Genomic DNA, 72,089 nt, shown 5'->3' on the forward strand with positions numbered 1-72,089 from the left:
TTTCATCAAACAAAACTGCCCTTAAGATAGCAAGACTAACTAGTAAGCAGTACTTGCACACATAGCACTTAAATAAACTCACTTAAATGTTCTACCTCATTCTTCAGTACATACACAAAAACAAAATATATCTCACATTCAAGAAACACTTAGGAATTGTAGCCTATTGATACCCAATTCCTGCCACTGTTAGGTACACTCATTTTTCTCTTCTCTGTATTACGTGTGTGAGATGCTCTACCTGGCCAGTAGATACTCTTGCGAGCTTAGAATTTCTAAAGGTAACCTAGGTAGGTTATACTGTTGTGTTCTAGGGGTAAGTAGCATGTAGCCGATAGACCCTAGTAGCCATCCTTATTGGTAGAGAGCCTCGGGCAAGCCAATATACCCTCTTGTGTACTAACAGGTGACTCATTGTGACAAAAAGAAAAAATGTGGTGAGATTTCAGAAATGTTTAGACAGCTTGAGACTAAAGGTTATAGAGAGCTATACTAATGTATAGTTAGCCTCATAGATGTTATAGAGAGCTATAAAAAAATGTCTAAGGGGCTAGAAACTAAAGGTTAGATAGCTTCATCACTGTCTAGATAGATTCAAAATGTCTAGATAGCTTCAAAGTGTCTAGATAGCTTCAGTATTGTCTAGTCAAGATGCTAGTCAGAGTAACAAGCAAGTACAAATGTGTTTAATGTTTACTCAGGTTTTGTCAGGATTTATAGAAAGTATATATATAATCCTGTCCAAGTTCCTGTGCCTTAGGGGACAAGCATCGGGGTCGACTTGTTTTAAGTTTGGGGTTTGTGGCTTCCCAGTACAGTATTTTATACGTTACCTTTGTAGAGGTCCCCATAGTCAGAGTCCCTAGGAACGTTGGGGTCCTTCTCCTATAGTTATCTCCTTGTCACCCCTCAGTTAGTCCATAACTGTATAGAAGTTCTTATAAATATAAGTATAGATACATGTATATATTTAATTTCCTACCTATTCAAGCGTAGCAGGACCTGCGGGTCACGTGATTAGGTTAGAACTCTATGGTTTTGCTACAGGACTTTTGGAGGTTCCCATGACGTGTTCACCCACAATGCACTGTAACGGTGAGTGACAGTTGTTATGGACCAATCCAAAACGGACAGCCCCTGTCCATATAATGGACCTGCACCATCCCTCTCTTGGGTTGCTGACTCTGGAAGAGGTAGGACCTACGCAGCTTACAAGACAATTTACTAGGCCAAAGCTTTGAGGCCTCGGCCTCTAACATAGCGGATAGACTAAACAACTTCCCGCTACTCACCGCAAGATCACTGGACCTAAACGCACCCTTAAATCCAGCGGATCTCTGCTATACAATCCCTAAGAAGCTAAATTGAGCTTATCTGATCCCAACGAACTGTCAATCACTGCTCAGCTATATATATAGAGACTCTGTTATCTGGACTGTTACTATTGCTGCATGTACAGAAATTCTTCAGTAAAAGTTCCTGCAAGTTTTCAGTTAACAGTGGTTGTGGACAATCCTTTATTTCTGCATCACCTATTGCTCTTGGGAAGGGTGGCAATAGGCCTATCAAGATTATAGTATTTAACCCTCACCCTGGCGTCACGAGTGACAAGGGTTAACAGCGCCCTTTATCATCTCGAACAGCAACACCCTAATTACCTCACAAGGCTTGCCACGCAATCCGCCACCACACTTACCTCAGCCAAGGCCAATCAGCGCTGTGGCTGATGTAAACATCCGCCGCATCAGTCCAGGGATGCAGCGGCTGCTCGTCATGTAATACTCAATGATCACATGATCGCCGCTTGGTGGATCGCGCCTGCGCATTGATGTACCAAATCGCGCTTGCGCATAATGTCTCAGTTCATTCTCATAGGTGAGTTGGCGGCTGGCTCCTACCGTATTAACTACAGTAGAAGCAACGGTACCATAGTACCTCGATAATGGGCGCCAGTTGGGACATTAAGCCTATGTTAATAGGGAAACACTAGGGAAAAGCATCTGAATATATACCTAAGCCATATTAGTAATTAAAATGAGAAATATATAAATATATAGAATAGGAGTATATAACCAAAGGATGACTTCTGCCTAATTAATAAATATACCATAATGATCTGTGTATAAAAGGACTACTAATAAAAATATTGATATAATAATAATTTAGCCTAATAATAATTTAGCACAATATTTTTATTAGTAGTCCTTTTATACACAGATGAATATTAATATCTATTTATATGTGATAGAATCTATCTGGTTAAACATACCAGACTGTAATTGGGCAGAAGTCATCCTGTCAAGCCTTACGATGACAAAGCTGTGGGGCACCACAAGACCCAGCCTACTGTAAGTGCAATATTCCTCAGATAGTCCCATAAGCTTACACTCTCCTCTGGGCATCTACACAAATAAAGCCAGGCGACCCCTTTCCATTGACTGCAGTGCAATGGTGTGTACCAACATCAGAATGGGGGCCTTCTTTTTGATTTTTGGCACGACAATGCCTCTCCTTTATGTATGTGACACATCCAAAGGAGAACCTTTTGTATATTATGATGGGTGAAAACTATGTAATGTGAGGGGTTAATTATTCTGTTTGTCTGATTGCAAGATCTGTGTTAATATTTAGTTGTTATCAAGCGCACTTTGTTTCCTTGCCCCCGTGGGACGAGGCATTTGACCGCTGGGCCTATTTTTCAGCACTATATTTAAAGGGTTATATCAATGTCTGCTTCAGATAGCCAACTTCATTTTTTACCTGTCTGATGAAACCATGAGGACGACGACCATCATCCTCCACCTGATCCTTGGCTGTCTCCTTCAGATAACATGGGGGAGCGCCGCAGATTCCTGCTCCATAAAGGAGTTACCCATTAATTTCAAAAAGGTAAGTAGTCATGATTGTAGAAATGTATTTGTCATGTTCTTCTTTTCTAGGTTTTTGGTAAGGCTTTAGTTTTGTCTTGTAATTACAATGATATGATTTTTACTTCTTAAAAAATAATAAAAATTAAAAAGGAATATTTTAATCAACCTTGGTTAATCTGATCCCAGTGATCCAAAGAGATGAACAAAAAGATAGCAATAAATAATATAAATTAATAGATAAATAGAATAAAAAAACAGTTGAACAAAAAAATTAAATAAAAGATAGGATTAAAAACACTGCTTGACCATCGATTGAATGTTCTCTCTTATCCCCAAAACTAACAACTTATCTTCCCAATTATTGGTGTCACTACATGACCGAATAGTTCTTACCAGTGTCAAGCTGGTTATACTCCAGTAGACGGCCCTCAGGTTCTATACAGTAGGACCCTTGTTATGTTATATGGTTCTTACTTTGATTGGCCTTTTGTACTTTATCGTCTATCCATGGTAAAAACCATACACTACCCCTCCACCCCTCTCTCTAGTAATACTAGTGAAAGGGGGGGGGGGGGGGTTGTTACATGGCATTATTTAAGGTTCACCCCAAGTACACACCCAAGTGGAAATGTCAAAATTGGGCTCATTTTCCCTCCCCAGTGTCATGTGACTGGTTAGTGTTACAAGGTCTGAGGTATGAATAGAGAGCAGGTGTCTTAAATTTGGTGTCTCTAATATTGGTCACTAGTAGTTTAGCATAGTACCTTATGGCAAATAACTCTCTGAGGGTCTGAAAAGAACAATGGTTGCTCTTTAAAAAAAACGATGGCCTAGGCTATAAAAAGATTGCCAAGACCATGAAAATGAGCTACATGAAAGACCATGCAGCAGTTTTAATGGACAGGTTCCACTCTGAACAGGCCTTTTCATGGTCGACCTAAAAAGTTGAGGGCACATGCTCAGCGTCATATTTAGGGGTTGTCTTTGCTAGCACTGCTGCAGAGGTTAAAAGGTTGGGGGACAGCAATGTCAGAGCAACAGAAATTGCAACAGTTGCCATTGCGATCGGGCACCTTTGCCAGGGGGGCCCACAGGGCTCCCCTTGCCACATTTACTTCATGGTTGGCTGCCGCCATTATTAATTATGTTTATGCCCCTGTCGGACTGTTCCCCAAGTCAGTGCCATCCCGCTGCTGCCAGACCGTTCGGCAGTAGCGGATATGAGGGCCCGGTCCTGACTTTTCCTGGGATGGGTGGGACAGAGCAGCGGCATCATCACGCCCTGACTGTCCCACCCCTGCCTTGCCGCTCAGTGGAGATCAATGGGGCCGGGCAAGCAAGAGTCACATTGAGGAAGCCCTGCCCCTCTTTTTCCTCCTGTATTGCAGTTTGTACAATACAGCTGCCGGCAATTCCTCTCGCCCACCCACCTGCTCGCTCAATTTTAGGGGATTCCGTTTCTATGCAGTGCATTTTTCCGTAAAAATTACACATTGTCTTCATTCTGTAGGTTCATACGATTACAACTATACCAATTTATGTAGGTTTTATTTTATTTTTCTATTTGTACAAAAATGAGTATGCTTAAAATTGGCCTCTTATGATCACTGTAACTACCATATTTTCCCCCCTTATTTTTCCTCATTTGATGGTTGAGGGCAAATTATTATTATTATTTATTTTTGAACTTTTAGATTTATTTTTATAATTTTTTTATGGTAAATGAAGTGAGCAAAAATACACAATTCTTTTTTTACATGTATTACCCTTGACTGTGAGGTTTAATTAACATCTTATAAACGTTCGGATATTTACCCATGCAGCGATACCACATGTTTTTATTTATTTATTTATTTTTTACATAATTAAAAAAAATTTAAATATGAAAATGGGATGATTCACTTTTATTGGGAAAGGGTTGATTCACTTTTTTATTTATTTTTTTTACATTTTTTATACTTTTTTTTTAGTCCACATATGAGATCTTTAGATTACATACACTGTTAAATGCTATGCGACCGCACAGCAGTGATCAGTGTTTTTGGTGCTCCATTGCTCCAGGTTTCTATGGCTTCCCCCCCCCCCCGGCTATATGGGTAAGACCCAGTAGCCAAGTTGCAACTGCCTTAGGGTTCTGGCAGTGGAGGAGCGTAAAATCTGAATTCCCAGCCACTGGCAGGGGATTCGAATTAGAGGCGTCCCCCCAAGAAGGTAAAATGAGTGGCAATGAGTACCGTGTAGCCTGTCTACACTATATACCTGCCCTGCCACATATACCTACTTCTACTACATACCTGCCTGCATTATGTACCTGGCTGCCTACACTATATACCAACCTGCCCTATATACCTACCTACTTGTTTGCACTGTGTACCTGCCTACCTTTCTGCACTACCTACCTACTTCGGGGGACATTACCTACCCACCTACCGGGGGCATTAACTACCTACTAGGGGGCATTACCTAATCACCAGGGGAAATTACCCAATATCTAACATTGGGATTCCCTACCTATCTACTGAGATCATCTACCTAATGCAGGCGGGAGGATTCCCTATTTACCTCACTACTAGGGAGGGGGCTTATCTACCCACCTACTGGGGGATTCCCTACCTACCTACTAAGTGCATCTAATTTATTCAGGCAAATGACCTGCCTACCTTCACTCAATCCTATTAACATCCCCCCCAACATGCTTACCTACTCCTTCATACTATGCAAGGCACCAAAGAAGACATTATTTGGAGTACTGAGGGTTGTTAAAAGTTGGGAAATCTGCGGAGCATATCCTGTTTTTCTGGCACATTCTGGGGTGACGAGTCATGGCTGGAAGAAGTCTTCATGGAAGTCCGACAGAGAAGAAAGGAAAGAGAACGACACCACAAAGACGAATAGGGCCTCATTTGAGCCACTACATGTAACTGCACTGTAATCTGTAATACAGTCTGCAGAGCCTGTGTAGAGCCGGTGTGAGGTGCAAAACTGCTTCCCATGCATTTCTGCATCCGCCCCTCCCCTGAGCTGTCCAGAGATTTACGAACATACAGTGAGGGGAGGGGGAAGGCGGAGCCGTGCAGCACACAGTTCTACACCTCCCTCCCCCGCTCCTGGACCTAGATTTTGACAGCTGTGAAAATGGACGTCCGGGGGGCTGTGTGAGTGGGGCTGTACACCTCTCTCAGGAGGAGAGTGATTGTCACAGCCCCCTGGATGTAAATTTTCATGCACCTCCCTCAGGAGGAGATTGATTCCCACAGCCCCCTGGATGTAAATTTTCATGCACCTCCCTCAGAAGGAGAGTGATTCCCACAGCCCCCTGGACGTAGATTTTTACAGCTGTCAAAATCTACACCCAAGAGCGGGGCTGTGAGAATCTACGTCCCTCCTCCTGAGGAAGGGGCGAGGAGGGAAGTGTGTATAGGGCCGAGGGAGGTGCAGAATTGCATCCTGCACAGCTCCACCTTCCCCCTCCCCTCCCTGTATGTTTGGAAATCTCCGGACAGCTGAGGGGAGGGGCTGACGCAGAAATTCATGGGGTGCAATTTTGCACCTGACACCAGGGGCACCACTATATGGTCACTGTATGGGGGATATTAGTCTGTATAAAGTGGTCTATATTCAGGATCAGTATGTTGGCATTATCCAGTCAATATGTTGTGGTAACGTAAAGTCATGGTGTGGCAGTATTATTCGGCCCTTGTACAATGGTGTTATTGATGATACTGGTCTGTGTATAGTGGTGATACTGGTCTGTGTATAGTGGTGATACTGGTCTGTGTATAGTGGTGATACTGGTCTGTGTATAGTGGTGATACTGGTCTGTGTTTAGTGGTGATACTGGTCTGTGTATAGTGGTGATACTGGTCTGTGTTTAGTGGTGATACTGGTCTGTGTATAGTAGTTTTATTCAGTATGATAGTATTATCCCTTCACTATACGGTAGTCATAGTGTGGTACAATTATTTGTCTGTGTCCCATCAGTGTTGCAGTCGCTGATATCTATGTGCGGCTGATGCCGGGGAAGAGGGTCATCCTGGGTCAGGGGAGGGGGGTAGGGTAGGGTGGCCCAGGGCAATTTTTTGCACTGGGGCCTTGTCTTTTCTAGCTATGCCCCTGGGGGTCAGCCTGTCAGTGCACAAACCATATGCCATACACTGCATCAAATTGGTCTGCATGGCATGGTCTGCATCAGCCCAGAAGGAAACCTCTTCTAAAGATGATGCAGATAAGAGTCCATTCCAGTGTGGGCCAATTAACCAACTAAACCCTTATATGCCGCCATCATAGCAACTGCAGCATTGACATTGTTAGACATGGAAAGGATCTTCCTCTATAGGCCTACATAGGATCACATCTTCAAATGTCCTCGTTGTACTAATAAATAGTTTGAAAAAATAAAATGTGATGAAGTGAGAAAAAAAAAAAAAACATTGACGTTTTACTAACCAAAGCTTTATTGTTGGAAATTGAAAAATACTTATACGTCTGTAATGACCCATACTAGAAACTAACATAAATGTTATCCCACACAGTGAATATTGTAACAAAGAAAAGGAAAAACAATAACAAAATAGTTTTTGGGGTTTTTTTGCAAAAATTTTATAAAAGTGAACAAAAAGTCACATTTACCCCAAATCGTATTAATGAATACTTGAGTTTGTTCCACAAAAAAACCCACCACACAGCTCCATCAATGTAAAATAACAGTCCTCAGAATATGATGATGCAAAAAATAAATGATAAAAAAATGATTTAATGTACAAAAAAGAAAACTGTGAATCTGGTATTGCCAGCGTCTTATCGGCTCACAGAATAAAGGTAATTTGTTATTCATTATTCAATTTGTCAGTTTCACAGTATATACCCCAAAATGGTGCCATTGAAAAAAATGAAACCAATTTGACAAAAAACAATCCCTCATATGGTTACATCGATGAAAAAATGTAAAAGTTACGGCTATTGGAAAGTTGGGGTGGAAAAAAAAATTGCCCCATCATAAAGACCAAATCTGGCTGCTTTTGCAGGAGGTGAAAGGGATTTTTCACTCTCAGAAGGTGATGACACATTTCTAGGATATTCCATCACTTTATGAATAGTGTGGAATCCAACCTTCAATAAGGATCTCCACCAATGAAATAACCAGGGTTGGTGCCTAGGGAATGGATGTGTAATTTGCAGCTGCATTCCGCAAGTATAATATGAGAGACCTAACTGTTGTTATTTTAAAATTCAATACACATTGCCCCCCCCCCCTGACGTTTCACCACCAACAGGTGGCTTTCTCAAGGGTTTTTGGGCAAAAACCCTTGAGAAACCCTTGAGAAAGCCACCTGTTGGTGAAACGTTGGGGGAGCGATGTGTATTGAATTTTAAAATTACAACAGTTAGGTCTCTCATATTATACTTGCGGACTGCAGCTGCAAATTACCTATTAGTGTAGTTACATGCTTATGAATCACTGAACACACAATAGAGAGACCAATTGTTGGGTTTTTAATTGGTAGGCACAATAATAAAAGTTATTTTTACGTCTAATATCAATTCAGTGGATGGTAAATTTAGGGTACTAATGACCACTGATGTGGCCAACTGTTTAAAATAAATTGTATATTAAATTACCCTCCATCTATAGGTCCTTATTGTGTTATTAGGGAATGGATGTGGCGACTCATCAAGTCCTTGTTTTATGACCTGGTTTGTAGGAATTAATTAAGGACTTTCTTCATACCCACCATTGAAATAAATGGGGTTGTGGTAAATATTCTGATGGTGACTCATAGTGCCCCAAAAATCCTTGAAGAAGTTGCAGATCTAACCCAGCACTGTAATATAACCTTAAAGGTGTACTCCGCTGCTCAGCATTTGGAACAAAGTGTTCCGAACACTGGAGCCGGCGTCAGGAGCTCGTGATGTCATAGCCCTCTCATGATGTCACGCCCGCCCCCTCAATGCAAGTCTATGGGAGGGGGCGTGACAGCCGTCATGCCCCCTCCCATAGACTTGCATTGAGGGGGTGGGGCGTGATGTCATGAGGGGGCAGGGCTATGACATCACGAGCTCCCGACTCCAGCATTCGTAACAGTTTTTTCCAAACGCTGAGCAGCGGAGTACCCATTTAATGGATCTGAGAGGTCATTTTAGGATGTGCACCATGCTTAGTATTTTCTATATGCTTTCCCTACAGATAAGTGGCCTGTGGAACCTGAAGGCCATAGCGTCCCGTCCCTCACTGACTTCCCTGACTGTTCTGAATAAAGTGCATTATTCCTATGCCAAAATATCTCTATCAAAGAAGGAGGGAAGAATAGCAGAAATCTTCAATCCGTAAGTTGAAGTCAACAGGAGTCCCTCTCTTTGGAAATTGTAGGAAATTCCTTCATTGGGTTGACTCTTTTGGTTGGAGTTCAGACCGTGATTATGTTATATATCTGTACAATCTCTGAGGTAGAGACAATCATGATGTCCGGTTCATGAGTGATTCGTTCTTTTGATCCGGTTCTTTTCAATGATCCGGATGATTCAGTTCATTAGATTAAATGAATCGTTTAAAACGGTTCAATCAGTAACTGCACTGGTAACCAGACTCAGGGATCGCGTTACAGGCAGCAGCAGGGACGGACTGACAGGTCCTGAGTGGGGGCCTGCGGCTGACAGTACTTCTTTTAAAATCTTATTTAAATGGGCACTGTCATCAACTTTATTTTTTGATATGTTGCCATGGCCCGGGCCCTGCCACCCGGCCGCACAGGAGAAGGACTCCTCCAATGGCCCTGCCGAAGCCCCGCCCCCCGCCGGCCACCGCCATTACTACTGCGCTCCACGTGCTCCTCACTGCGGGACCAGCCAGAGGCAGAAGGCACCGCTGTAGTCTGCTGTGCAGCCGCACGCCGGCCCCCCCCGAGCGGACCCCCCGGCCCCACCGCCACTCACCACCACTGCAGACCTGTCAGGGGAAGCCAGAGGGCCCCCCACAGGAGAATCCCAGCGGCGCCGCCACCTGGGGACCACCTCTGGACTTAAACGCGCTGGCGCCCTGGAGCGGTGCGTGCTTGCCCGCTGCGGGGCAGGGCTGTCTGCGCAACCCGAACCTCCTCCAACCCCAAGCAGCTGCTCTTCCAACCAGCCCCTTCCCCACAGCAAAGCAGCGGCTTGCACCCTCTGCAGCAGCTCGTCCATTTCCTGGTCAGACTTCTCCCCTTCCTCCTTTTCTTCTTACACTCCCCCTTCCCCCCTTTACGCAACGTAGTCCCCCCCTTACTTCCTGAACCTTCTCCCTGCACTTTCTACTAGTGTTGCTCGCGAATATTCGTAATGCGAATTTTATTTCACAGTGATCATCCCTCTCTGCTTCCAGCTTGTGTGGTATAAAGAAGGCTCTAATACTACTGTGTGAGACTGGCGTGCGAATTTTCGCTTATGCAAATTTTTGCATATGCTAAATTTCACATACGCGCATTTTTGCATATGCGAAAATAAAACGTGAATATTACGAATATGCGAATTTAGCAAATATATGACGAATATTTGTCCATATATTTGCGAAATATCGCGAATTCGAATATGGCCTATGCCGATCAACACTACTTTCTACTGCCCCCTGTCATGTTCCCCCTCCCCTCCCATGCTGTCCTCTCCGGGGGCTCTCTGTACAGGCAGATCTCTCACTCTAGGATCATAATACAAGGGTGGGGGGATTCAGTGGATCTGTGTTATAAGAATTTTATACATATGTACATTACTCTCAGAATTGGGAGTAGAATATAATGGAAGGGGGTTTGGCCAATCGCAAATGCAGAGTGTGACATCATCACCACGACTGCCTTCATGTCACTCCCCACACTGCCGACTTGTTTCCCCCCCCCCCCCCTTCTAATATATTCTATTAAGCCTCATGCACGGCAGGTATTAATAGACTCAGAGAAGGGGTTAAAGGAGAACTACAGGATTGAAAAATGTATCCCCTATGCTAAAGATAGGGGCTAAGTTTCAGATCGCGGGGGGGTCCGACCGCTGGGCCCCCCCCCCCCCCCGCGATCTCCCGTACGGGGCCCCGGCTCTCTGGTTAGAGAGGGCGTGTTGGCCACCGCACAAAGCAGCGGCCGACACGCCCCCTTCATACACTGCTATGGGAGAGCCGGAAATTGCCGAAGGCAGCGCTTCGGCTCTCCCATAGCAGTAAATGGAGGGCGCGTGTCAGCTGCCGCCTCGTGCGGTGGTCGACACGCGCTCTCTATGCAGAGAGCCATGGCCCCGTACGGGAGATCGTTGGGGGCCCCAGCGGTCGGACCCCCCGCGATCTGAAACTTATCCCCTATCATTAGGATAGGGGATAAAATTTTCAATCCCGTAGTTCTCCTTTAAGGCCAATCAGCAGTGTGGGGAGTGACTGGGAAGTAGTTACTAGGGAGTCACAACCCCCCACCCCCTCGATTTCACATTAAGAACCGAGGAGTCGGTTCATGAATCGGTTCATTTCAGTGAATCACTCAAAATGAACCGATTCACTTTAGTGATCCGGACTTTCCATCACTAGAGACATTATACTCATACAGATGAGACCTTTCTCAACTTATCTCTAAGCTGCACAAATCCTGAGACGTCCGGCATGATGTTATCTTACCAGATTTTCACAAAACACTAAGATATACCGTATTTTTCGCCATATAAGACGCACTTTTTCTGGGGGGAAAAAGTCGGTGCGTCTTATACGGCGAATACACCCCTATCGCGGCGGTCCCTGCGCCCATCAACGGCCGGGACCCGCGGCTAATACAGGACATCACCGATCGCGGTGATGCCCTGTATTAACCCTTCAGACGCAGCGATCAAAGCTGACTGCCGCGTCTGAAGGGAAAGTGACACTAACCCGGCTGTGCAGCCGGGCTGTTCGGGACCGCCGCGATTTCACCGTGGCGGTCCCGAACAGCCCGACTGAATAGCCAGGTTAGTGCTTACAGGACACCGGGAGGGACCTTACCTGCCTCCTCGGTGTCTTCTCCGTTCAGGGATCCCCTGTATTCCGGCGCTCTCCTTCCTCGTCATCACGTCGTCGTGTACGTGCGTCGGCGTGCGTAACAACGTGATGACGGCGACGGAGAGCGAGGATACCCGGCTGGCAGCAGAGACGTTTCGGAGCGACGGGGACACGGCGACAGCGATGGAGCGACATCCAGGGCAGCGGTGACGGGTCCGGAGCAGCGGGGACACGTGAGTATTACCTCCTATGCAGTGGTCTTCAATCTGCGGACCTGCAGATGTTGCAAAACTACAACTCCCAGCATGCCCGGACAGCCAACGGCTGTCCGGGCATGCTGGGAGTTGTAGTTTTGCAACATCTGGAGATCCGCAGGTTGAAGACCACTATTGGGTTCAAAATCTTTCATTTTTTAGATTTTGTACCTAAAAATAGGGTTCGTCTTATACGCCGGTGCGTCCTAAAGGGCGAAAAATACGGTAAGTACTGCACTTGTCTATGGGTGGACACGGTGATTGTTATGTAAATGAAGCCTTATGAGTGCTCCGAAAGGGCAAGTTTGTGTAGGGCAAGCTGGGATTTGTAGCAATTCAGATTGTACTACACTAAATTGTACTAATTGTACCAACACAGTAGTAAACATTAACCCTAAACGATAACGTTACTGGAGAAGTTTTCTCTATGCAAGCCAATTCAAGATGTAGTCTCTTAAAGGGGTACTCCGGTGAAAAACTTTTTTTTTTTTTAAATCAACTGGTGCCAGAAAGTTAAACAGATTTGTAAATTACTTCTATTAAAAAATCTTAATCCTTCCTGTACTTATTAGCTGCTGAATACTACAGTGGAAATTATTTTCCGTTTAAAGACACAGAGCTCTCTGCTGACATCTCTGACATATCATGCTGATATCTGTTTGCTATGGGGATTTCCTTTTACTCTGGACAGTTCCTTAAATGGACAGAGATGTCAGCAGAGAGCACTGCGCTCATGATGTCAGCAGAGAGCTCTGTGTTTCAAACGGAAAAGAATTTCCACTGTAGTATTCAGCAGCTAATAAGTACAGGAAGGATTAAGATTTTTTAATAGAAGTAATTTACAAATCTGTTTAACTTTCTGGCACCAGTTGATTAAAAAAAAAAAAAAAAAATAGTTTTTCACCGGAGCACCCCTTTAAAGCAGAATACAATGCGCAGGATAATAATAATTTACACATAGCGCATAGGCCCCTTATTCTTCTTATATGCGGGTGACACATAAACAGTGCCCGTTCTTATTCTTCTTATATGCGGGTGACACATAAACAGTGCCCGTTCTTATTCTTCTTATATGCGGGTGACACATAAACAGTGCCCGTTCTTATTCTTCTTATATGTGGGTGACACATAAACAGTGCCCGTTCTTATTCTTCTTATATGTGGGTGACACATAAACAGTGCCCGTTCTTATTCTTCTTATATGCGGGTGACACATAAACAGTGCCCGTTCTTATTCTTCTTATATGCGGGTGACACATAAACAGTGCCCGTTCTTATTCTTCTTATATGCGGGTGACACATAAACAGTGCCCGTTCTTATTCTTCTTATATGTGGGTGACACATAAACAGTGCCCGTTCTTATTCTTCTTATATGTGGGTGACACATAAACAGTGCCCGTTCTTATTCTTCTTATATGCGGGTGACACATAAACAGTGCCCGTTCTTATTCTTCTTATATGCGGGTGACACATAAACAGTGCCCGTTCTTATTCTTCTTATATGCGGGTGACACATAAACAGTGCCCGTTCTTATTCTTCTTATATGCGGGTGACACATAAACAGTGCCCGTTCTTATTCTTCTTATATGCGGGTGACACATAAACAGTGCCCGTTCTTATTCTTCTTATATGCGGGTGACACATAAACAGTGCCCGTTCTTATTCTTCTTATATGCGGGTGACACATAAACAGTGCCCGTTCTTATTCTTCTTATATGCGGGTGACACATAAACAGTGCCCGTTCTTATTCTTCTTATATGCGGGTGACACATAAACAGTGCCCGTTCTTATTCTTCTTATATGCGGGTGACACATAAACAGTGCCCGTTCTTATTCTTCTTATATGCGGGTGACACATAAACAGTGCCCGTTCTTATTCTTCTTATATGCGGGTGACACATAAACAGTGCCCGTTCTTATTCTTCTTATATGCGGGTGACACATAAACAGTGCCCGTTCTTATTCTTCTTATATGCGGGTGACACATAAACAGTGCCCGTTCTTATTCTTCTTATATGCGGGTGACACATAAACAGTGCCCGTTCTTATTCTTCTTATATGCGGGTGACACATAAACAGTGCCCGTTCTTATTCTTCTTATATGCGGGTGACACATAAACAGTGCCCGTTCTTATTCTTCTTATATGCGGGTGACACATAAACAGTGCCTGTTCTCCTGTGGCCAGCAGTGATGTGATTTGGGCGGTCACAGCAAGTGCTCGGTCCCTAAGACCCTATGCACGGCATAATGCAGTAGTGGTGCGAGCCGGACGCCCATTCTCCCGTCTTTCTAGAGTGCACAGCGGTGGTGCGATGCGGGCGGCCAGTTCATTCCGCTACTGCGTTATGCCGCCCATGGGATGCGAGCGTTTGCTGTGAGAGCTGGCCGCCCACATCGCATCACCGCTGTGCACAGTAGAAAACTCGCCACTCACATATAAGAATAAGGGGCTTACGTGCTGGGACCTGTGTGTCAATCACACCGTGGCCCCAGCGCTGATAGCAGGGATATCTGACTGTTGCTGACTTTCATAAAAAGCATTTTTAGCCCGAATAAAGCTGCTAGAAAGCAGCAAAACGGTATGCTTGAACTGTAATTTCTAACAACTTTGTCATCCTGGGGCTAGTTTATGGGGGTTAAAATCCGTGACAGTTGCGCTTTAACTGCAGGTACTACTGCTCTCAACATGGAGCACACTAAGCACCGTGCTGGGATCTGTAGTACCTGCATAATGTATAGATGTAGAGCACGGCCGATCTTCTCTTGTCCCCTGCACTGCCATATATATATATATATATAATAGAGAATATGATGAAGGAGCACCGTGACAAGGCTTCAAGCCTATAAGGTATCAATGCGGGTGCTCAGCCAGCTCCAACCTCGACCACAGGTATATGAACAACAGAAAAAAAAAAATATATATATATATATATATATATATATATATACTGTATCTATTATTCATATTTCCCACAGAGAGTTGTGATTGGCTGGAACCATTTGGCCAATCACAGCTCTCCGCGGGAAATATGAATCTGTGGTGTCAAGAACTTTACATCACAGAACATAGTGCCGGATCGTGCAGAGGAGCGGCCGCCAGCCCTCACTTATACATTATATAGGAGGATCACAACGGGTGTCAGACCCCTGGGCGATCTGTATATTAGTACAGGTACTACTACCTGTTCCATGCTGGGAGTAGTAGTACTATCTAAAAAAAAATTTAAAAGACAGGAAAAGAAAGTTTAAAAAGTTAAAACACACACACACTTTATTAAACACATTATTAAAATACATTACTAATAAAAAGTTTAACAAAATAAATTAAAAAATATATTATTTTTACATTAAGATGGCCCCTTTCTACATTTTTATTATTGTCGGCTACATTTTTAGGCCCCTGCCGCCACATAAATTTATGAAAATTTTGTTATAGAAAAGAAACATTTTGTTAAATACATTTTTTTACTGCAAAACTCAGTGGAATCTTAGCCTTAGAGTAATAACAAAAAGGAGTGAATGAAGAAATTCATTATTTCGAATCGAGTGGAAATTCAGATTCGGTCAGAATCGAATTTTGCACGAAATTCGGAATAAATTCAGATTCGTCCGATTTGATTCTTTCATCTCTAGTTAGAATATCAGACAAGGTAACAATCCCCTTGGAAGCTTTAGTAGAATACCGGTTCAGAGAGTATCTAGGGCAGATTAAGATGAGGTTCACTGAAGCACTTTGGGTGTTACTCTGAAGATACCGGCCAGGAAAAGATTTGCTCTACTGTAAAGATCTTCCCAGGTTGGCTCCTCATAATGAATAAGACTACTTGGAAAATGTATGCTACTCAAGTTGGTTGCGGTAGGATTCAAGGGCATAGGGCGGTAAGTTTGTGGCATGAAGGTCACGTCGTTTTACTTCTTTCCATTCTGTTGATACTTTCCCTAATACTCACCTAGCAACGTTCCCAGAATGCCTTCCTCCAATGTCCTCTTCTTTCTTCTCTGCTGTCTTTATACAAACCACAGGCTGGTTAATACTTGCAGCCTATGAGACTGTGGGAGTACGAGCTGATGACATCAGAGGTCCGACACAGAGGGTGAGATGAACTGATTACATCAAGCTGTCTGTATGCTGACGTCATCAGCCCGTGTTTCCACTGTCTCAAACGCTACAGGTATAAACCAGCCTGTGATAGTAGCATGAGGATGGAATTGTGGCCAACCGCAGGCTGCGAGCCCCATGTCTGTGGGTGGTGTGTTGCGATTGGCAGCGTAGGACCTAAAAATGATAAATCCAAAAAGGCAAACAGGGCTGGTGGCTCACCATAGACTTTGCAAGTATCCCAGTAGACCATTCAGGCCCTGTTTCCTTCCCTGGTCTAGCCAGGACTTTCCGGTTTGTTCCAGCCATCTGGAGAGAGAGTTTTGGAATAAGGAACTCCTCCCACTGGATAGAGGCGGCTTCCGGAGGCTTATACCACCACACAACAACCTATATTCCTCCGAAGCAGAATACTGTGAATGGGTTTCATGAGAAATTAATACTTAACAAAATCCTTAACTAAAGTAAAGATAATGTACAAGTTGAACGCATTAGTATATAGAACTAGTGACCCTGTATAATTTCCTAAAATCTTTCCCTTTTACAGCATAGAGGGGATCAGCGATGACCCCATTATTATTGAGAGAGTGGAAGATGAGAAGGAGACGCTGACTTACAGAAATATTGACAAGAAAGGTAAGAGGCATGCTCATATGTTATCTCCTGGGTGGGAGGACTTCTCAAGTATCAGGACCAATTTATAATTCAGAAAAAGCCAACATGGAGTGGTTATCCAGAATAAGAAGAACATGGCTGCTTTTTCCAATAGCAGCACCACACCTGACATCTATTTACAGGGTATTTTGGGTTTTGCAGCTCTATTCGCATTAATGTTAGAGGTTGGGCTGTTTTTGGAAAGAAGCAACATATGACAGAAAGCCATCTCTGATATTCTCCAAAACGAAGCTGGATCCACTGTCAGACCAAGTCTATTGATGACAGAATGATCTGGCTTAATATCAGAGAATTCATTAAGAGAATTCATTCTTATTTATTCTTGCCTCTCTCTACAACAGGGTCCTTGACTGTACATGAGAAAACTTTCCAGTGTGCCCTTTTGTGGGCATAATGCAGAGTCATAGGCTCCCCTTCACCAGGTTCAGTTCTCAATAGCCATAGCAAAATGTTATGGCAAAATGTTGGTGCCCTATTCTCTGTACCTAATAGTTGGGGCGCATATCTAACCAGCCCCATCCCCAGGAAAAAGTTGAACTCTCCAGGGAAAGTTGAACTATCCTGAGTAATAGTATTTTTTTCAGGGAAAGCTGTAAGACAACCAAAATGGTCAGAATTATAGCTGCCACAAAGGTTGTATAGGAGATGCATAGATAGAAGTTGCTTCCAGGCCCTGTTGTAAGGAGAGCCCAAAGAGCCCCTTATGGTACAAGTATTGTAAATGGCACATGGCAAGTGTGGGGCCCAGGAACTTTGAGTTCCACTACTAAATGGATTGGAGATGCCCAAATATCATGTGTCCTTTTCTCTTCCCTCCAGCTCCTGGGTTGTTTACATTTCGTTTAATTCATCCTTCTGTGTTAATCGTCAACCGTGAATCAAATGGGAATGTTCAATCGTCCTCTCTATACGGTGAGTCCTGTGTTTGTTCTTATTCTCCACTATGAAGATGTAAATGTATAATAAGGAACCTGTCATCACTTCCATGCTGCCTGAACCATGAGTCATTGGGCCGTACCCGACAGCTTCTACCCACCCACCTGCCATGATTGACAGATCTCTCCCTCTTTGGACATACAGAGGATATCATTCAAGGCTGGGAAAGGAGGGAAAGCCATAGGGCCCATCCCAAGTGATGACAGATTCCCTTTAAGTAACCAAATGTGTTTCCACATCACGTGATCTTTGACAACATCATAGACAGGGCCTCCTTAAAAAAATGACAAACCATTATACAGTAGAATAACAGCAAGCTTTTACTTGACTTTAGCTATTAATGGCTACCAATATGCATTTTTACACAGTTGGATAGCTGTAAGAGTATAAAAGTAAAAAGTATTAGTCCTGGAGCGGATGTGTAAATTTTTAAAATCTCTTTTTTTTATTATTGAGCCAAGGAGGTGGGGCCAAGCTGCTCAAGTGCCACAGCTTGGCACACTCCTTGCTTGCCCTCCCCTCCCAGCCTCTTTTTGATTGATCTACAGGACTATTTACATGAATAAGGAAGGTGCTTGGAGGAGGAGGTGTGCCATGTTGTGGCACTTGAGCAGCTTGGACCACCTCCTTGACATTTGGCTGAGTAATAAAAAAAAAGGCAATTTTATATTTTTGGCAACTATCATGAGCTACAGGAAAGTTTACTTTTTACTTTTATTCCCTAATAGCTATCCAACAGTGTCTGCAGCTCTCGGCAGCAAATACAGCGTACAGATTCTCTTTAAGGGTAGGGTCACTCGTGTCGTATTTTACTGCATATTTTCTATCTATTGAAGTCAATGGACAAAAAAATCATCAGCAGATCTTTTTGTCTATTGACTTTTTTGTATGCAGGCCCCTGAGAACAGTACCAACATTTGTATAGCTGTCATAGTGTTTAATACCTTATATATTTTGCACTAGATATACCTTATATATATATAGTACTAGAGATCCCAGATGATGATCTCACTACTTTCTTTTTCTAGTAAAATCCTCTACAAATCCAGATACACAGCTGGAAAAATTTAAGGAATGGACCAAATGCAAAGGATTGATCTTTTTTAAGGAGTTTAAAAACACTGTGGATTATGGTAAGAAAATGATTATCATCCGTCTCTGCAACTGGAATTATAAAAATTAGGAGACGATACATTTTAATTCTGCCAATGTGCACTGTCTACATATTATGTCGGCCATTATGGCGGCAGGTCTTCTTCAAAGAGAAAGTGCATCATTGTGCATGGTTACAAGTGTACTGGCCCTTTAAGGCTTAATCACAATTATGACATCACAAGGGCTTAAATTACATTATAGAAGAGTGACCTATTCACATCTTTAATATTATAATTCCAAGACTGCAGCCTATTGTTGCTTTTAAAGAAGAAGTACAACATTAACCAGTTCATTCGTACCTGAATACACCATTTATGATGTCACAAGAGCACCTATGACATCATAAAGAAGTGTGTAACCCATTATTGCCCTTAATATGAAAACGCATCATTAACCAATGTACAGGCCCTTTATTTTCATACATCTTCAAACATCTTATCTATTACCGATTTTAATTAGAGGGGCCGTCTACTGTTAGAAATAGTTTTTTTGATTTGTTAGTGGGGTCCCTGATAATAAGTGGATCACAGTTATAACAGTTTGTCTAACTGTTAAAACCCTTAGTGAGTATCTATAACCTGCGAGGGAAACAGAGAGCTGGTGCTCAGCTCCCCTACAGTGCCATCTTTTTGACATATTTCATGATATACACTATGTAGGTAAAAGTATTGGGGCCCAGCTCTTTATATTTGAATTCAGGTGTTTAATTCAGTCCTATTGCGACAGTTATATTGTGGTGATGTGTCTGGTATAAAGTTTGTGACGCCAGGGTAGCATTAACCTTCACACTCCTAGGGTAGTAGCTTCCTGGGGCAAGCGCTGGGGTAATGACCACAGATGCAGGGTTATGGAAACTACTAAATTATACTCTGGAATTTGCAAAAAGATACAGAAACAGAACAACAGTAGTGCAAAGTTTTCTGGAGTATGCTTCAGGGATAACAGTTGCTTCAGGGCAGTATGTAACTTGTAGTGCCGCTGACTAACTAGCTTCTTGCTTGCTGAATTAGGTTTAGACTGCCCTGGATTTGACTGTATAGCTTGTAAGAGACATAGGAGTCAACCAATACTGACTCCACTCTCCACATAGGAATCCGAAATTAGGACTTACCGCCAGGGTTTAGATTGTAGATTTATAAACCTGAGTTGCCCGAGGCTTTCTATCTCCTGTCATCCTCTTCTTTGCTAAAGGGGTCTGCGGGCTCTCTTGGCTTTTCTCCCCACTGCAGACTTACTTCTTACTTGCTGGACGACCTTGTCGGCGGGATCCTGTAAAGGGTGTTGTTGCTCTGAAGCGATTAGTGCTGCAACTGGATTTTCTTATGCCTGTCCTCATCTGGTGAGATACAGGTCCACAATAGAGGTCTAGAGGTGACCTCTACTCTCCTCTCCTCACAACTGCTCACACAACTAACTAGCTCCTCCCAGTCTAGCAGACTTAGGGGAAGCCGGGCAACAGCCCTGATTGTCTATAGCAAGCATATGATCCTCTTAGTATCCTCCTGCACACACAGGTTAAAGGGGTAACCCAGCCTTAAGACATCTTATCCCCTATCCAAAGGATAGGGATAAGATGCCTGATCATGGGGGTTCCAACGCTGGGAACCCCCGCAATCTTTCATGCAGCACCCCACTATCATCAGCCTCCGAAGAAGATTGCTCTGTGTCTGATGAATAACAATCACGGGGTCGGAGTATCAAGACGTCATGGCTCCGCCCCCGTGGGATATCATGCTCCGCCCCTCAATGCAAGCCCCGTGATGATTCATGATTCCTCAGACCCAGAGCGATATTCTCTCAGGAGGCTGATGATAGCGGGGTGCTGCATGTAAGATTGCTATGGTCCCCAGTGGAGGGACCCCCGAGATTGGCATCTTATCCCCTATCCTTTGGATAGGGGATAACATGTCTTAGGGCCGGAGTGCCCCTTTAACCCCTTAGGACACATTAAAGCATAAAAGTGCATTTACAATACATTGCAGTGAAATGAATAACACCTTTAAACCTGAGTAGTGGGCTCAGAGCAGACACGCTAGGTGACATCCACCTTACAGGTCAGAAAGACAAGTGTGTTCTGCACCAGGACACCACAATATAATATCCCGTCACCTTTACAAGCATTTGTGAAAGAATGGGTCATCCTAAAAAGCTCACTAAATTCTAGTTTGATACTAAAATAGGAGCCACCAATGCAACAAATCCAGATTGTGAAAACAATTTTTATACCTCCAGCTTCCACTATTAAATATGAGCTGTTCTGTTTACAGTTAAAGTGTTTAGGAACCACAAAAACTCAGCCATAAAGTTACAGAGCGGGGTTGCTGAGTGCCGAGACCAAACCTCACCTGACTTTAAAATCAGAGCAAAAACTGTGCCCTGCTGGGAGGATAATGGACTGGTGCTCATAAACAAGCCGCTGTATGCCAGCCTTATATCACCCAGCACAATGCCAAGCGTTGGATGGAGTAGTGTGAAGCCGCTACCACTGGACGACGTCTGGTAGACAAGTCTGGGTTTAATGTATGTCGGGAGAACCTTCCCTCCCTGACGGCATTGTGCCAGCTGTACGGTTTGGTGGAGGAGGGATAAGGCTATGGGGGTGTTTTTCAGGGGTCGGACCTTGATGCTTCACTACAACAATACACTTTGGACAATTGTCGCTTTCAACTTTATGGGAACAACTTATGCACAAACTAGGTCCATAAAGGCAAGGTTTGGAGAGTAATGCCTATAGATGGGATCAGGGCTGGTGCAAGGATTTTTGCCACCCTAGGCAAAAGCTATTCCCCCCCCCCCCCCACATAACACGCCCATCGACTCTGCCCTTTGACATGACCCACTTCCACTGGAGTGATACACTGCAAAAGCCTTCTCCTCATGTAATCTCCTTACTACTGGGGTGACACACTGTAACAAACCTCCTCCTCATGTAATCTCCTTACTACTGGGGTGACACACTGTAACAAACCTCCTCCTCATGTAATCTCCTTACTACTGGGGTGACACACTGTAACAAACCTCCTCCTCATGTAATCTCCTTATTACTGGGGTGACACACTGTAACAAGCCTCCTCCTCATGTAATCTCTTTACTACTGGGGTGACACACTGTAACAAACCCCCTCCTCATGTAATTACCTTACTACTGGTGTGACACACTGTAACAAACCTCCTCCTCATGTAATCTCTTTACTACTGGGGTGACACACTGTAACAAACCCCCTCCTCATGTAATCTCTTTACTACTGGGGTGACACACTGTAACAAACCCCCTCTGTTATATTACTACTAGGGTGACGCACTGTAACAAACCCCCTCTGTTATATTACTACTAGGGTGACAAGGAGATGCAGATTTCTTTACATGGAACAGTATAGTAATGACTATGCAAGAAATATGTGACCTGCACGTCAGCTCAGCCCCGTCTCCTCCACAGCAGCACCAAAGGTCCTTCAACCATCATTCTCCTATCCTGCACTGTTAAAGGAGAACTCCGGAACATAAATATTGTCCCCCATACTGCCGGCAGTAAAAAAAATAAAGATGTGCATACCTTCCTCCGCTCCCCCGGGGCCTCCGGTAACCGGCTCCGGTCACCGCCGTGATCCTCTTCCTGGTTGCCGGTGGTCGGAGAGTTATACTGCGCTCAGCCAGTCACCGGCCGCAGTGAAGTCAGACTCGGCCGGCGATAGGCTGAGCGGCAGTGTGACGTTTTCGGCCCCAGCTGCAGGTGCCGGTGTAGTGAAGAATTTTGTGTCCTGAAGCGTTTTCACACTGCCGCCCAGCCTATCGCCGGCCGAGCCGGACTTCACTGCGGCTGGTGATTGGCTGAGTGCAATATGATTCATCTGACCACCGGCAACCAGAAAGTGGATCGTGGCAGAGACCGGAGCCAGTTACTGGATGCCCCGGGGGAGCGGAGGAAGGTATGTATGTGGTAGCCCTTGGGGGGTGTATGGTAGTGGTGGTATGGTATAGGTATATAAGGGGTTAATGTTAACCCTAGAGTTCGTGACGCCAGGCTGAGGGCTGGTATGCTGAATCAATGTTCCGGCCTATCGCCGCTCTTCCCAGTAACGATAGGTGCATAAAATAACGGAAGGTCCACAAGGAGATTTAAACTTGAACTTGAATAACTTTTACTGAAGTTCTTGCAATAACCACGGCATAGTAACAGTCTCATACAAACAGTCCTTAGGTTGCTTAGTGACTGGCAGTAGTTGCAGACTTTGAGTTAGACATAAAGTCTCTGAATTTAGGAAGAGATTTGCAGATCCGTCCGGATTTAGGGGAATTATTAGGTCCGGTGATGCTGCAGAGTGTTTGGGAATTGATACACTCTATAGTTATAATTGTTCAGCCATTGCCGCAAGGCTCATGCCTAACTCACTGCGATTACTGCTGTACAGGTCTTGCTTGCTTGCTTAACCAGGAACAAGAGAGGTGTTGCTAGCTTAGCAACCCAGGAACAAGAGAGCGAAAAGATGGCCGCTGCTCCCTTATATGGGCAGGGGGCGTGGCAAATCTGATTGGTCCAAGTAATTGGAAACAAGTAATTAACCTTTTATTTATACATGTTATCCTATTTACATTAACCTATGAATAAATTAGAGATCTATACACTAGAATAGAGGCGACTAGGGGTAGACCGGCTAACAGGGATCCCTAAGTCCTAGGGACTCTGGCTATGGGGACCCATAAATAAACAAGTACCGTGTAGAATGCGGTACTGGGACACCACATGTACATCTTTATTTTTTTTACTGCCGGCAGCATGGGCGACAATTTTTATATTCAGGAGTTCTCCTTTAAGTTCTGCCCCCAAAATGTAACTGAGACCTTACCATCTACTAGGTTGGTTTGGGGATGAGGCGGAGGGAGGGATAAGCATAATTCTGGGTTGGTCCCTGGCAGACCCTTGGATAGTCATGGTAAGGAGGAGCATGCAGCATGTACTGTCACATCAAATCACATACACATCAATAATAACTGTGTACGTGAAGTGACAGTGCTGCACTCCTGACAGCTGGATAGAGGAGCCATCACAGCGCCTCAAGGTTCACATAAAAAAAAACTATAGTCACAGATGGCGCCCTCATGAAGGGGGCGCTCTAGGCAGCGGCCTAACCTACCTATGGGTAGAGCCGGCCCTGCACGATGGAATGTCTGAAGAGCTCATGCAGATGTAATGAGGGGTGTCCTAATACTTTCCTCCATGTAGCTGACAATATTTACTAACTGCAATATGTTTTCTTTTCTTTAGCAAAGAAATGTTATGGACTTCTTGACGTAAAGACACCTCTGAATCTGGAGAAAAATGAGGTTTGTGCCCATATGTGTTTTAGAAATATAGAATAGTGACTATAGTCTAGAGACCCTTCAGTCTGTCATCAGATAATCCAGGGATTCTGATAATCCAGCATTTATTTCCAATACAAATCTCATAATCTTCCACCATTAATGGTAAAGTGATAGATAAAGCAGCGCTACATACAGCTCCATGTATCTCAGCTTATCGGACTCTCATTAATTTTCCATGGAGGTCATTGGAGATATGTTTTAGGGAGAGGATTCTAACAAGTTACATTGATGACTTACCTGACTGGTGCTGATCACCCCTAGTCTTAACCCAGGACAAAATAGTGACAGTCTCCACTGAAGTCTATAGGAAGAAATAAAACCATATTCGCTTGGTTTTCCATGACTCCACATAGACCTCAATGGAGACTGTAATAATAATATTATAGGGAATGTCCAGCCAGTGTGAGCGCCCATCATTCAGACATGTTATGTCCTATGGATTCTAGGCTATAAATGTATCATTTGTCTTAGACCATGGGATCTCCATTCTATTAATTCATGGTTTTCCAATATCTCTCATACTCTCACCACTTCTGTAGGATACATTTACTACTTGGCATCTTGTGGCAAAGTCAACCACTTCTATGGACCAACATTATAATGTGAGATCCCTCTACACCGCCCGGCTGGAGATCTGTGGGAAAGAACAAACTTTAAAAGAGATCATCTCAGCGTAAGTTCTACACTAACATTACCGGTTCCTTAGTGACCCCGTTGGCTTATTCTCTAAGCTTTCTCCATGATCATACATTTTTCAACCATAGTCAGCCCTTTTCTAGACTATATAGAAACTGCCTATGGTCACCTTCCACTTGTATCAACTAAATCAATGTTACATTGAGAAGAAGGGCCAGCTCCGCCTATAGGCAAAATAGGTAGCTGCCTAGAGTGTCCTCTTGGTAAGGGCACCACTCTGCCTACAGCACCATCTTTGTTACAGTGTGTCACTCCAGAGCCGGCCAGTGGGTGGAGTCAAGGGGGAAGCAAAATTAGCTTTTGCCTGGGGGTGACAAAAATCCGTGCACCAGCCCTGTTGAGAGGTCACACCCTAATCCCTATTATAGTCAGAATGCCTACATGATAGCCGACATATATCCTGTGAGCTAGCAATGTAAACTCTTTTTGGGTTCATTTTGCTTGTAATCACAAATAGCTTGAAAAATCTGACATTCCTACAGTAGATAAAACAGACATACTAGACTAACATATCAAATTGGCAATTTTAATGGTGCAATATGGGTATAGAACAAAGAAACAAAGAGGTAAAAATATATATTTTTTATTACATAATCTCCCTATGTTCTTCCTTAGGCCGATTGATAACGTCATCTTCGAGCTGAAATTTGACAAGCCAAGTGAAGGTACAGACAAAAAATGTAAAATGTTTCCATGTATGCATATACAATACATTCGGGAAGGGTATGTGCACACTTCAGAATTTCGGTATGAATTTCTGCACGAATTCTGCAAAAATTTAGCATCAATTCCGCATTTTGCTGAGAAAAAAAACAACATTCACTTCAATGGGCTTCCGCACCTGAATTCTGCAAAAATATATTTAAAAAACATTCTGCACTTTAAATGAAACTGCAGAATCCCATTGAAGTAAATTTGGCTATAAACACTAGAGATGAGCGAACTTACAGTAAATTCGATTCGTCACGAACTTCTCGGCTCGGCAGTTGAGGACTTATCCTGCATAAATTAGTTCAGCTTTCCAGTGCTCCGGTGGGCTGGAAAAGGTGGATACATTCCTAGGAAAGAGTCTCCTAGGACTGTATCCACCTTTTCCAGCCCACGGGAGCACCTGAAAGCTGAACTAATTTATGCAGGAAAAGTCATTAACTGCCGAGCCGAGAAGTTCGTGACGAATCGAATTTACTGTAAGTGAACACATGTAGAATTTCCATTTTCCATGGCACGTTTTTTAAGTATTCTTAATTTTCTTGCTAGATGGCAGTATAGCTTTGCTCTTTGAGACTGAGGACGGTTTGCTGCTGTTGGGGGTACGAACGAAAACAGGAAGAAGCTTATATCTTGCATGTGAGTATATACGATGCTGACATATTTTGCTGTTCTATACTTAGACTACTGTAATTCCTATCACAGTCACCTGTACGATATGATCTGGATACAATACATTATAGGCATTCTGGCCTGTTCTTCTAAAATAGGAGAGACCTGATGAATTACGGGCAGGACAAGCAAATCTCCTCTAAATGAGGATTAAAGGGGTACTCCGGTGGAAAACATTTTTTTTTTTTTTTAAATCAACTGGTGCCAGAAAGTTAAACAGATTTGTAAATGACTTCTATTAAAAAATCTTTACCCTTCAAGTACTTTTAAGCAGCTGTATGCTACAGAGGAAGTTCTTTTCTTTTTGAATTTCCTTTTTGTCTTGTATACAGTGCTCTCTGCTGACACCTGATGCCCGTATCTGCACAATGCAAAAAAAAAAAAAAATTTAAGAATTTCCTCTGTAGCATACAGCTGCTAAAAAGTACTCGAAGGGTATTTTAATAGAAAATATTTTAATAGAAGCAATTACAAATCTGTTTAACTTTCACCAGTTGATTTAAAAAAAATACAAATTTACACCGGAGTACCCCTTTATTCATACATAAGAAAAAAATTAATAAAAAGTGATCAAAAAGGCCTACAGTATATACACAACAATGATCCCGATAAAAACTACAGATCACACAGCAAAAAAATGAGCCCTCAAATGGCTGCGTATACAGAAAAATAAAAACGTTATAGGGTTCAGAATAGGGCAATTTGAAGCATACAGTTTTTGTAAAAAAAAAGTCTGGATTTTTTTTCTAATCTACCACAATAATAGAAAACCTATATAAATAGTGTTTTGATTGTATTGATCTACATAATAAAGATAACCTGTCATGTGTTTGACCATGAAGTGCACTGTGTAAAAATGAAAAGTAGCAAAATTGTGTTTTCCTTTTCAATTTCCCCCCCACAAATAATAATATTTTTTTGGTTACGTTGTACATTTTATGGTAAAATGACAGAAGTCATTAGAAGTCAATGAAAGGAGACAAAGTTAAATTGGTTGCGCAAAAAACAAGCCCTCATTTCGGTCTGAGGATGAAAAAAAAAGTTATGGCTCTTAACAAAAATGCAAAAATCTAAATTGTCCGTGTCTTCAAAGTGAAGATGGGCTATGTCCTCAAGGGGTGGAGTGTCCCTCCCAAAAATATTGCAGACTTTAACCCATTAAGGACCTGGGGTTTTTCCGTTTTTGCACTTTCGTTTTTTCCTCCTTACCTTTTAAAAATCATAACCCTTTCAATTTTGCACCTAAAAAACCATATGAAGGCTTTTTTTTGCGCCACCAATTCTACTTTGTATTAACATCAATTATTTTACCCAAAAATCTACAGCGAAACTGAACAAAAGAATCATTGTGCAAAAAAATTGAAGAAAAAACGCCATTTTGTAATTTTTGGGGTCTTCCTTTTCTACGCAGTACATTTTTCAGTAAAAATGACACCTTTACTTTATTCTGTAGGTCCGTACGATTAAAATGATCCCCTACTTATATAGGTTTGATTTTGTCTTACTTCTGGAAAAAATCATAACTACATGCAGGAAAATTAATATATTTAAAATTGTCCTCTTTTGACCCCTATAACTTTATATTTTTTTGCGTACGGGGCTGTGTGAGGGCTCATATTTTGCACCATGATCTTAAGTTTTTATCAGTACCATTTTTGTTTTCATCTCACTTTTTGATCACTTTTAATTCATTTTGTTTTCTGGTATAAAAAAAGGAACAAAAATACGCTATTTTGGACTTTGGATTTTTTTTTGCGCGTACGCCATTGACCGTGCGATTTAATTAACAATATATTTTTATAGTTAATAGTTTTATTAGTGATAAAACTAACTTTAGTTGTGAAAAATATTTCCCTCTAGACCAGTTCCAGCAGTCATTTTTATTTATCCAGGCAGCATTTGTCTTATAATTTTGCTCATGAACGTGGTAAAAAATAAATAAATAAAACACTTACCTTTCTTGCAACTAATGTTGAATGATCTTTTCAAACGTTTGATTCGGTGCGTTTGTTGAACAGACTTTGTTCCTTGGCAGACTTCAGACTGGCCTGTACATGTGCTTTCTTGAGCAGGGGGGGCTTGCAGGCACTGCAGGATTTTTAGTCCTTTATGGCATAGTGTCGACCAATTGTTTTCTTAGTGACTACTGTCCCAGCTGCCTTGTGATCATTGACAAGATCCCCCTGTGTAGTTCTGGGCTAATTTCTCACCGTTCTCATGATCATTGAAACTCCAGGAGGTGAGCCCTCGACCGAGTGAGATTGACAGATATTTTGTATTTCTTCTATTTGCGAATATTTGCACCGACTGTTGTAAACTTCTCCCCAAGCTGCTTGGTGATGGTCTTGTAGCCCATTCCAGTCTTGTGTAGGTCTAATATCTTGTCCCTGACATCCTTGGACAGCTCTTTGGTCTTGGGCATGGTTGAGAGTTTGGAATCCGATTGATTGATTCTGTAGACAGGTGTCTCGTATACAGGTAACAGGATGAGATAAGGAGTGTTTCCTTTAAGAGAGTGCTCCTGATCTCAGCTCATTACCTGCATAAAAGATAAAAGTATTCATACTCTTTACTAAGGATTTAGTTGAAGCACCTTTGACAGTGATTCCAGCCTCCAGTCTTCTTGGGGATGAGACCACAAGGTTTACACATCTGGATTTGGGGATTTTATGCCATTCTTCTCTGCAGATCCTCTCAGGCTTTGTCAGGTCGAATGAGGACTGTCAGTGTAATCCATTTTCAGGTCTCGGCAGAGATCATTTGAGTTAAAGATGTTCAATTGGGTTCTGGCTCTGGCCGGGCCACTGCAAGACATTCACAGTGTTGTTCCTAAGCCGCTCCTGTGTTGTCTTGGCTGTGTGCTTGTTGGAAGATGAACTTTTAGCCTAGTCTGAGGTTTTCATTAAGAATATCTCTGTACTAGAAAACACACCCACAGCATGATGCTGCCCCCACCATGATCAGTGTAGGGATGGTATTGGGCAGGTGATGGGCAGTGCCTGGTTTCCTCCAGACATGATGCTGCCCCCACCATGATCACTGTAGGGATGGTATTGGGCAGGTGATGGGCAGTGCCTGGTTTCCTCCAGACATGATGATGCCCCCACCATGATCACTGTAGGGATGGTATTGGGCAGTGATGGGCAGTGCCTGGTTTCCCCCAGACATGATGCTGCCCCCACCATGATCACTGTAGGGATGGTATTGGGCCGGTGATGAGCAGTGCCTGGTTTCCTCCATACATGACTGTTACGATTCGGCAGGCTGGATGTGGATCCTCTGTGTCAGCGAGGGATTGGCGTGGACCGTGTCGGTGGACTGGTTCTAAGTTGCTACTGGTATACACCAGAGCCCGCCGCAAAGCGGGATGGTCTTGCTGCGGCAGTAGCAACCAGGTCGTATCCACCGGCAACGGCTCAACCTCGTTGACTGCTGAGAAGGCGTGGGACAGAAGGACTAGGCAGAGGCAAGGTCAGACGTAGCAGAAGGTCGGGGCAGGCGGCAAGGTTCGTAGTCAAATAGGAATAGCAGAAGGTCTGGAACACAGGCTTTGGACAACACTAAACGCTTTCACTGACACAAGGCAACAAGATCCGGCAAGGAAGTGCAGGGGAAGTGAGGTAATATAGACAGGGAGCAGGTGGAAGCTAATTAGGCTGATTGGGCCAGGCACCAATCATTGGTGCACTGGCCCTTTAAATCTTAGAAAGCTGGCGTGCGCGCGCCCTAGAGAGCGGAGCCGCGCGTGCCAGAACATGACAGCCGGGGACCGGGACGGGTAAGTGACTTGGCATGCGATTCGCGAGGGGGGCGCGTCCCGCTATGCGAATCGCATCCCCGCCGGCAATGTCAGTGCAGCGCTCCCGGTCAGCGGGCCTGACCAGGGCGCTGCAGAGAGAGAGACGCTGCGAGCGCTCCGGGGAGGAGCAGGAACCCGGAGCGCTCGGCGTAACAGTACTCCCCCCCCCCTTAGGTCTCCCCCTCTTTTTGTCTCCTTGTCCCTTCTAAAGAGACGAGAACATAGCGGACGCCTCTTGAGTCACGGCACAGTCCAGATAGGCCTTGGGGAGACCAGGCACAGGAGGAGACACTGAGACCCGACAGACGGGACTGGGAGCAGATGTAAGGCATTTCTTACGGCAAGCAGAACCCCAATTGTTGATCTCCCCGGTGGTCCAGTCAAGGGTGGGAGAATGATGCTGGAGCCATGGCAGACCGAGGAGGACTTCAGAGGTGCAGTTGGGAAGGACGAAAAATTCAATCTTTTTGTGATGGGGTCCAATGCACATTAAGAGGGGTTCTGTGCGGTAACGCACAGTACAGTCCAACTTCACTCCGTTGACCGAAGAAATGTAGAGCGGCTTGACGAGACGGATCAGCGGGATTCAGAACTTATTCACCAAAGAGTCGAGAATAAAATTTCCAGAAGCACCAGAGTCCAAGCAGGCCACGGCTGAGAGGGAGGAGTTGGCAGAAGGAGAAATCCGCACGGGCACAGTGAGACGTGGAGAAGCAGACTTCGTACCAAGGGATGCCACACCCACGTGAGCTGGGTGCGTGCGTGCGTTTCCTAGACGTGGAGGACGAATAGGGCAATCTACCAAGAAATGTTCGGTACTAGCGTAGTACAGACATAGATTTTTTTCCCTACGGCGAGTCCTCTCTTCATGGGTCAGGCGAGACCGATCCACTTGCATAGCCTCCTCGGCGGGAGGCACAGGGGTAGATTGCAAAGGATACTGTGGGAGAGGTGCCCAGAGATCAAGGTCTTTTTCCTGGCGGAGCTCCTGGTGTCTCTCAGAAAAACGCATGTCAATGAGGGTGGCCAAATGGATAAGTTCTTGCAGGTTGGCAGCAATCTCTCGTGCGGCCAGCACATCCTTGATGTTACTGGATAGGCCTTTTTTAAAGGTCGCGCAGAGAGCCTCGTTATTCCAAGATAATTTGGAAGCGAGAGTACAAAATTGGATGGCGTACTCGCCTACTGAAGACTTACCCTGGACCAGGTTCAGCAGGGCAGTCTCGGCAGAAGAAGCTCAGGCTGGTTCTTCGAAGACACTACGGACTTCAGCGAAGAAGGACTGGACTGTGGCTGTGGCAGGATCATTGCGGTCCCAGAGCGGTGTGGCCCAAGACAAGGTCTTTCCAGAAAGAAGACTCACTACGAACGCCACCTTAGACCGTTCTGTAGGAAATTGGTCCGACAACATCTCCATATGTAGGGAACATTGAGACAAGAAGCCACGGCAGAGTCTAGAGTCCCCATCAAATTTGTCCGGCAGGGACAAGCGGAGGCTAGGAGCGGCCACTCGCTGCGGAGGAGGTGAAGGAGCTGGCGGAGGAGATGGTTGCTGCTGTAGCAGTGGCAGAAGTTGCTGTAACGTGGTGGTCAACTGCGACAGCTGCTGACCTTGTTGGGCAATTTTCCTGCGATTGCTGAGCGACCACCGTGGATAGGTCAGCGAGACTTGGCAGCGGCACCTCAGCGGGATCCATGGCCGGATCTACTGTTACGTTTCGGCAGGTTGGATGTGGATCCTCTGTGTCAGCGAGGGATTGGCGTGGACCGTGTCGGTGGACCGGTTCTAAGTTGCTACCGGCAACGGCTCAACCTCGCTGACTGCTGAGAAGGCGTGGGACAGAAGGACTAGGCAGATGCAAGGTCAGACGTAGCAGAAGGTCGGGGCAGGCGGCAAGGTTCGTAGTCAATGACGATAGCAGGAGATCTGGAAGACAGGCTTTGGACAACACTAAACGCTTTCACTGGCACAAGGCAACAAGATCCGGCAAGGGAGTGCAGGGGAAGTGAGGTAATATAGACAGGGAGCAGGTGGAAGCTAATTAGGCTGATTGGGCTCGGGTAAGTGACTTGGGATGCGATTCGCGAGCGGGCGCGTCCCGCTATGCGAATCGCATCCCCGCCGGCAATGTCAGTGCAGCGCTCCCGGTCAGCGGGTCTGACCGGGGCGCTGCAGAGAGAGAGACGCCGCGAGCGCTCCGGGGAGGAGCAGGGACCCAGAGCGCTCGGCGTAACAATGACACTTAGAATTGAGGCCAAGAACTACAACTTTGGTTTTATCTGACCAAAAAAATCTTGTTTTGAGTCTGAAAGTGCTTTTGGTGCCTTTTTGCAATCTCCCTGTGGTGTTCATGTGTCTTTTACTGAGAAGAGGCTTCTTTCTGCCCAGATTGGTGAAAGCTGCAGTGATGGTTGACCTTCTGGAAGGTTTTTTCTATCTGCATACTGGTTCTTTGGAGCTCAGCCAAAGTGATCAATGGGTTTTTAGTCACCTCTCTTACAAAGGCCCTTATCCCCTGATTACTTAGGTTAGTGTGGCAGTCAGGTCTAGGAAGAGTCCTGGATAAAACTTCTTCCATATAAGAATTATGGAGGCCGCTATGCTCTTGGGAACTTTCAGGGTAGCAGAAATGTTGCTGTCCCGTTCTCCAGATCTGTGTGTCCACATAATCCTGTCTCTGAGCTCTGAAGGCAGTTCTTTCCCACTCATTGCTTGTTTTTTGCTCTCATATGCATCGTCGTCTATGTGAACTTATATAGACAGAGTTGTGTCTTTCCAAATTATGTCCAATCATCTGAATTTACTTTACTTTAGGTGACTCAAATCCAACAGTAGAAACAGAATCCCAATACACAACTGGCCTCTGACTCACTTAAAAATACCAGATTTTTAGTTTATTTGTATTTTTATTTCAGATGATCTCTTTTTTTCCAACAGGAAAGATATGACACATGAATATCTCGCTGGGCTTTTGCACAGGTCGCTCATCTTTTATGTAATACCAAATGGAATGAGATTTAGGATAGCTACAATAGCTGATATTTCTCCTCTATGTCTTGCAGCCAAAACGCCAACCATAAAACAATCCATCATCGACAAATTCCAGGCCCAGGCTGTGTGCTTTGAGACCGAGTATAATTACATTATACCAGGGAGCATCAAGGAAAATGATGGTAAGAACCTACAGAGAACAGATATGTGGCGGTACAATTGATTTTAGTTATTATTGAATCCATTTACTATCTTATGGCTAGAGAGAAGGACAAAAATAGGGGGCGCTCCCAGAGAAGAGTGCAATGCAGAATCTTGTGTCAGATTTTGCTTGTAGTTCACAGAATGTGGTTGTGAGTTGTTGAATGGGAGCTGCTGCGCTCCGATTGGGTCTGAGCTCTTATGCAAGAGCCAGTGGAGAAACAGGATAGGTAGCTGAGAGCTACAAAAAAAAACGGTCTTTAGGAGGCGCTGCTCGCATATGTGAAAGGACGGAGAGACTCAGGCCAGCACAGGTAAAACTTGTTTATTTTGCAAAAAAAAGTGGACAACGCGTTTCAGCACACACAAAGTGCCTTCCTCAGGTCCAAAAGGTACAATGCAAACTTCTTTGATAGTATGCAGAGTTACTGGTAATGATCCTGTGTGCAGCGGTGCTGGCGTGGTACTGACAGCGTGTTTGCACTGTGTGCGCGTTTAATGCGCTATCAGTGCCGCTACATAGCACATTAAAAGTAAACCGGTGAAGGACTGACTGTGCCCCCCTGTGCCCCCCATCGATAGGCTACTTGAAGGGTCCGTAGTGCCCTTGGAGCACTCTATCCCCGTCACTGTTTCCCAGACACAGCCGCATGCTTTTATTAGTGCCTGTGCACAATAATTGGTCCTGGATTTAATGCTAAATCTGTAGGAATAACCTGGCTAAGGTAAGTGTGTCCCCCTACTTCTTATTACCCAAATCTTCTGTATTTTAGGAGAAGAAGTTTGTGCTCGTCATCTGAAGGACAGGGTGCCCACTACTTTACCAGAAGTAAGTCAGTAACTTTTTATTATCTGCACAAAATCTCTGAACATTCACCCCCTTTGTCTTACTTGTCTTTATCCTCAATCGTGAGGAACCGTTGAATGGTTCCTAGTGGGAAAACCTACAAGACTAAGGAGCATGAAGAGGGAATTACGTTTATTGCAGATCAAATTTTATAGGTTTATTTAGGTGTAAGGGATAAGAGTTGGGCTGAAAATTTAAAATATGAAGAATATTCCAAATGTTAGGTCACCATAACAGGGTCTCCTTTTGGTCAGGCAAGAAGTGGAGGGCAACAGAAGCCTGGGTTATATTACCACTAATATCTACTGCTGTATAATCCTTCAGCCTGGAAGACCACCCTTACCCTTACCATATGAGGCGACTGTTATAGATGCAGAAGATTTACCGTATTTTTCGCCGTATAAGACGCACTTTTTCTTCCCCAAAACTGGGGGGGGGGGGGGGGAGTTGGTGCGTCTTATACGGCAAATACACATTAAAACCATCAATGGCCGGGACCCGCAGCTAATACAGGACATCACCGATCGCGGTGATGCCCTGTATTTACCCTTCAGACACGGCGATCAAAGCTGACCGCCGCGTCTGAAGCGAAAGTGACACTAACCCGGCTGCTCAGTCGGGTTGTTCGGGACCACCACGGTGAAATCGCAGCGTCCCGAACAGCTTACAGGACACCGGGAGGGACCTTACCTGCCTCCTCGGTGTCTGCTCCGTGCCGGGATCCCCTGCATGTCCGGCGCTCTCCTTCGTCGTCATCACGTCATCGCACACGCCGTCCCGTCATTCAATAGGAGCGGCGTGCGGAGCGGTGTGCGGAGCGGTGTGCGGAGCGGCGTGATAGCGGCGACGGAGAGCGAGGATACCGGGCAGCAGAGACGTTCCGGAACGACGGGGACACCCCGGGGACGCGGCGACAGCGATGGAGGGTGACATCCAGGGCAGCGGTAACAGGTCCAGAGCGGCGGGAACACGTGAGTATTACCTCCTATACCAGTGGTCTTCAACCTGCGGACATCCAGATTTTGCAAAACTACAACTCCCGGCATGCCCCGACAGCCAACGGCTGTCCGGGCATGCTGGGAGTTGTAGTTTTGCCACATCTGGAGGTCCGCAGGTTGAAGATCACTGTCCTATACTTTACATTGTATTTGGTTCAGAATCTTTTTTTTTCTAGATTTTCACCCTTTAAAATTGGGTGCGTCTTATATGCCGGAGCATCTCATATGGCGAAAAATATGGTACTTCACATCATATTTGGAAAAATTTAGTATTTTAATATAACCTGTTTTTTGTACATTTTTCAATGGTCAATCATTATTTTAGTCTTTAGGCAAATGGATCCTGATGGCCTCAGCCTATGAAAATTTGAGGACGGTTCTTATAGAACAACTATTATATAAGGAAACAGAATATACTCTTGTAAACGACAAAGTGCACCAGGTCATCACTTTAAAAATGTGAGTATGACCTGCTGGGTGTAGTAGTATCTGAGGAGTTAGGTTAGGTTCACACTGAGAATCTCAGACCGGAAAAATCACGAGGGCAGCCTGCGCCAACTTTAATCAGTCGGCAATTTGACCGAGCGGACATTGCCTTGCCCATAGATGGCAATGTCTGCGGAGCGGATTCCACCTGAAGAATGGACAAGACCATTCTTTTGGAGGCAGGATTTCAGCTGCAGATGTTCAGTAGTGTGCACTGTGCAGCAGAATCCCTAATTCTGGTCAGAAATTCCATAGTGTGAACCTAGCCTTACTGAAATAAGATTGTGAAACTCAGCAGCAGAGTGGACCAAGACAGAGAGGACATCTAGAAGGAAGAGAGTCTATAAGGAAGAGAGTCTAGAAGAAAGAGTTTCTATAACAGTGGTCTCCAAACAGTGGCCCTCCAGCTGTTGCAAAACTACAACTCCTAGCGTGCCTGGACAGCCAATGACAACATCTGAAGGTCCACAGTTTGGAGACCATTGGTTTAGAAGGCAGAGAGTCTAGTAGAAGTTATTCTACCAAGAAGAGAGTCTAGAAGGAAGAGACACTAGTAGAAGTTATTCTACCAAGAAGAGATTCTAGAAGGAAGAGAGTTTAGTAGAAGATATTCTACCAAGAAGAGAGTCTAGAAGGAAGAGAGTCTAGTAGAACATATTCTACCAAGAAGAGAGCCTAGAAGGAAGAAAGTCTAGTAGAAATTATTCTACCAAGAAGAGAGTCTAGAAGGAAGAGAGTCTAGTAGAAGATATTCTACCAAGAAGAGAGTCTAGAAGGAAGAGAGTCTAGTAGAACATATTCTACCAAGAAGAGAGCCTAGAAGGAAGAAAGTCTAGTAGAAATTATTCTACCAAGAAGAGAGTCTAGAAGGAAGAGAGTCTAGTAGAAGATATTCTACCAAGAAGAGAGTCTAGAAGGAAGAGAGTCTAGTAGAAGATATTCTACCAAGAAGAGAGTCTAGAAGGAAGAGAGTCTAGAAGAAAGAGTTTCTATAACAGTGGTCTCCAAACTGTGAACCTCCAGCCAATGACTGTCTGGGCATGCTGGGAGTTGTAGTTTTGCAACAGCTGGAGGTCCACAGTTTTGAGACCATTGGTCTAGAAGGTAAAGAGTCTAGTTAAAGTTATTCAACCAAAAAGAGAGTCTATAAGGAAGAGAGTCTAGAACAGTGGTCTCCAAACTGTGGACCTCCAGCTGTTGCAAAACTACATCTTCCAGCATGCCTGGGCAGCCAATGACTGGAGACCATTGGTCTAGAAGAGAGTCTTGTAGGATTATTCTATTACATATTGGCCACATTTAGTGTCTTCTCTAAAACAAAGGAAATTTAATTATTGTTGTTTCTATATTCCTGACAGCGAGACTGAGCCTGATGAATCACAACCAGGTTTGGGTAGGTAAGTACCCCACCATATGGATCTGGGTGATCTGGGTGCTATTCAAAACCAAACTTTACCCAATACAGTAATGGGCTTCCCTCAAATGGAATCATGTGCATTACAGAGGAATAATGTTACGCTGAGCGCTCCGGGTCCCTGCTCCTCCCCGAAGCGCTCGCGGCATTTCTCTCCCTGCAGCGCCCCGGTCAGACCCGCTGACCGGGAGCGCTGCACTGACATTGCCGGCGGGGATGCGATTCGCATAGCGGGACGCACCCGCTCGCGAATCGCATCCCAAGTCACTTACCTGTCCCGGTCCCCGGCTGTCATGCTCTGGCGCGCGCGGCTCCGCTCTCTAGGGCGCGCGCGCCAGCTCTCTGAGATTTAAAGGGCCAGTGCACCAATGATGGTGCCTGGCCCAATCTTCCTGATTGGTTTCCACCTGTGCACTCCCTACTTATACCTCACTTCCCCTGCACTCCCTTGCCGGATCTTGTTGCCTTGTGCCTTGAGAAAGCTACTCTGTGTTACCTCTACTGTGCTCTTGACCATCTGCTATCACCATTTACTACGAACCTAGCCGCCTGCCCCGACCTTCTGCTACGTCTGACCTTGCTCTTGTCTACTCCCTTGTACCGCGCTTTTCTCAGCAGTCAGAGAGGTTGAACCGTTGCCAGTGGATACGACCTGGTTGCTACCGCCGCTGCAAGACCATCCCGCTTTGCGGCGGGCTCTGGTGAATACCAGTAGCAACTTAGAACCGGTCCACCGGCACGGTCCACGCCAATCCCTCTCTGGCACAGAGGATCCACCTCCAGCCTGCCGAATCGTGACAAATAATAGGGAATAATCATGTTCAATGGGGTTGTAGCAGCGCCACTACTGTCTATAGGCAGTGTTTGGTACTGCAGCTTAGTTCCATTTACATAAATCATTTATAAATATATATATACATACATACATACAAAATTCATGCAGCAGTACTTATCTAATTCAAATGCAAGGTGCCAGCGTCCCAGACCCGATCAAAGTCCTGCAGGACTTCTGGTAATGGGAACAGTGCTCCTGCTGTGCAAAAAGTGCAGAAACTCTGTTCCCATGCATTCCTTCAGGAGTTGAGCCCTTTATGTGTGTATACATATATATATATATATATATATATATATATATATATATCTCAACTAACTGTACATTTGTTTTGTGTTTTATTTACAGGGGATCTACAACCACGACTACAGAGACCCAAGGAATTGATATAGAAGTAGATGAGACTACTGGCGTTATTATATTTACAGGTAACACTGTACAGATAATTACAGATGAGCATCCATAGAGTAGAAGCCATTACCCCTCTCTAATTTGTATTAGCTGTTATACTATAAACATTCTTTGGTCTCCAACTACCACTAGGGGCAGCAGTTAGCCTGCAATACTCTAATTAGTGTTACTCGCGAATATTCGCAATGCGAATTTTATTCGCGAATATCGCATAATTGCGAATATAGTACTATATATTCGTAATTACGAATATTCTTTTTTTTTTTTTTTTTGTAATTTTATTTTTTTCACAGTACACATCACAGTGCTCATCCCTCTGTGCTTCCAGCTTGTGTGGTGTAAAGAAGGCTCTAATACTACTGTGTGAGACTGGCATGCGAATTTTCGCTTATGCTATTTTTGGTTTATGCAAATTTTCGCATATGCTAGTTTTCGTATGTGCAAATTTTCGCATATGCGAAAATAAACTGCGAATATTACGAATATGCGAATTTAGCGAATATATGACAAATATTCGTCCATATATTCGCAAAATATCGCAAATTCGAATATGGCCTATGCCGCTCAACACTAACTCTAATGTCAGAATTATTGGAGAATAGTTAAAATGGATCCTTAAAATAGTGAATATATACTGTATCTGCATATGAAACCACTTTGGGAGCCTTGGTAGAAGGGGATCAGGAAGCAAATCATTTCCTCCCCGAACTCTCATCACAGTAGTGTATACCGCTACATGCCTAAAGGTTTTTACAGCTTCCATGGAGTGGGATACTAAGGCCAGTGTCACGATGCCGGCTGGCAGGTAGTGGATCCTCTGTGCCAGAGAGGGATTGGCGTGGACCGTGCTAGTGGATCGGTTCTAAGTCACTACTGGTTTTCACCAGAGCCCGCCGCAAAGCGGGATGGTCTTGCTGCGGCGGTAGTGACCAGGTCGTATCCACTAGCAACGGCTCAACCTCTCTGGCTGCTGAAGATAGGCGCGGTACAAGGGAGTAGACAGAAGCAAGGTCGGACGTAGCAGAAGGTCGGGGCAGGCAGCAAGGATCGTAGTCAGGGGCAACGGCAGGAGGTCTGGAACACAGGCTAGGAACACACAAGGAAACGCTTTCACTGGCACGATGGCAGCAACGACGGCAAGGGAGTGCATGGGAGGAGATCAGATATAGCCAGGGAGCAGGTGGAAGCCAATTAAGCTAATTGGACCAGGCACCAATCATTGGTGCACTGGCCCTTTAAGTCTCAGAGAGCTGGCGCGCGCGCGCCCTAGAGAGCGGAGCCGCGCGCGCCAGCACATGACAGCAGGGGACCGGGACGGGTAAGTGACCTGGGATGCGATTCGCGAGCGGGCGCGTCCCGCTGTGCGAATCGCATCCCCAACGGCCAAGACAGTGCAGCGCTCCCGGTCAGCGGGACTGACCGGGGCGCTGCAGGGAGAAAGACGCCGTGAGCGCTCCGGGGAGGAGCGGGGACCCGGAGCGCTAGGCGTAACAGTACCCCCCCCCTTAGGTCTCCCCTTCTCTTTGTCCGGTAACTGCCTCCCCTGGGATGAGGACACCGGGAAAGAATGGAGGGTTTCCTCAACGGCAGGCAGTACAGCAGGAGTGGGAATGGGGAGGGAGGGCAGAGGGCGAGGCCTGGCACGGGGCAGTGTGACACCAGGACGGGGGCCATGGGGAGGCACAGAGGCTTGCCTGACGGGACTGGGAGGGGGGGAGAGGCACTTCCTGTGGCAGGCAGAGTCCCAGTTCCTGATCTCCCCGGTGGTCCAATCAATGGTGGGGGAATGAAGCCGGAGCCAAGGCAGACCGAGGAGGACCTCAGAGGTACAGTTGGGGAGAATGAAGAACTCAATCCTCTCAAGGTGGGGTCCAATAGACATGAGGAGGGGCTCTGTGCGGTAACGCACGGTGCAGTCCAATCTGGCTCCGTTGACCGCGGAAATGTAGAGCGGCTTGACGAGACGGGTCACCGGGATGCTGAATTTATTAACAAACGACTCCAAAATAAAATTTCCAGAGGCACCGGAGTCCAAGCAGGCCACGGCTGAGAGGGAGGAGTTGGCTGAAGAAGAAATCCGCACGGGTACCGTGAGACGTGGAGGAGCAGACTTGGAACCAAGAGACGCCACACCCACGTGAGCTGGGTGCGTGCGTGCGTTTCCCAGGCGTGGAGGACGGATAGGGCAATCCACCAAGAAATGCTCGGTACTGGCACAGTAAAGACAGAGATTTTCTTCCCTACGGCGATTCCTCTCTTCCTGGGTCAGGCGAGACTTATCCACTTGCATGGCCTCCTCGGCGGGAGGCCCAGGCGTAGATTGCAACGGATACTGTGGGAGAGGTGCCCAGAGATCTAAGTCTTTTTCCTGGCGGAGCTCTTGGTGTCGCTCAGAAAAACGCATGTCAATGCGGGTAGCTAGATGGATGAGTTCTTGCAGATTGGCAGGAATCTCTCGTGCGGCCAGCACATCCTTGATGCGACTGGATAGGCCTTTTTTAAAGGTCGCGCAGAGAGCCTCGTTATTCCATGATAACTCGGAAGCAAGAGTACGAAATTGGATGGCGTACTCGCCCACTGAAGAATTACCCTGGACCAGGTTCAACAGGGCAGTCTCGGCAGAAGAAGCTCGGGCTGGCTCCTCGAAGACACTCCGGAGTTCAGTGAAGAAGGCCTGGACTGTGGCTGTGGCAGGATCATTGCGGTCCCAGAGCGGTGTGGCCCAAGACAAGGCCTTTCCTGAAAGAAGGCTTACTACGAACGCCACCTTAGACCGTTCTGAAGGAAACAAGTCCGACAACATCTCCATATGCAGGGAACACTGAGACAAAAATCCACGGCAGAGTTTAGAGTCCCCATCAAATTTGTCCGGCAGGGACAAGCGGAGGTTAGGAGCGGCCACTCGCTGCGGAGGAGGTGCAGGAGCTGGCGGAGGAGATGGTTGCTGCTGTAGCAGAGGCAGAAGTTGCTGTAACATGGCGGTCAACTGCGACAGCTGCTGTCCTTGTTGGGCAATCTGCTGCGATTGCTGAACGACCACCGTGGGAAGATCAGCGAGACTTGGCAGCGGCACCTCAGCGGGATCCATGGCCGGATCTACTGTCACGATTCGGCTTCCAGGTAGTGGATCCTCTGTGTCAGCGAGGGATTGGCGTGGACCGTGCTAGTGGACCGGTTCTAAGAGGCTACTGGTTTTCACCAGAGCCCGCCGCAAAGCGGGATGGTCTTGCTGCGGCAGTAGCAACCAGGTCGTATCCACTAGCAACGGCTCTACCTCGCTGACTGCTGAGAAGGCGTGGGACAGAAGGACTAGGCAGAGGCAAGGTCGGACGTAGCAGAAGGTCGGGGCAGGCAGCAAGGATCGTAGTCAGGGGCAACGGCAAGAGGTCTGGAACACAGGCTAGGAACACACAAGGAAACGCTTTCACTGGCACGATGGCAACAAGATCCGGCAAGGGAGTGCATGGGAGGAGATCAGATATAGCCAGGGAGCAGGTGGAAGCCAATTAAGCTAATTGGACCAGGCACCAATCATTGGTGCACTGGCCCTTTAAGTCTCAGAGAGCTGGCGCGCGTGCGCCCTAGAGAGCGGAGCCGCGCGCGCCAGCACATGACAGCAGGGGACCGGGACGGGTAAGTGACCTGGGATGCGATTCGCGAGCGGGCGCGTCCCGCTGTGCGAATCGCATCCCCAACGGCCAAGACAGTGCAGCGCTCCCGGTCAGCGGGACTGACCGGGGCGCTGCAGGGAGAAAGACGCCGTGAGCGCTCCGGGGAGGAGCGGGGACCCGGAGCGCTAGGCGTAACAGCCAGGTTCGCAAGGCGGAATCTCCGGACAAAATTTCTGCTGGAGATCCTGTGGGTGGCGCTAAGACCGTGCAGACCACAGATGACAATGCATTTCTGAGGAGATCTTTTGGCAGAACCACTCAGAAGTGCATTGCCATCTAGGGGACGGCAATGCTGTCCACACGATCTTAGTGCCACCCCCGGGATCTCCGGTGGACATTCTGTCCAGAGATTCTGCAGTTTGAACCCAGCCTTAGTATTCCACTCCATGGAAGCTGTAAAAACCTGTAAGCAGTGTGATCCCAAAGTAGCAGGCTCAGGACTGGCCCTACAATGGGTCCAGCTGGGTCCATTGGATCTAGGGGGCAACATCACAGAGGCAGCAAATTGCAGCCCCTAAAAGATTTCAACAAGCATGCAGGGGCGGACTGACCGGCCAGGCCATTCCAACGTAGCCCAGCCAGGTAAACGGCCTACCGCTCACCACTGCTACTGGGGATCCAGGACACTTGTCCAGGATCCTCCGGGAGGCTAACGCTGCTTTCACCTGAAAACCTCCTTTCAGTGTGAGCTGCATCTTCCCCATGTAGCATGTAGTGCAGACGCCGCCCTACATCACTCATTGGCACCTGCACTGTGAACGAAGGAAGATGTGGGTCGGCTGTGTCCCGGAGGAGAGGGCTGTGTGGGACATAATCAGGTGAGCATAAGGTTTTTTTTTTATCTGGGTGGGAGGGCGCATGCTACCTACTTGGCTAAGTATATACCTAGCTGCCCAACTACTTATCTACCTCCCTGGCTAGCTATATACCTGGCTGCCTATCTACCTACCTGGCTAACTATATACCTTGCTGCCTCACTACCTACCTACCTCTCTAGCCTACTATATACCTGGATGCCTATCTACCTACCTACCTGGCTAACTATATACCTGGCTGCCTAACTACCTATCTTGCTAACTATATACCCAGCTGCCTAACTACCTACCTAGCTAACTATATACCTGGCTGCTTAACCACCTACCTACATACCTTGCTACCTACCTACATACTCGGCTATCTAACTACATATCTGGCTACCTGGCTTCCCACCTACCTGCCCATTTACAGCACATGACACCAAGGAGGGCATTATTACAATTTCAGGGCCTACAGATGGGAAAATTGAAGAAAAGGAAAGAGGACACTGCTGATCATAAAATATGTAATTGTGAGTCCCCAGATATAACTGTAATCACTTATTTTATATACAGATTGTGTACAGCTGGTATCTACCTCTATATGGTCAAGTATATAATCATTTATATGTAGCATGTTATTTGTCCTCCTGATATGCAGTGGCATAGTATTTTATTTCTTTATTTATTTTTTGGAGGGGGGGCAGTATTTCACTCTTGGACCTAGGCAGCACAATGTCTTGGGCCAGATCTGAGCAAGGCAAGCTACAGGTATACAACTACTGTGATCAGAAACCGTGGAAGGAATGTTTTGCTTCCTAAACCTCTTCTACCGAGGCTCCCAGAGTGGTTGCATATGCAGATACAGTATCTATCCACTATTTTAAGGATATATTTTTACCCTTCTCCAATAATTCTAATATTAGAGTTTGTGTGGTACAGTCCAGTCAGGTATCCACAGTAGACCAAGTATATGTGACGCCATTTACCTTATTTGCTCTCTCCATAGATTTCCGACAGAATGAAACATCCATCCACAGAGTGGGCCCCAACTGCAACATTTTCTCATCTCAGGGAAAAAGTCTTCTTACCTGTATGTATCCAGTTACCTGTCTACTACACAAGAGTAGAACGTTTTTCTTGTCTGGAATTTTTAATTCCTGGAGTCCATAGGCAGCAGACACATGGGTTAATGGACTCTCGTTGGCCCAGAATAGAAGAGTTAAACCTCGCAATGTAATTCATAAAACAACTTACACCTGTATTACTTACTACATCCAGAAAACAGACCCACTGACGTGTATTGTATGCAACAATATTCAATTAATGGGAGTGTATACTTGTGCTGCCTGCGGACATCAGGAAATAACAATTTTAGGTTAGATTCAATTTTCTACTTCCTGATTGTCCTCCGACAGAACACCCATGGGACGTGTTAAACAATGTAGATCGCACTCCCTGCCTCAAGTGACCATTAAAGAAAACTATAAGAAAGATTTAGTGAGGGCTTTAGAGATCTTCTTCTCCTGGGCTGTCTCGCCAGCACGCCTTAAACTGTCACTAGAAGCAGGGAGTGAGCTCTCTGCCTCTAGGGATTACAAAGCTTGCACAGTGTGTTTGACAAAGCTGAAAGACTCACTGCACTTATGCCAACAAAACACACAGGGCTGACTTGTGTGTCAATCAAAGTGACGTGATGTAGTGCAGAGAGGAACTACAGACACATGACTAAATAAAAAAAAAAGGTATGTTTGGCATGGCACAGCGTACAGCTAGGCTATGGGGGTGGTTTGATATGATCTATGCAGTCAATGCACTTAAAGGGATGTTCCAGGATTTTTTTTTATTTGACTATGCTACAGGGGCTGTAAAGTTAGTGAAGTACATAATATTGTGTCTGTACCTGTGCGCGACGGTTTTCTCACAATTCTTATGTGATTTTCACCCCAATATTTATTTTTAACAGCATACAAAATGACTGTTGTCTCAGATTTTTCCCAAGTTGCAATGCGGTCGAGACCAGACTCACTAGTCAGCTGATGACAGGGAGCTTGTCTGCTTCAATGGGTGGAGAGAGCAATCTGCAAGTAATGCAACAGCTGTAGGCACCCTGATTGAAGACCACAGGTCTGCAGCTCATTTAGTTTCAATTGGTGGGGTGGCTGATGTGTGGGAAGGAGGAAAATGGTATCATGGGATTTGTAGGCAAACAAGAAAACTGAAAACAGGAAATACAAGTTCACAGAAAGCTAGCCACAGTGTTATGGTAATCTCACAACATAGCCATTTAGCCCAAGACAAGCGCAGATCCTTCCTAAGCATGTCCATTACTGTCTGCCAGGTATGTACTAAAATCACCTAATGCTTGATAACCCCTTTAAGGTATTTTATATATGTTTCCATCACAGGTCGCAAAAACCATGTTCCTCCTGTCAGTGATATTATTCAGTTTGTGAAGTACGCGACTTGCCAAAACTTGAACAAGATTTTGATCCACCAGCCTTTATGTGAGTATCAGACTCCAGAATTTAGTCATTTAGGGGAGAATTATCAAAGTTTCTAACCTCTCTGAGGAGCCTCATTTATGCATATAATGGAAAAATGAATAAAATGAAAAGCCCAATATGTCAATCATTTGCGCCGCCATCACATGTATCTATGTGCATCCCATCAGTTAGGGCTGAAACATAAATAATCATTACGTGTCATAGTTACATAGTTACATAGTAAGTACGGTCGAAAGAAGACATATGTCCATCAAGTTCAACCAGGGAATTAAGGGGTAGGGGTGTGGCGCGATATTGGGGAAGGGATGGGATTTTATATTTCTTCATAAGCATTAATGTTATTTTGTTCCAGGAATGTATCTAATCCTGTTTTAAAGCTGTTAATTTTTCCTGCTGTGACCAGTTCCTGAGGTAGACCGTTCCATAAATTCACAGTCCTCACGGTAAAGAAGGCGTGTCGCCCCTTGAGACTAAACTTTTTCTTCTCCAGACGGAGGGAGTGCCCCCTCGTCCTTTGGGGGAGTTTAACCTGGAACAGTTTTTCTCCATATTTTTTGTATGGGCCATTAATATACTTATATGCGTTTATCATGATCTTGTTTTATTTTTCAGCATCTTCGTGCTCAGAGGTGCCCACTGAGGTTCCTACCCTAGATGTGGAGAAGGTAATGTCATTACAATAAAACATTGTCCAAGGCATGGCTGAATCTTCATTCCGTATAGTCATTCAGTTCCAGACTTTTACCCTCATTTTTAGGACAGGAAGTAGCTGCCTGGCATTACCTATTGTCCGCCATTAGCTTCCATGAAATTATGTTTCTGCCACCAGAGCCCCCACCACTTCTGACATCTTCACCGCCCTTTAAGATCCCCATCGGGGATGTGTAAGACAGGTCACAGCCTCCACACTAACCTATTAGAATTTTTTTTTATATCTGACAAGTTTAAACAGTGATGTCATCTGTGAGGTGGGGGAGGGAATACAGTACATTGTACATTGTACATTTGCCCACTGACAGAGAAATGATCGGTCTATAATTTTAATGGTCGGTTTATTTGAACAGTGAGAGACGCAATAACAACAAAAAAATCCAGAAAACGCATTTCAAATAAGTTATCAATTGATTTGCTTTTTAATCATCCCCTATCAAGCAACAAGATTTCTGGCTTCTGGTCTTTTATACAAGCTGAGATTAAGAGCACTCTCCTAAAGGGAACACTCCTAATCTCAGCTTGATACCTGTATGAAGACACCTGTCCACAGAATCAATCAATCAGATTCCAAACTTTCCCACCATGGCCAAGACTAAAGAGCTGCCCAAGGATGTCAGGGACAAGATTGTAGATCTACACAAGGCTGGAATGGGCTACAAGACCATCACCAAGCAGCTTGGGGAGAAGTTTACAGCAGTCAGTGCGATTATTCACGAATATAAGAAACACAAAATATCTGTCCATCTCCCTCAGTCGGGGGCTCCATGTTAGATCTCTCCTCGTGGAGTTTCAATGATGATGAGAACGGTGAGGACTCAGCCCAGAACTACACGGGAGGGTTTTGTCAGTGATCTCAAGGCAGCTGAAACCATAGTTACCAAGAAAACAATTGGTAACCCACAACACCATGAAGGGCTGAAATCCTGCAGCACAAGTACAGGCCCGTCTGAATTTTACCAAAGAACATTTGAATGATTCAGAGGGTTTGCTTACCACTACAGATCATGTGTGAAAAAAAATAAAATAAAAATAAAATTATAATAGAACTAACTCATGCCTGGTGCTATCGTTTACATTTATGGTGCATTTCATTTCCCATCAGATTGCCGGTAGATGGAAGCTCGCTGCTGTGTCCTCCAATCTTGAAGACGGTGATGTGAAGTTTCCAAATGTTTTCATTTTTATTGTGAAGGATGGGGAGGTGACAATCACAGATGGTACCTGGTAAGAGACATGTCCTTAGTTTACACCAATAATGCATCTGCTGTAGACGTGAGCAAATAATTGGGACCTGTAGTGGACCCAAGGCTTTTCCTGACTTTTACAAACTTTAGGTCCCAATTTAGTTTAGGTATTTTGACAGATTAAAGGAGATAGGCAGTAAAAACAAACTTCTTTCTCTGTTCCCGGGCTGCAAAAAGAAAAAGAAAAAACTTTAACTCTCCCTCCTATTTTCGACTGTTGCGGAGATATCGAAGATATCGGGTCTTGTTCTTGGTCCTTCGGCGCTACAGGTGTTCTCGCTTCTTAGGTTCGGAACGTAACAGAGTCATCAGCGTATCGCCAGCCGCAGCAATGTCCCGCCTCGGCCGGTGATAGGCTGAGCGCACTGTCAAGTAAAGAGTTCTGGCCGGACAGGATAAACTTCAGGATCCGAATTTTCATTGGACGCATCAGCAATTATTATTTCTTCAGGTTTTGGTTCTTCATCAAATTCCACATAAAGGCTACAAAATTAGGTTACCTTTTTAAACGAGATGTTCCTGTGAACTTGGCCTTTTCAGAAGTACTTCCCTCTATTATATTCTCCATTGACTGTAGTCTATGAATGGACTTTAATTTAACTGCGCCCTTGCCCTCAGATTGTCTTGTAGAAGTTGTGTCCTCAGATTCTGATAAAATGGTTCCAACTGGTGGTGCCAGACCCCATGACGGTTCCAGATAGATGATCCCATTTTTATATAATTTTGGTCCTGTCTCGGAAACAATCAACTACAGGACATCTCCCTGAGAACTAGATGTGCCCCAAATCCACCAAAACCTTGTCCAACATGAAGATTTGGTATTTATTGGAAAGATTTATAATTCCAATACCTACTGAACTTAGTCACCACCTAAGACATATTAAATTATAATTTTATGTGATTTATGGAGAAACTCAGACAACTTAGATTGTTTTATAAGGATTTTAAATAATATCTATTGTGATATCACTGCAGGACGGGTGCAGCCAAGAGGATAGGAAAAAATCGACTTCAATATGGCGCAGGTAAGAAGTAAATCACAGATAGTAACCTGAGCACAGTGGATATACTGTTCCATCTCATGGATTATTGGGTATTTCTCAGATGATGGTCATGTAATGGAGATGAGATTTTACGAACCTCTAGAAGATCACCTGCTGATCTGGTTTGGAAATGGAGAAAAGAAATTCTTGGTCCTCTTCTGTAAGTGTTTTCTGCATCAATATAATAAAATAATACATAGAAGGATGATGGTGTCTGGTCAAATAATGGGCTGTAGAAAGAAAACCTACATAAAGTTGCCATGTTTTTTTTTCCATTCTGCCCTACAAACATTTTCATGTTTTTTTCCCACACTATATTTGATGATAAAATGAAGGAGGCAATTAATAAGTAAAACTCATTGTGCAAAAACAAGTTCTCATATAGCACCGTTGATGAAAATTTTTAAAAAAGTTACGGCTTTAAAGGGGTATTCCAGGAAAAAAATTTTTTTTATATCAACTGGCTCCAGAAAGTTGAACAGATTTGTAAATTACGAAGAAAGCAGGTAGATGCCAGCGATTATGAAACTTCACCTTTATTGGAACCACGTAAAATCATCGACATGGAGAGACTTCAATAAGACAAACATTTAAAATTCCAGGAATCAGCGCCAAGCATGACGCGTTTCAGGTCATGTGACCTTTCATCAGATGCATGGTGGGAAGCAGAGGGGTGGGGGAATATATCCCAGCCTTCTAATAGAACAGGTGAGTAAAACATCTATCCCATGACAAGGGATTAACCCTGTCTGTTCCAAAAATTAAGGCACCCTTCTGCTAAACATAACAGGTATAAAGTCATAAATTATTAAGCACCTATAACATAGTTATAAACTGAGTACAAACTATATATATGAAACCTGTATATTATTAAGGAGACATAAAATGTACATTGGGAGGAAAAAAGGTTGCAAAGAACACTAATAAATAGTGAAACAATAATATGTATAAAATATCAATTGGCAACCTAAAACTAGTAATGAAGGATGACGTCTGATTTTAAATTCAACCCATGTGGTTGAAATGTGCGTAAGGAGTAAATCCAAAAGATTTCCCTATTGCGTAATGATTTGATGCGGTTTCCACCTCTGTCATGTGAACGAATTATTTCGATACCCGAGAACGAGAAATGAGCTACATTGCCATCATGGACATTTTTGAAGTGTTTAGAAACATTCGATGCGTTAGTGTAAGAACTGCTGCCAATGGCTCTTAGATGATCTTGGATGCGTTTTTTCAAGGTTCTTTTAGTACTGCCGATATAAGAAACATTACAGCTATTACACTCTATTTTGTAAATAACGTGAGTGGATTCGCAATTAATAAATTGTTTAATCGGTACAGAATTCGAATCAGGAATTGAAATCGTAGAAGTCTTGGCAGCATGTACACACACAACGCATCTAGGTAAACCGCATTTGAAAAACCCATTTGTTTTAATCCATGAACGAGAACCAACAGCAGAGGCAAGTGGCAAGGCACTCGGAGATAAAAGATTACCTAAATTAGGGGCCCGTCTGCTCGAAAAATTTATGCCATTTTTTTAAATATTTATTAAGGGTGGTATCCTGACATAAAATAGGTAAAAATGTATTAATAATAGATTTAATACTATTAAATTCTAGACTGTAAGTAGTTGTAAAGGTGGGCTTCGATACCGTATTCGAAAATGTTTGATAAGGTTTTGGTGTGAGAAGACTATCTCTGGATTTTTGTAAAACTTTACGTTTGGCTCTGTTCAGACACCAGGGGTAACCTCTCTGACCCAAACGATGAAAAATATTATCCGATTCAATTTGAAAAGATTCGTCTGTGGAACAATTTCTGCGAGCACAAGTCAGTTCTTCCAGCGGAACGGCTAATACCGTATGTTTTGGGTGGCATGACTCTGCGCGCAGAATGGTGTTGCCTGCAGTCGATTTTCTGTATGTGGTAGTGTGAACACGTCCCTGTCTGCTGTCAAGTAAAATATCCAAAAATGGAGTGACGGATCTGTGCCAAGTTGATGTAAAAAATAAATTATGAGGGTTATTGTTAACATAGTCAACAAAACAGGAAGCATTATGCTCTGAGGACGACCAAATTATGATGACATCATCAACGTATCTTCCGTATCAAACAATGTTGGAAAAGAAGGGGTTGATGTCAGAAAATATATATTGCATCTCCCACCAGTGGACAAAAATATTTGCCACTGAAGGGGAGGATTTAGCCCCCATTGAGGCACCAGTCCTCTGAACATAATACTGATCCTGAAATTTGAAAAAATTATGAGTTAATATATAATTCAACGCCTCAAGGACAAACTGGCACAGGTCCTCACTATAAGTAGAAAAATTGTAAATGATTTTGTAAATTACTTCTATTAAATAATCTTACTCCTTCCAATAATTATCAGCAGCTGAAGTTGAGTTTTTCTTTTCTGTCTGACAACAGTGCTCTCTGCTGACATCTCTGCTTGTCTCGGGAACTGCACAGAGTAGAAGAGGTTTGCTATGGGGATTTGCTTCTACTCTGGACAGTTCCCGAGACAGGTGTCATCAGAGAGCACTAAGACAGAAAAGAACAACTCAACTTCAGCAGCTCAAAAGTACTGAAAGGGTTAAGATTTTTTAATAGAAGTAATTTACAAATCTGTTTCACTTTCTGGAGCCAGTTGATACATATAAAAAAAAGTTTCTTCCTGGATAACCCCTTTAAGGTGGTGAGGAGTAAAAATGCCAAAAATCCCTGTAGTAGAGCATGGTTGCCAATTTTAGGGGCTATTAGTTATACGAGAGCTGATACAGGGTCATAAAGATGGCACCAGAATGTTATTCAAACATTATTGGGTCACATGGGTGGTACTGTTGGGGCATCATCCTGCAGATCAAAACACCCTGGGACCTTCAGAGACTCTCTTTGATCTACTTCATCCAGTAGGCCCAGAATTAGAACCTCTGCACCCTTTATACCTCCACCCTGAGCACTTTACTATGTAATGATAGCAAAAAAGAAGTAGTGTATCTGGCACTACCGTATATAGCTGAGCAACAAATGAACACAAGCCGGCTCAGGTGGTGCTACGAGCAAAGCAGGTCCATGCAATGCATCATGGAAGAAAGAAGACTCGACGACTCACCGTGCTGCAGCAAACTACTCTTTATTCCGAGAGGTACTTCTGAGTACACATCAGGGCGAGTGAGGGCAGGTAGGGAGGCAGGGGGTGCTGGTAGGACCACGAGTCGCGGAGTCTTCTTTCTTCCACGTTGCATTACTTTACTATGTAATGTATCCAATTTTTTTCTGTCGCTTCTATTACAGCTAATGCCGGCCACGCCAGCCCCGAAGAGATCATAAGGTTTAAACACTTTGCAGCCTGTTTGTCAACCCATGTGGTATTTCAGAGGGATTAGAGGTAAGAACCGGGTGGGTATTAGTGCCCCTTAAATGGATTATCCTAATATTAAAAGTTATGCCCTATCTATAGGATATGGGATAACAAGATAATCAATGAAGATTATCAATGATTTTTTTTTTAAAGGGGTCCTCCACTGCCCTGTCTTTCGGAGCTCCGCTCGCAGCGCCCGGAAGTTTATTACTCCGGACGCTGTGTGCGGGCTTCCGTGTTCAAGGCCGTCCTCCTTGTGTCATCAAGCCCGCCCCCTCGTGATGTCACACCCGCCACCTCAACGAAAGTCTATGGGAAGGGGGCGTGACGTCACGAGGGGGCAGGCGTGACGTCATGAGGGGGCGGCCTCGAAGACAGAACCCGCACACAGCGACCGGAGTAATAAACTTCCGGGTGCTGCGAGCAGAGCTCTGGAAGACAGGGCTGTGGAGAACCCCTTTAATCAACTGATGCCAGAAAGTTAAACAGATTTGTAAATTACTTCTATTAAAAAATCTTAATCCTTCCAATACTTATTAGCTGCTGAATACTACAGAGGAAACAGTTTTCTTTTTGGAACACAGAGCTCTCTTCTGACATCACAACCACAGTGCTCTCTGCTGACTTCTCTGTCCATTTTAGGAACATATGTTTTCTATGGGGATTTTCTCCTACTCTGAACAGTTCTTAAAATGGACAGAGATGTCAGCAGAGAGCTCTGTGGTCATGATGTCAGCGGACAGCTCTGTGTTCCAAAAAGAAAATAATTTCCTCTGTAGTATTCAACAGCTAATAAGTACTGGAAGGATTAAGATTTTTTTATAGAAGTAATTTACAAATCTGTTTAACTTTCTTGCACCAGTTGATTAAAAAAAAAAAAGTTCCCCTTTAAGGTCCCAGCAGTCGGACCTCCATGATCAGCTAGTTATCCAATATTACGCAGATAGTGGATAAGGTTTAACCTTTGAATAACCCCTTTAAGCTGTAGAGGACTTTAGAAAAAGATCCAATGATGGAACTAATATACCTATGATTTCTTTATATCCCTTTGTTTCATAATATTAAATTTTTGTAAAACCTAAATTTTTTAAATAAAGAAATCGTGGTATGGTGGAATGTGTTAGAAGGTTTCCAGGGAGTGGCAAACTCGGCATTTCCTCAGGAGCTTTTATGTTTTAGGGGCTTTCTGAGGACAAAACCCGGTGGAGCAACCTAACTTCAACTACAGTGGGAATCAAAAGTTTGGGCACCCCAGGTAAAAAAAAATTATTAATGTGCATAAAGAAGCCAAGGAAAGATGGAAAAATCTCCAAAAGGCATCAAATTACAGATTAGACATTTTTATAATATGTCAACAAAAGTTAGATTTTATTTTCATCATTTACACTTTCATAATAACAGAAAACAAAAAAATGGCATCTGCAAAAGTTTGGGCACCCTGCAGAGTTAATATCTTGTACTGCCCCATTTGGCAAGTATCACAGCTTGTAAATGCTTTTTGTAGCCAGCCAAGAGTCTTTCAATTCTTGTTTGAGGTATCTTTGCCCATTCTTCCTTACAAAAGTCTTCCAGTTCTTTGCGATTTCGGGGCTGTCTGTCACGCACTGCTTTTTTAAAGTCTATCCATAGATTTTCAATTATGTTGAGGTCAGGAGATTGTGAAGGCCTTGACAAAACCTTCAGTTTACGCCTCTTGATGTAATCCCTTGTGGATTTCGGGGTGTGTTTAGGATCATTATCCATTTGTAGAAGCCATCCTCTCTTTAACTTCAGCTTTTTCACAGATGGCATCAAGTTAGCATCCAAAATTTGCTGAAATTTTATTGAATCCATTTTTACTTCTACTCGTGAGATGTTCCCTGTGCCAATGGCTGCAATACAACTCCAAAGCATGATTGATCCACCCCCATGCTTAACAGTTGGACAGAGGTTCTTTTCGTTAAATTCTGTTCCCCTTCTTCTCCAAACGTACATTTGCTCATTCCAGCCAAAAAGTTCAATTTTAACCTCATCAGTCCACAGAACTTGTTTCCAAAATGCATCAGGCTTATCTATATGTTCATTTGCAAAGTTCAAACGCTGATTTTTGTGGTGAGGACGTAGAAGAGGTTTTCTTCTGATGACTCTTCCATGAAGACCATATTAGTACAAGTATCTCTTTATAGTGGAATAGTGTACCACAACTCCAGTGTTTGCCAGATCTTTCTGGAGGGATTGTGCAGTCAAACGTGGGTTTTGAATTGTTTTTCTCACAATCCTGCGAGCTGTTCTGTCTGATATTTTTCTTGGTCTTCCAGATCTTGCTTTAACTTCCACTGTTCCTGATGACTGCCATTTCTTAATTACATTCCGAACAGAGGATATTGACATCTGAAAACGTTTTGCTATCTTCTTATAGCCTTCTCCAGCTTTGTGAGCGTCAACTATTTTCAGTTTCAGATTTCTAGACAACTGCTTAGAAGAACCCATGGTGCTGATTGTTGGGGCAAGGTCAGATGAGTCTGGGCATTTAAAACCTTTGAGATTGACATCACCTGGTCTTCCCAGAAGATGATTGAGAACAATCCATGACACTGGCAGGTCTCAGCTTTGAAAAGGGGGCAGTGCATGCTATAAATTCTGAAGGTGCCCAAACTTTTGCAGACACCTTTTTTTTTTCTGTTATTTGTTATTTTAAAAGTGTAAATGATGGAAATAAAATCTAACTTTTGTTGACATATTATAAGAATGTCTAATCTGTAATTTGATGCCTGTTGGAGGATTTTCCATCTTTCCTTGGCTTCTTTATGCCCATTAATAACATTTTTTAGCTGCGGTGCCCAAACTTTTGATCCCCACTGTATTTACTACCCGAGACCACCGGGGATTGTAAGATAACAGTGAGAAAGAATTTACTTTTGCCTTCTTGTTTTTTTGTTTTAGATAAAACATCTTCAAGCTGTAAGAGGATTTCTGGCGTTCGATATTCATTCCAAGGATCTAAGTGATCATAGTAAAAATAAAGACAATTTCTTTGTATCCACACTAGACTACTATTTTTTTCATTTTGTGTGATAAACCTTTTAAGTGACAAAGAAGTGAACTGTGATTATTATGTAGACTGAGGGCCAGGAAAGGGGGACACGTGTTGGGGTAACATTGTTAGCAACAGGTTACTGGCCTACTGGTTCTTTGTGATAAAGGAGCAGGTTAGACCCAGAAGTGGTCACAGGCCAGGTAGTAGTGGGACAGAGATACTCGCATGGTCCTCCTCTCAGCTGGGCCGCAGGAGCAGTAAGGCTGGGTTCACACCACGTTTTGTTAAATACGGTCCCCGTATATGGCTGGGAGGAGGGGGCGGGGCTTAATCGCGGCGCCCGCACTCAGCCGTATTCGGGAACCTTATTTAATGTATGTCTATGAGCCGACCGGAGTGAACCGCAGCCTCCGGTCGGCTTCGTTTTCGGCCGTATGCGGTTTCCCGACCGCAGGCAAAAATGTGGTCGACCGCGTTTTTGCCTACGGTCGGGAAACCGCATACGGCCGAAAACGAAGCCGACCGGAGGCTGCGGTTCACTCCGGTCGGCTCATAGACATACATTATATACGGTTCCCGAATACGGCTGAGTGCAGGCGCCGCGATTAAGCCCCGCCCCCTCCTCCCAGCCGTATACGGGGACCGTATTTAACAAAACGTGGTGTGAACCCAGCCTAATTCTGCCTCGTGTAGTTTCTGTAACCTTCTCCACTCCATCTATACTCAGAACCAGTATGTAGCAGCGTACCCCCACCCAGTAAAAGGTAGTGCCGCCAAGTACCATCTGTAGAAGTAGATTCCATTGGCCATTTCAGCCCATATCCTCTAAGGAACTCTTCCAGAGTCATGATGACCACTGATAGACAGGAGTAGGGGTAGCAGCTCACACCACAACTCAACTGGAAGGAAACATTTAGCAAATTCCAGATGCATTACTTACTATGTGGTAGGCAAAGGATCGAGTTCGTGTGGACTACTGGGTTATGGGTACTCGGCTGGCTGGAGGTCAGTTTGTGATGCCAGGAGTGTGGTATAGACAACTTCAGTTGTAGCGGTCATCAGTATCCAGGCGCCGGGAGAGAAATCCTCAAATGCAGAAATTTTGGATAGCCACTTTTTAAGTTTACTGAGTAAATTGCAGGAACACAATACAGACTTGACAATTCAGGTTCTGGAGACAGGGTTACACTGGTGCAATTAAACTTGTGAGAACCTACTGTGGTAAGCTTGTGGGGGTGTAGGGTATATGGGGTGTAGCTGTGCAGTGACGAAAGGGTGCTGGTTTAACCCTTAACTGTCTTGATGCCAGGGTGAGGGCTCCTCTGTATATGCTTGTTCTATCGCCACCCGTCCAAAGAGCGATAGGGAGGTATAATAAATGATTGTCCACAACCGGAGGTTTCAGAAAACTGTCAGACCTTTTACTGCAGGTTTTATGCAGAATCAAACAGGAACAGTCTTTGTACAATCAGACTCTATGAGGATCCTGACAGTTGGTTGGGACCTTGTGAGTTTTAAGATCAGGAGATTTATATACGCTGTTCCGCTGGATTTAGGGGATTGAGTTTAGGTCCAGCAGTTGTATTATAACTCACGGTTTGGTATTATCAGGCTTCAGCCTCGTCTTGTCTTTGAAAGTTGCACGGATCTCTACTCTCTGCTAGTCCGGAACCCAAGAGAGCGAGGATTGGCTGGCCGCTCCCTTATAGGGGCAGGGGCTGGCCTTGAGCTCATTGGTCCATACCATCTGTCATTCACTTTACAAGGAATTATAGTCTAGACATGTGACCACACATGTGACCTAGGAAGGTTCTTTAACATACCTTGTGACTTAAGGTCCTGCGACACTATATACACAATTAAATACACAACTCAATATACATACAAACATCACAAAATGAAGGAAGGAAGAGGTGACTAGGGCCTATCCCACTAGGAGGACCCTACTGGAATGAAGTAACTCTGGCTTTGGGGACCACTATACAAGGTACGGTATGCTATACGGTAACGGGACACCACACTACAGTCGCAGTCTAATGGAAATGCTGGGACTTGTAGTATTTGTGGAAGCAATCGGGACGTACTTGACTCAGGACGCCTAGCATCTCTCTACACAAGGTAACTAGCAATTCCTTACTCACAGGCTTTGGTATTTATCAGATTTGCAGTCTGTATTAGCTTTAAGAAGTCCTGTGGATCTGGTCACTGTGGTAGCTGGAGCTGGAATGAATGAGACGTGCTGGGGCTAGCCCTAGGCTTTAGAGAGAAGGCCCGCCTCTAGGCTTCAAGAAAATGGAGGGTCTTAAAGGAACAGACCCTGCTGAGTGCCAAGCATGTAAAATACATTGCGAAGGCAGCACAGCTACAGACTTATGGAACTCTGGATCGCTTCGGACTTTCGGGTCCTCTAAGAGACCTGGCTTGGCCCCTCTTGCTTCACTTGGGTGTAACTAGACTGTAGACGAATTTACTTGGTAACACAGACACAAACTGGGTACTTCGCTGACAGGGTTCCACCAGGGTCTTCACAGGGACAGTCCGTGGAAACTAGAGAGGTCCCACACCTACGTTTCTTCAGGCGAATCCAGGACGCCACTTCTTGAGAGCATCAGGCAAAGGGCCCCCAGATGCGAGCAGCCATCACAGGGATGGATGTGGCCCTGAGAATTGCGCACACCCTGACCCAAAATTTGTTGGGTACCAAAAAAACAAAAAACAAAAAGGATGCAGCAATGATGGGAAAAATTGTATTAAACGAAATGTATATATTTTATAACAAAATTTTTATAATTTTTTAATAGAGTGTGTTTTTTCTCTATATTTTAAATTTTTTAGGTAGTACTACTACTCCCAGCATGGAACAGACTGTTCCATGATGGGAGTAGTAGTACCTGCAGTTAAGGAAAGATCACAGCGCATGTCACTACTGACACCCGCTGTGATCCTCCTGTATAATGTATAGATTTGGCCGCTCTTCTATTGTCTCCTGAACTGCCGTATATATACACCTATTCATATTTCCCACAGAGAGTTGTGATTGGCTGGAGCCATCTGGCCAATCACAGCTCTCTGCAGGAAATATGAATATGTTTATAAATACGGCAGTGCAGGGCACCATAGAAGAGCAGCCGCCCGCATCTATACATTATACAGGAGGATCGCAACGGGCGATGTGTCAATTAGTACAGGTCCGACTACTCCCATCTTGGAACAGTGTGTTCCATGCTGGGAGTAGTAGTCCTACCTAAAAAAAAATTTAAAAAAATTAAGAAAAAAGTGAAAAACACACACACTACATTTTTATTATTCTCGGCTACATTTTTAGGTCCCCGCCCGCCCACATAAATTGATCCCTGTTTAAAAATGTATAAAAATGTTGTTATAAAAAAGATACCTTTCGTTAGATACAATTTTTCCCTCCACTATTGTATCTTTTTTTAGTTTTATTTTTTTAATGGTACCCTACGAAATTTTATAAAAATAGGTATCTCCATCACTTTTTTGGATCGCTAAAGTCCAAAAAAGAATAAAAACCGCCTGCAAAAACGCCAAAGTTTCCTGCCGTTTTTTCACTCCCATAGACTTCTATGGAAGAAAAACGCCACGATTTTGACCAAAAAAAAGCCAGTGATCTGAAAAACGCCAAAGTGAAATAAGAATTTTGCGATTTCTCATTGATTTACAGCTAACATCTGGCCGCAGCTTTTTTTGGCTGAAAAAACGCCATGAATTGGCATTTTTCTTGGCTTTTTTCCCCCCCAAAATACATGGAATTCCAGCCTTATGGAACTAATAAGAGCTGATCAATCCCAAAGTGTCTGAAGTGTTGGGATAACGGGACATGGGATTACATGGCCGCTCTGTGTGGGACACATCCATGGAGGAGACATTGGAGTATAGACATGTACTAGGGGGAGCTGTATTTTGAGTTATAAAAGATCTTTAACTTTGAAGATATAAGAAAGGCCACAAGTAGAGATGAGCGAACTTACAGTAAATTTGATTCGTCATGAACTTCTCGGCTCGGCAGTTGATGACTTATCCTGCGTAAATTAGTTCAGCTTTCAGGTGCTCCGGTGGGCTGGAAAAGGTGGATACATTCCTAGGAAAGAGTCTCCTAGGACTGTATCCACCTTTTCCAGCCCACGGGAGCACCGGAAAGCTGAACTAATTTATGCAGGAAAAGTCATCAACTGCCGAGCCGAGAAGTTCGTGACGAATCGAATTTACTGTAAGTTCGCTCATCTCTAGCCACAAGATGTCAGCAGTCACGAATTTTAAATAAGTGATAGTCAAAGCAAAAGGGGAGGAACGAGCCATCAAAAGAGATATAGGCAGAGATGTATAAAGTATTAGGGAAATATATAGAGGCCAAAGTATAAAGAGAGACATAATGTCACTGTTAGTTAGAGAGAGACGGGAAACACTGATATTTATACAGTGGTCCCTCAAGTTACAATATTAATTGGTTCCAGGACGACCATTGTATGTTGAAACCATCGTATGTTGAGACCAGAACTCTATGGAAACCTGGTAATTGGTTCTGAAGCCCCAGAATGTCATCCAGAAATAGGAAAAAGTGATGAATAAACAAAAATAAGTAGATAAGTAATATAGATAAAGCAAATCCTTACATATAAAAGTAAGAAAGATCTGCTGGGAGCTGTAAATCACTGTCTATGTCAGTGTTTCCCAAGCAGGGAGCCTCCAGCTGTTGCAAAGCTACAACTCCCAAAACTACAACTGCTGGGAGTTGTAGTTTTGCAACAGCTGGAGGCACCCTCGTTGGGGAAACACTGGTCTATGTAGAGGACAGGAGCTTCTTCAGGGTCCTGTACAGTAGATGCATACATGCAATGTCCTAAAAAAGTAAAATGGAGCTGCCCTTATTGGTGTCCAAAGGAGCAGCTAACCCTGGCACAGGTAAAGAGTACAGAACATGTAATACCTTCCCTGTACTCTAGGGTGCGCTACCAGACACCAGTCAGTGCATGCACTTCAGTAATACAGGTAAAGAGTACAGAACATGTAATACCTCCCTGTACTGTAGGGGGCGCTACCAGACACCAGTCAGTGCATACACTTCAGTAATACAGGTAAAGAGTACAGAACATGTAATACCTCCCTGTACTGTAGGGGGCGCTACCAGACACCAGTCAGTGCATGCACTTCAGTAATACAGGTAAAGAGTACAGAACATGTAATACCTTCCCTGTACTGTAGGGGGCGCTACCAGACACCAGTCAGTCCATACACTTCAGTAATACAGGTAAAGAGTACAAAACATGTAATACCTCCCTGTACTGTAGGGGGCGCTACCAGACACCAGTCAGTGCATACACTTCAGTAATACAGGTAAAGAGTACAGAACATGTAATACCTCTGTCACGATTCGGCTCACAGGTAGTGGATCCTCTGTGTCAGCGAGGGATTGGCGTGGACCGTGCTAGTGGACCGGTTCTAAGAGGCTACTGGTTTTCACCAGAGCCCGCCGCAAAGCGGGATGGTCTTGCTGCGGCAGTAGCAACCAGGTCGTATCCACTAGCAACGGCTCAACCTCGCTGACTGCTGAGAAGGCGTGGGACAGAAGGACTAGGCAGAGGCAAGGTCAGACGTAGCAGAAGGTCGGGGGCAGGCGGCAAGGTTCGTAGTCAGGATGGATAGCAGAAGTTCAGGTAACACAGGCTTTGGACACACTAAACGCTTTCACTGGCACAAGGCAACAAGATCCGGCAAGGGAGTGCAAGGGAGGAGATCAGATATAGCCAGGGAGCAGGTGGAAGCCAATTAAGCTAATTGGGCCAGGCACCAATCATTGGTGCACTGGCCCTTTAAGTCTCAGAGAGCTGGCGCGCGCGCGCCCTAGAGAGCAGAGCCGCGCGCGCCAGCACATGACAGCACGGGACCGGGACGGGTAAGTGACCTGGGATGCGATTCGCGAGCGGGCGCGTCCCGCTGTGCGAATCGCATCCCCGACGGCCATGACAGTGCAGCGCTCCCGGTCAGCGGGACTGACCGGGGCGCTGCAGGGAGAGAGACGCCGTGAGCGCTCCGGGGAGGAGCGGGGACCCGGAGCACTAGGCGTAACAGTACCCCCCCCCCCTTAGGTCTCCCCTTTTTTTTGTCCGGTAACTGCCTCCCCTGGGATGAGGACACCGGGAAAGAATGGAGGGTTTCCTCAACGGCAGGCAGTACAGCAGGAGTTGGAATGGGGAGGGAGGGCAGAGGGTGAAGCTTGGCACGGGGCAGGGTGACACAAGGACGGGAGCCATGAGGAGGCACAGAGGCTTGCCTGACGGGACTGGGAGGGGGGGAGAGGCACTTCCTGTGGCAGGCAGAGTCCCAGTTCTTGATCTCCCCGGTGGTCCAATCAAGGGTGGGAGAATGAAGCCGGAGCCATGGCAGACCGAGGAGGACCTCAGAGGTACAGTTGGGGAGAACGAAGAGCTCAATCCTTTCGTGGTGGGGTCCAATAGACATCAGGAGGGGTTCTGTGCGGTAACGCACGGTGCAATCCAATCTGACTCCGTTGACCGCGGAAATGTAGAGCGGCTTGACGAGACGGGTCACCGGGATGCTGAATTTATTCACAAAGGACTCCAAAATAAAATTCCCAGAGGCACCAGAGTCCAAGCAGGCCACGGCTGAGAGGGAGGAGTTGGCTGAAGGAGAAATCCGCACGGGCACCGTGAGACGTGGAGAAGCAGACTTAGAACCAAGAGACGCCACACCCACGTGAGCTGGGTGCGTGCGTGCGTTTCCCAGACGTGGAGGACGGATAGGGCAATCCACCAAGAAATGCTCGGTACTGGCACAGTACAGACAGAGATTTTCTTCCCTACGGCGATTCCTCTCTTCCTGGGTCAGGCGAGACCGATCCACTTGCATGGCCTCCTCGGCGGGAGGCCCAGGCGTAGACTGCAAAGGATGCTGTGGGAGAGGTGCCCAGAGATCTAAGTCTTTTTCCTGGCGGAGCTCTTGGTGTCGCTCAGAAAAACGCATGTCAATGCGGGTAGCCAAATGGATGAGTTCTTGGAAGTTGGCAGGAATCTCTCGTGCGGCCAGCACATCCTTGATGCGACTGGATAGGCCTTTTTTAAAGGTCGCGCAGAGAGCCTCGTTATTCCATGATAACTCGGAAGCAAGAGTACGAAATTGGATGGCGTACTCGCCTACTGAAGAATTACCCTGGACCAGGTTCAACAGGGCAGTCTCGGCAGAAGAAGCTCGGGCTGGCTCCTCGAAGACACTCCGGACTTCAGCGAAGAAGGACTGGACTGTGGCTGTGGCAGGATCATTGCGGTCCCAGAGCGGTGTGGCCCAAGACAAGGCCTTTCCTGAAAGAAGGCTTACTACGAACGCCACCTTAGACCGTTCTGTAGGAAACAAGTCCGACAACATCTCCATATGCAGGGAACACTGAGACAAAAATCCACGGCAGAGTTTAGAGTCCCCATCAAATTTGTCCGGCAGGGACAAGCGGAGGCTAGGAGCGGCCACTCGCTGCGGAGGAGGTGCAGGAGCTGGCGGAGGAGATGGTTGCTGCTGTAGCAGAGGCAGAAGTTGCTGTAACGTGGCGGTCAACTGCGACAGCTGCTGTCCTTGTTGGGCAATTTGCTGCGATTGCTGAGCGACCACCGTGGTAAGGTCAGCGAGACTTGGCAGCGGCACCTCAGCGGGATCCATGGCCGGATCTACTGTCACGATTCGGCTCACAGGTAGTGGATCCTCTGTGTCAGCGAGGGATTGGCGTGGACCGTGCTAGTGGACCGGTTCTAAGAGGCTACTGGTTTTCACCAGAGCCCGCCGCAAAGCGGGATGGTCTTGCTGCGGCAGTAGCAACCAGGTCGTATCCACTAGCAACGGCTCAACCTCGCTGACTGCTGAGAAGGCGTGGGACAGAAGGACTAGGCAGAGGCAAGGTCAGACGTAGCAGAAGGTCGGGGGCAGGCGGCAAGGTTCGTAGTCAGGATGGATAGCAGAAGTTCAGGTAACACAGGCTTTGGACACACTAAACGCTTTCACTGGCACAAGGCAACAAGATCCGGCAAGGGAGTGCAAGGGAGGAGATCAGATATAGCCAGGGAGCAGGTGGAAGCCAATTAAGCTAATTGGGCCAGGCACCAATCATTGGTGCACTGGCCCTTTAAGTCTCAGAGAGCTGGCGCGCGCGCGCCCTAGAGAGCGGAGCCGCGCGCGCCAGCACATGACAGCAGGGGACCGGGACGGGTAAGTGACCTGGGATGCGATTCGCGAGCGGGCGCGTCCCGCTGTGCGAATCGCATCCCCGACGGCCATGACAGTGCAGCGCTCCTGGTCAGCGGGACTGACCGGGGCGCTGCAGGGAGAGAGACGCCGTGAGCGCTCCGGGGAGGAGCGGGGACCCGGAGCGCTAGGCGTAACAACCTCCCTGTACTGTAGGGGGCGCTACCAGACACCAGTCAGTGCATACACTTCAGTAATACAGGTAAAGAGTACAGAACATGTAATACCTCCCTGTACTGTAGGAGGTGCTACCAGACAGCCAGTCAGTACATACACTTCAGTAATACAGGTAAAGAGTACAGAACATGTAATACCTCCCTGTACTGTAGGAGGCGCTACCAGACAGCCAGTCAGTACATACACTTTAGGAATACAGTAGTTTTATCAGTTAATGCCCATTCTGATTGGTCGGTTCTTCCAGCCATTGACATGTTTTGCAGATTCCATAGCATTGTGTGTTGAGTCTGGTTTCAAGTTACAATGGTCCAGAAAAGACCATTGTATGTTGAAACTATTGTATGTTGAGGCCATTGTAAGTTGAGGGATCACTGTATATAGATAGAGAGGCAGATAGAGACATATACTGTATGTAACAATCGAGTTGACCCGTCATCAACCGCAGTTGATCTCAACCTCTGCAAATGTCTCTAACCAGAGGTGCTCACAAGGACCCTTGACCTTCTCAGTCTCTGGTGCACCCAGTGTCCCTTCTTGTCCTGGCTCACTTGCACCCACAGGCTATCACCACTCACCCTCTCAGCAGTAGCTATCACCCTCCTCTCACTCTGTCTCCTGGACGGGCACAGATCACCATATGGGGTCACATCCCCAAAACACTGACTTCTGGAGCTCCACCCGCAAGAATATTAAAGCTTGTTCAGTAGAAGATACACAAAAGTAGTTCAGTTCTTTACCACATATTAAAAAGTAGCATCAAATAAAAAAATACACAGTTTATCAAGCTATTTTATGCTTTCGGTTTGTTTTTTTTCAGCTGTTTTTAGGACAGTTGTTTTTTTTCTTTTTTTAGCCATGCGGCAATGTGGCAGGTGCAGCCACAATTTGGCATAGGATAATGAAGTGTAATGGAGTGTAGTGCATGTATTTCCCCTACTCTATTATGAGACTATAAAGACAACTTCAAGGTGGAGGCAGATGAAGCAGGAATTGAGTCGGCGATGATCAGGATCAAATGTGAGACATCCCACATTTGATCCTGATCAGCGCCGACTCAATTCCTGCTTCATCTGCCTCTATTTTGAAGTTGCCTATATTGTCTCGGATGTGTGGGAAGGCTGCAGACAGGATCTCCTTTACATTATACACGCATTCCATTTTTGTGTATGCGGTTACAAAACTCCCTGCGGTAAGTGAATTTCACTCTTTTCCTTTGCTCTGTCCTCTGTTGTGTTATCTGGAAGGGCAGGCTGTACTTAACTAGCCTGCCCCCTGACTGGTGAGCCGGGAGGGAAGGTTCCCTTAATTTCGGCCCCTCTCCCACGTTTTTCTCCTAGCACCCCCCCCCCCCCCCCCCCCCTCTTTCTGTTGTTTTTTCCCTGGGAGGGGGTGGGTTATTAGGGGAACCTGTCCAAATCCCCTTTGGGCTTATTTCCTATTTGGCTATTAGCCCCTCCCCAGGTACCTTATAGCAGATCTGGCACCTTTTCCCTGCAATCTCCCCTCTTGGGTCCCGGAGGTTGTCCCTCTCTCCCTCCCTGTTGTATAACAAGTGTGGTGTTTTATGTGTTTTCTTTTATTTAGGCTAGGATTCCACTTGGTGTTTTTTTCCTATGTTTTTTTTTCACAGAAAAAAAGCCAGAAAAAATGCCAGGGCAATTTCCTGCATTTTTGGCCCCTTTGGTGTTTTTTTCAAAATTTGTTGGGTACCAAAAAAAAAAAATTAAAGGATGCAGTAGGGATGGGAAAAAATTTATTTAGCGAAAAAAAAAATTTTATTACAAAATTTTTATTAATTTTTAAGTGTGTGTGTGTTTCACTTTTTTTTTCTATTTTTCACATTATTTTGATAGTACTAATACTTCCAGCATGGAACAGACGGTTCCATCATAGGAGTAGTAGTACCTGTACTAATGGACATATCGCTCCGGTGTCACTCCTGACACCTGATGCAATCGTCCATAATATAGCAGAAATGCGGAGCAGCTCTATACAGCGTTCGCATCTCTGCACTATACTCCGGGATGGCCAGTGATGTGAATAGAACATCACTCATTCATATTTTTCACCCAGAGTGGGGATTAGCCAGATGGTTGCAGCCAATCACAGCTCTCAGAGGGAAATGTGAATGTTCTATCCACATCACTGGCCGGAGTACAGTGACCCCCCGACTTATGATGGCCTCGACATATGATCATTTCAACATATGATGGCCTCTCAGAGCCCATCGTATGTTGAAGGCAGCCTCGACATATGATGCTGCTGTGTGTCGGGGCCATCGTACAAACAGCTATCTGACAGCACTGACAACTTCACCAACTGACAGATAGTTGTATAATGTCCCCGTGTGCCCCGTTCTGCCTCCTGTTACTCACATGCTGTCCTGCTAACTCATACAGGCTTCCACTGTGAGCTCCGTGTAAGACCCCCCCCCCCCCCCCCAGTGCAGCCATAGCCAATAGCCTGCAGCATCTTGCTGCAGGCATCCAATGAGTTGCTGGCTGCCCTCCCCTTCATTTCCTATAGAGCTGTAGTTGGCAGGATCGTAATGGAGGACATTCTGTCCCCCCTGAAGGTATTTAAAGAACTATACAGTACTGTATGCAATGTCACACATCACATACAATACATATACACACAATACACCCCATACATCAATGTTTCCCTATCAGTGTGCCTCCAGCTGTTGCAAAACTATAACTCCCAGCATGCCCAAACAGTCAATGGCTGAACATGCATGCAGGGAGTTGTAGTTGTGCAACAGCTGGAGGCACCCTGGTTTGTTAAACACTCCCCATACACTCCACAGACAATGGTCATCCCAGAACCAATTAGCAGTTTCCCATAGAGATATGTATTCAACATACAATGGTTCCAAGGCTCCAGAACCAATTACCATTTTTACATAGACATATGTACTCGACATATGATGGTTTCAACATATGATGGTCCTCCTGGAACCAATTAATATCATATGTTGAGGGACCACTGTACAGAGCAGAGATGCGGAGTGCAGCAGAAAGCCGCTCCGCATCTCTGCAATAGATAGGACGATCACATCGTTTGTCAGGAGTGATCTGTCCTTAACTGCAGGTACTACTACTCCCAACATGGAGCACACTCTGCTCCATGCTGGGAGCTGTAGTACTTGCATTATTAGACAGATCGCAGCAAATGTAACTTCTGATACCTGTTGTGATCTGTCTATTAATGCAGGTACTAGAGCTCCCAGCATGGAGCAGAGTGTATGTATGTATGTATGTGTGTATGTATTTGTGTATGTGTGTGTATATGTGTGTGTATGTATGTATGTATGTGTGTATGTGTGTGTATATGTGTGTATGTGTGTATGTATGTGTGTATGTATGTGTGTATGTGTGTGTATATATGTGTGTATGTATGTATATGTGTATGTATGTGTGTGTATATGTATGTATGTGTGTATGTATGTGTATGTGTTTATGTGTGTGTATATGTGTATATGTGTGTATGTATGTATATGTGTTTGTATGTGTATGTGTGTATGTGTGTGTATATGTGTGTATGTATGTATGTGTGTATGTATGTATGTGTGTATCATTATGTGTGTATATGTGTATATGTATGTATGTATGTATGTGTGTGTATATGTATGTGTGTGTGTATGTGTGTGTATATGTGTGTATGTATGTGTGTGTGTATGTGTGTGTGTGTATATGTGTGTGTGTATGTATGTATGTGTGTATGTGTGTATGTATGTGTGTATATGTGTGTATGTATGTGTATGTATGTGTGTATATGTGTGTATGTATGTGTGTATATGTGTGTATGTATGTGTATGTATATGTGTATGTATGTGTGTATGTTCCAGCATCACGAAACTTGGCCACATGTTACTTATATGTCAACAACAAACATAGGATAAGTAATTTAACCCTTACGAGGGTCGGGGTTTTTATTTAAAGTCCCCTACAAGTCTACAGGAAATATATGTTACTGTAGAACTTTAAAACGGCTGGAGATATTTTGATAATACTTGGTCACATGTTACTTATATGTCCACTTAAAATATAGGATAGTTAATTTAACCTTAAATGCGCACTACACCAAAAGATAAATACTAGACAGAAACAGTAATAGTAGAAGTGCAAACAACAAAATCTTTATTAGAAAAATACAGACATATAAAATGTACATAAAAGGATAGTGGTACAGTAGGATAACACCATGGAAAGCATATGCCAAGGCAGGCTGTAACTAAGCATATAAATGGATACAGGGTGGACCTCTCATGCCAAAACGAAAATAAAGGAGGTAACCTAGAGTAGTAGATCTAGTAGCAGAGTATCACAAGCAAATAATAGCCAGTACCAAATGGTAAAAATAAGCCTTACCCAGGGATATGCCAAACCCCTACATATGTTTCGCTCCGTCGAGCTTCCTCAAGGTGCGTCCTTAAATGGGCAATGTCAAATACAAAAACTTTTGATATGTTGTATAGCATGTATAACCAATAGGTTTTGCAATTGCATTCATTAGAACATTTTCAGTATTTCATACTGAAAAAGCCAGTCAAACAACTGCCCCCCCCTCCCTGCTTGGACACATACTAGTCCTGCTGTGTCCATGAGTCATGGACACACTTCCTTGAATGACAGCTGTGAGCGCAGGGTTCACAGCTGGAGGAAAAATCCTCCCACTGTCAGCTTGTGTCCCGCTTCTGTCAGTGAGGTCAAGCTGGTAGTTGCAGTTTTGCTAATGCTAGGGGAGATGTGAGCAGACAGCATACTGAGGGAGGGGGCGGAGACCTGCACAGTGAGGCCACGCCCCCTCCCTTTGAGAGGAATTCAGACTAGTGAGCTAAATTAAATTAAAATAAGAAGGGATATGAGGTCGAGATATGAGGCCAAAATATGAGGACAGGATATGAGGTCGGAATATGAGGAGGGAATTTGGGGTCGGAATATGAGGAAGCGATGTGGGGTCAGGATTTAAGAATGGGATATGAGGACAAAAGCTTCCTCCTTTGTTGCTTTTCCTCCCCCATAAGGATAAGGTAGCAGCACCTTGCTGCACCGGGTACTCAGCTAGTTTCAAATAAAAGCCGTGGCTGACCCCTACCCACTTAAAAATGTAAACTGGTGTCCTGCCTCTTTATTTCAGGGGGAGGGGCCTGGTTGGGTACATTAGGAGCTGGAAGGGTCTCAGCAGTCTACTATACACAGTACATTGTTCTCTATTGTGTTATATACTACACACAGTGCACTGTCCTCTATTGTATTATCTACTATATACAGTGTACTGTCCTCTATCATGTTATCTACTATACCTAGTGCACTGTCCTCTATTGTGTTATCTATTATATAAAGTGTTCTGTCCTCTATCGTTATCTACTTTATACAATGCACTGTCCTCTATTGTGTTATCTTCTTAGCTCACCTCCTCATAAAAGCTGATGAAAAGTTTTGACAGGGCCAATCCCTCATAAACCCATGCTGATATGGAGTCATACATTTATTTTCATTGAGATACCCCAAAATAGCAAACAATTTACAGACAGCTGAGATTAAACTAACAGTTTTACAATTCCCATGGTCCCTTTTTGGCCCCTTTGTCAGTATTAGGACTACATTTGCTATGTGCCAGTTCTGGGGAACAGACCCTGTCACTATAAAGTCCCTGTATATTAGATATAGGGGTCTGTCTATTACCTGCCTTAGAAAACGCGCTCTGTACCCCATCTGATCATCTAGCCACTCCTCATTATTTAGTATTTGGCTGTGTTTGCTGTAGGAAGGGGGAATGTATATATAATAGCTGGGCCATGTATACAGCTCCGGCCTGCACTAGCTAAACAGGATGTCACATCTCACGCGATCCTGTTCAGTTGCTGTATCTGGACTGCAGTTGTATTGTGATAAACATCTCAAACCCTGGAGATGGCGATCCCACAGAGCGAGTACCCCCCAAGTTGTCACAGCTCCTTGGGGCCCCGGGGTTTCGCCTTTCTGTTACCCTTAGGCACAATGGCTCTGGAGCTCATCATTTTTCATCATTATATTCCGTCCATGCTGAGAAATATATGTTACATCGAAATTGCTATCAAAATTAATTCTCAACTGTGCTTAAAGGGGTACTCCGTAGAGGGCTTGTGGTGTGCAGCGCAATACACCCTGTGTGTCATTGTGTTGACAAGTCATGTATGGAAAAACAAACCGCTTTTTAGTTTTCGCCTGTTTTCGGTATAAAGCTGTGCCTATGTTGTTTTATGTTTTCTTTAAAGGGGTACTCCGGTGGAAATGTTTTTTTTTTTTTTTTTTTTTAAATCAACTGGTGCCAGAAAGTTAAACAGATTTGTAAATTACTTCTAATTAAAACATCTTAATCCTTCCAGTACTTATCAGCTGCTGTATGCTCTACAGGAAGTTGTATTTCTTTCTGGAATTATTTTCAGTCTGACCACAGTGCTCTCTGCTGACACCTCTGTCCATGTCAGGAACTGTCCAGAGTACAAGCAAATCCCTATAGAAAACCTCTCCTGCTCTGGACAGTTCCTGAAACAGACAGAGGTGTCAGCAGAGAGCACAGTGTGTGGACTGAAAAGAACTCCAGAAAGAAATACAACTTCCTATGGAGCATACAGCAGCTGATAAATACTGGAAAGATTAAGATTTTTAAATAGGGAGTAATTTACAAATCTGTTTAACTTTCTGGCACTGGAGTACCCCTTTAAAGAAAACATAAAACAACATAGGCACAGCTTTATACCGAAAACAGGCGAAAACTAAAAGCGTTTTTTTTTTATTTACAAAGTGACTCAATTTATTTTGGTCATTCATTTGATGTATAAAATGTTGACCAAATCTATTTTTACTAAACAACAATTTCCAATATTTGTCTGGGTAGCAACTTTATAGCTTCTTACCTCCTACAATCATACCTTTCCCCTGCAAATCATGAAATTGCGCTGTATCATAGAGCAGAGGAAGTGGTTTCTCTTAGTATTTCCCCCCCCCCCCCCCTTTGTAGTATTTGCACCGGAGTGTGTGTAGGATGTCGGGCTAAACAGCAATTGTATTACATCTATAAATGTAATAAATAACACAATACACAGTATAGAGTATAAAAGAAGACAGACTGTTTCACGCTTTACAGCGCTTCCTCAAGCCGGTGCGCGCGCACCGGCTTGAGGGAGCGCTTTAAAGCGTGAAACAGTGGAATAAAGCCACGTTGTAGGGTGAATGCTGTCCTGTCTTGTTTTATCCTCTATACTGTGGATTGTGTTATTTATCAGTCTGACCACAGTGCTCTCTGCTGACACCTCTGTCTGTATCAGGAACTGTCCAGAGCAGGAGAGGTTTTCTATAGGGATTTGCTTGTACTCTGGAAAGTTCCTGACATGGACAGAGGTGTCAGCAGAGAGCACTGTGGTCAGACTGATGCACAGAGTATAACAGAAGACAGGACAGCATTCACCCTACAACGTGGCTTTATTCAGGCATTCCAATAATGGCGAGTGGGTGCAGATGTGGAGGCGGGGGACAAGGCCGGGACAGACTGTTTCACACTTTACAGCGCTTCCTCAAGCCGGTGCGCGCACCGGCTTGAGGAAGCGCTGTGAAGCGTGAAACAGTCTGTCCCAGCCTTGTCCCCCGTCTCCAACTCTGCGCCCACTCGCCATTATTGGAATGCCTGAATAAAGCCACGTTGCAGGGTGAGTGCTGTCCTGTCTTCTGTTATACTCTGTGCATCAGTCTGACCACAGTGCTCTCTGCTGACACCTCTGTCCATGTCAGGAACTTTCCAGAGTACAAGCAAATCCCTATAGAAAACCTCTCCTGCTCTGGACAGTTCCTGATACAGACAGAGGTGTCAGCAGAGAGCACTGTGGACAGACTGGTAAACAACACAATCCACAGTATAGAGGATAAAACAAGACAGGACAGCATTCACCCTACAACGTGGCTTTATTCCACTGTTTCACGCTTTAAAGCGCTCCCTCAAGCCGGTGCGCGCACCGGCTTGAGGAAGCGCTGTAAAGCGTGAAACAGTCTGTCCCAGCCTTGTCCCCCGTCTCCAACTCTGCGCCCACTCGCCATTATTGGAATGCCTGAATAAAGCCACGTTGCAGGGTGAGTGCTGTCCTGTCTTCTGTTATACTCTGTGCATCAGTCTGACCACAGTGCTCTCTGCTGACACCTCTGTCCATGTCAGGAACTTTCCAGAGTACAAGCAAATCCCTATAGAAAACCTCTCCTGCTCTGGACAGTTCCTGATACAGACAGAGGTGTCAGCAGAGAGCACTGTGGACAGACTGGTAAACAACACAATCCACAGTATAGAGGATAAAACAAGACAGGACAGCATTCACCCTACAACGTGGCTTTATTCCACTGTTTCACGCTTTAAAGCGCTCCCTCAAGCCGGTGCGCGCACCGGCTTGAGGAAGCGCTGTAAAGCGTGAAACAGTCTGTCCCGGCCTTGTCCCCCTCCCCCACCTCTGCACCCACTCGACATTATTGGAATGCCTGAACAAAGCCACGTTGTAGGGTGAGTGCTGTCCTATCTTCTGTTATACTTTGTGCATTATACTTTCCCGGACATTTGCACCACCATAGTCAACTCTATTCTTTTTTTTTTTAAATACAGTGGTGCCAGAAAGTTAAACAGATTTGTAAATGATTTCTAATTAAAACATCTTAATCCTTTCAGTACTTATCAGCTGCTGTATGCTCTACAGGAAGTTGTATTTCTTTCTGGAATTCTTTTCAGTCTGACCACAGTGCTCTCTGCTGACACCTCTGTCCATGTCAGGAACTGTCCAGAGTACAAGCTAATCCCTATAGAAAACCTCTCCTGCTCTGGACAGTTCCTGATACAGACAGAGGTGTCAGCAGAGAGCACTGTGGTCAGACTGATAAATAAC

General features: G+C 44.9%; 1 protein-coding gene across 1 annotated transcript; it reads left to right on the plus strand.

Moving 5' to 3' along the window:
• The first annotated feature begins 2,775 nt into the window (after positions 1–2,775).
• Positions 2,776–54,782, plus strand: LOC130292015 (uncharacterized). Its single transcript, XM_056541447.1, has 22 exons — positions 2,776–2,889; positions 9,055–9,194; positions 16,749–16,837; positions 17,696–17,788; positions 18,841–18,945; positions 24,230–24,288; positions 24,867–25,000; positions 25,639–25,688; positions 26,281–26,370; positions 33,266–33,376; positions 34,169–34,224; positions 35,566–35,699; positions 37,085–37,123; positions 38,321–38,400; positions 43,858–43,941; positions 45,257–45,355; positions 45,968–46,020; positions 47,172–47,293; positions 48,289–48,338; positions 48,418–48,516; positions 51,660–51,753; positions 54,649–54,782. Exons 1-21 carry the CDS (start codon positions 2,776–2,778, stop codon positions 51,749–51,751), a joined length of 1,893 nt encoding a protein of 630 aa, XP_056397422.1. The 3' UTR covers positions 51,752–51,753; positions 54,649–54,782.
• The last annotated feature ends 17,307 nt before the right edge of the window (positions 54,783–72,089 follow it).

Source organism: Hyla sarda, chromosome 9, assembly GCF_029499605.1.
Source record: "Hyla sarda isolate aHylSar1 chromosome 9, aHylSar1.hap1, whole genome shotgun sequence".
Taxonomy (NCBI): domain Eukaryota; kingdom Metazoa; phylum Chordata; class Amphibia; order Anura; family Hylidae; genus Hyla; species Hyla sarda.

What these genes read in the sequence shown, in the direction of transcription:
- LOC130292015 (XM_056541447.1), top strand. Translation starts at nt 2,776, where the DNA reads ATGAGGACGACGACCATCATCCTCCACCTGATCCTTGGCTGTCTCCTT. An exon ending in TCAATCGTCCTCTCTATACG is followed by an intron (nt 17,789 to 18,840) that starts GTGAGTCCTGTG and finishes TTCTTTTTCTAG; the next exon opens with TAAAATCCTCTACAAATCCA. An exon ending in GGGAAAAAGTCTTCTTACCT is followed by an intron (nt 43,942 to 45,256) that starts GTATGTATCCAG and finishes TTTCCATCACAG; the next exon opens with GTCGCAAAAACCATGTTCCT.